The sequence below is a fragment of the Mesoplodon densirostris genome, chromosome 2 (assembly GCF_025265405.1).
Source record: "Mesoplodon densirostris isolate mMesDen1 chromosome 2, mMesDen1 primary haplotype, whole genome shotgun sequence".
Lineage (NCBI taxonomy): Eukaryota > Metazoa > Chordata > Mammalia > Artiodactyla > Ziphiidae > Mesoplodon > Mesoplodon densirostris.
Genome location: NC_082662.1, coordinates 159,328,396 through 159,400,484, shown reverse-complemented (window position 1 = coordinate 159,400,484; position 72,089 = coordinate 159,328,396).

Genomic DNA, 72,089 nt, shown 5'->3' with positions numbered 1-72,089 from the left:
TACGAAGGAGACAAAGTTTGACTCTGGCTTTGCTCCATCATGATTTTCTCTCTGTCTCTCTCCTTCTGGCTCGATTCTCTACCCCTCCTTCTGCTCTTTAACTAGCCAGACCATCCGCCACTCGCATGGGACACCCACCTCAATCCTGCCTTACCTAGCACGGCCCCACGTTCTAAAATTATTTTTCCCTCTTCTCGCACCATTATTTCTTCTCGTCTTCTCTGCATTTTCCTCCTCTAGTGGCCTTTAGACAGAAGATGATCTAATAAAATAATGGGGATTCTAGGGTGGGTAAATGGGTCTCTCTGGGGACGCCTGCCTTTCAGAAGGGACATTTGGGAAAGGCAACGCCTTAATAAGACTATATCTCAAATGGTAGAATTTCGGACACATAGCAGAACTGGGTGTCTTATTTTTTATTTAATTTCCTTAAAGTTTGAGAGAGGGTGAAGGCAGGGTCGGGGAGTAATTTTCAGGGCAAGGAGATTTCACCATGCCAATCAAAATATATTTTGTGGGCAATTCCTGCTCTCTCTATAAAACCCACTTGAAATGTATCCAATAAATTGTACATAATTTACCAAGCTCTCCATTTCTCAGAGGCTACTGGAAGCTTCAGCTAATGAGGCCATCTCATCTGTTGTGAAGTTTCTGTGGGTTCTTTACACCCAATTGTTAGTAATATGTGAATTCAGTTGTCAAGGATCCGTCTGAAGTGTGTGAGGCTTTCAGTGTAAACAACATACCTCTCACGCAAACATGAGGGAAAAGATGCCTCGCTTTGCGATTACAGAGACAACAAAAATTGGCTGGCGCTAGTCCAATTCTAAAGAGACATCTGGGACTACAGAAATATTGTCTGCCTCTAAATTGTTGGTCTTTGGCCAAGACAATCCAAAGGTTGGCACAGGTGTCCAGGGGGATGTGAGGCAGCTGTGATAGCCGCTCTGCCATCACCATCCTCAGAAACTTTTCCTTCTCCTGTTCTCTTTCTTCCTCTTCTCTTAGTCTGACTTTTTTTCCATAGTCCGAGGAGTCACACTCATTTTGCCCTCCTGGCTTTGTACCACCTTTGCTTTTAAGGCTTAGCTCGAATGAGGTCTTCTTTGGCCATCTCCACTTCCCTGAGCCCTGTGGCTCTCACTCTGTCTTGGTTCTTAGCAACTGACACAGCCAATGCCAGGGTGTAGGATTTAGTACCTCATATATTGTTGTGCATTGGTATTTCACTGGTTTTCTGGGTTGAGAATTGTCCTCTTGACTAGATCCTAAGCTCCTTGAGGGTGGGAACCATGATAGGTGCTTTTGTGTGGCCCTTGCACATTTTTTTATACTTGACACACAGAAATTACTCAATAAAGTCTTCCTATCTGGGTCTTGTGCTCCTTTCTCTTATTTTTTCCTTATCTGCCTTGCCTGTCCTTTTAGCCACCGCATTCCATTTTCCCTGTGCTTCCGCACTGCCTAAGTGCCCCAGGCTGGTGGTGCTCTCACCACTGTGGAAGCATGTTGGATGCATCCAGGTTTAGGAGATTTCTTACTCCTAGTTTCCCAGGAGCTAGGGATTGTTTTCAAGAGTGACCACCTGGATACTGTGCTAGATAGGACTAACTCCCGGCCAGTCCGAATCCTTTGGTTTGGCATGACAGGGCAAGAGAGAGGAGCTAACCTCTAGGTTATAAAAAGCTGCCGCAGGGCTTCCCTGGTGGTGCAGTGGTTGAGAGTCCGCCTGCCTATGCAGGGGACATGGGTTCATGCCCCGGTCCGGGAAGATCCCACATACCCTGGAGCGGCTGGGCCCGTGAGCCATGGCCGCTGAGCCTGCGCGTCTGGAGCCTGTGCTCCGCAACGGGAGAGGCCACAGCAGTGAGGCCCGCATACCGCAGGAAAAAAAAAAAAAAAGCCGCCACAATAAAAGCTGTTATGGGGCCGATTGGATCCACACATAAAAAATTCAATTTTTTATGTAAAAAATTTTTTACGTAAGTGCTGGTTAACTTCTTACAAATCTGTTAACAGTACTGTTGATACTTTCATTTGGGGAAAAAGCCAAACCATTTAGATGTGCTTTGATGACATACCAAAGGGTAACTTTACATAAGTGTTTTCACTATAAATATGGGTCCTGCTTAGGATCAATTCTCATCAGTATGTTGGAAAGCAATTTCAGTAAGTACTTAGCTTAATCAATTCGTATCTGCTCATTGACCTTCGGGATTCTGTGCAAGTCCCATCATGCAGTGTGCTCTGTAATTCTCTGTCTCTTCAGACAGCATATTTCTCAATATTTGTACGTGGCTTTCATAGTCAGTCAATGCAATCAACTCTTCCCTCCTTTCAACCACTTCCCTTGCCTGGGGAGGTGAGAGCCAAGCAGCGCCTCTGCCACACGTGTGTGTTAGAGAAGACTTGCTTACTATTTCCCTAAAATCTGGAGAACTAAGAAGATAGCAAGGCATTCTGGGATAATAAAAATAATGGGAACAAAGAAAAAAAATTATCAGCTTGTTTACACAATTATGAAAATGATGAGCACTTATACATGGCTGATTCCTCAATTATTCATGGTTTGAAGCTCTTAAAAATTCAATTAAACTAAATAACCTTTTCTTCAGCACTTATTCTGAGCAAGGTAGTATAATTTGAGGAAGGGGAAACAAATACACAATTTGATAAGGAGAATCAGAGAAATACACAGATGACTATAGGGCACAAGTTGAGTGAGGCCAATAAGAAAAGCACAGTAGACGCCCTGAGGGTTTCAAGCAGGAGCCACATCTGTTTGGGTGAATCCAAACGGGATTAGTAGAGGGTGGAGGACTCTGTGCTAACATCTCCTCTTCTCCAACCCCAGGGCCACTCTTTGAGTTCAGGCCTCTCTCCCTCTTATCTGGATGATGAGAGCAGCTTTATATCTGATATCCCTGCTTTCATTGCTGCTTCCAGTGATCTTTATAAATGGCAATCTGATTACTACGTCACTCCCTGGCTTTGACCCCTGCATTGTCTGCAAGAAAGAGTTAACCTTTCTCAGGATCTCACATTGAAGACTAAATATCTGTCATGCTCTGTAACCTCAACACAGAGCTTGTCTGGCTGTCGTGTACATAGTGCTGTCTACCTGTCGCACTGCCTCAGTGGCTTCAGTGACCTTGCCCACAGTAGTCCTTCTACCGGGACTGTCCCCCACTTCTCTCCCTTTCTCTCCTCCCTTCCTGGGTTCCTCATTTGTCTAGAGAGCTCCTATGACACGTTCTTTACCGCCCCCCACCCCCAAGATAGGGCTGATGATTCCCGTCCTGCCCGACTGCAGTACACGGCACCATCATCCCACTTTCACACGCTTTGTAATTTGGGGAGGGGATAAGCATGCTTGCCTGCCTTATAAGACTGCGCCCTCCTTGTGGTCAGGATCCAGACTGGGCGTGGCACATAGTATGTGCTCCATGCTCGTTTGCTGCATTCAGTTGAATTTGTTGCATGGGTGGGTAGGATGCACCATTTTCCATGGGGTTAAAGAGTGACAATATGGTAAGAAGTGAATGTAGAACATTCTTTCACAGAGTTTGGGATAAAAGAAAGAGATAGGAAGTCAAGGGAAAGCTGTCTCTGTGTGTTGGCTGGTTAGACTGGAGACCAAGTCTTGTTTATAAGCAGAAGGGGAAGAACTCATAGAAAGTTGGAGGAAATAGCGAGAAAAGGGGCAATGGCTAATTGAAGCCTCTGGGGGAGGTAGTGGAGAGGAGACTAAGGGCTCCATGGAAGAGTTAGCCTTGGCAAGGAGCAGGGACCTTTCTGTCCAGAGAGACAGGACAAAGCAAGTCAGGGAGGATGAGGAGGCCCTTTGGGAAGGAGAGGAGCAGAAGTAAGCTATGCTCTTTTATGTGGTCCCGGGCTTAGCAAAGGGAGAGGTGAGCTGGAGGGTAAACTGCTAGTGGACACACCCAATACCAGTACATTTTAACCCTTGTAAACTGCAAGACATTGTGAAAAAACACAAATATTCAAAACACTTTCATGAGCAGTACCCTCTTAGTTACTATGCTCTTTATAAAAGTTTATCACCATTGAATGGGGTGCTTAACGTGCTCTGGGGCAGGGCTGAGCGTGGAGGCTCTGCGGAGACCCCTCTGACACTCCCCTTTCCCCTCCCATTCTGTGCGGAACAAGACAGGTGAACTCTGTCCTGGCCGAGGCTGATCCGAGGTTTGGGAGGGTCACTCACACCCTGCCTGTCTGGAGCCCTACTTTGCTTCTCCTCTTCACCTCTGTTTTTATGAGGCAGCTGGAGCATCCATTCATGTTCAAACTGTAGTTTCTGTTTGAATCCACTCCAACCAGAGTTTAAACGGATTACCCATAGTTTCCTCCTGAAATTCCCTCAAAGGCCCCTGAAGGCTGGGTGAGTTTGGGACTCTTAGGGCCAGAGCAGGAGAAGTGGGTAAACCCACAGCTGTGTCCAGGCTCAGGTTCTCCCGTTCACTCCTAGCTGGCTCTTTGGAATTCTTAGCGTCACTTCCAGAAAACATGGCAGATGGTCTTTCCCCACTGGAATGCAAATGCAAGGTTTAAGCTCAAGGTTTGGCTTCTTCTGAAAGGCTGTAAGAGCAGCTGTGTTTGGTGAACGTTCCAAAAGTAAGCTTACATTCAGGGGCACCCCTGCGATGACCACCTCCATCAAAAGGGCAAGCCATGATTTTAAGAGCCTCCAACTTTGATTCTGAGGACACCCAGTGGTCTGGTTTGGTTGGGGAAAGATGGGCAAGAGAAGACAACTCAATTGTTGTTTATTTGTTTGTAAGAATACATTTATCTCAACACAGAACCATCTGTTCCTGTTCACCTTGGGTTGGTTTCAAACTCCATCCCCTCCCATTCTGTTTTTAACTTTTTCTAAAACTTATGGAAGAGTGTTAAATTGGAAGGTGGTCATATCCTTCCCAGCACTGAACCCACCTATGAGAGGTACAGAGGGAGCTGAACAGATGAACCAAGACGGAACATTCATACTTTTGACCATTTTATATTAGTCTCAGCAAAAATCAGGTATTAAAAACATCAATATTGAATTAAATGGCCAAATAGTAGTTGCTTAATAAAGGTTTGTTGCCTGGAACTGAAAGTTATCCCAGGGTGCAGGAGTACAGAGAGCTTTCCCGTAGATTATCACTCATAGATTATAATTCTGTCCTTATAATTCTGTGCCCTGTTCCTAATTTACCTTTCCTCGAAAATGCATAATCATGGAGACACATCTGCACACAGAATCTCCTAGACCTTTAGAGATGAAAGAGATCTTATAGATGCACAGAATCCTAGTGTCAGGCTGCAGAAAAACATGGGAGAAGGTAGTTCTTCAAAACCTGTCTGCGGCCAGAGCCGTCATGAAGCTGGGAGCTCAGCTCCCCAAATATCACATTTATCTCAATTTGGCAAGAAGCTGAAAGCCTATCCGGGGCCATTTAAATTCTAATGTTATTAAGGGCTCATCTAATCAGCTTTTAAAGTAAGCTGCTTTCAAATGCATGGGGAATGAAGGTAGGGCAGCTGCAGGCTGAGTAAGACCGTTCACACCAGCCTGGTGGAGGCACCTCTGTTCCAGTTGCCAAAGAGCCAGGAGGTGACCTGCTCTCTTTCCTGTTTGGTAACTTCTGCAGTTCCAACACCAAACTGTGCTGGTGAACAGCTCGTTGTAAGAACAGGGGAGGGGGCGAATCTGGACAGGCCATGCTCTCCTGTGAGGTCAATCGTACGCATGTGACAAGGCTTGGCAGAGAAAGACTGGCCTCTGTGCTTTGAGATTTAATCAACAGAGCAGCTGGTGGTCATCTGGATACTGCATCCTATAGATTTCTGAGAAGTCCCACCCTCAGGAGGGCCAGCAGGATCCACCACCCCTGCCTGGACCTACCTGCAGTTTTTAGCTGGCTTCAAGGTAAACCTCTCATATCCAGCTGTGGCTTGACTCTTCCTGGACCCGGGAATTTGGGTCAGACCGACACTGAAATGGAGCTTAACCCTGTGTGTATATGGCTCTAAAGTGGTTTAGGATTACAATCCTAATTCTGACACCAATTCAGACGTGTGGGTTCCCCCCACACACACCAAGCAATTCATTGACACCAGGTGGGTATCCTACCATTCAACTCAGTTCCGACACTATCTACCCAGAGAGCATCAGACCCCACAGTTTGAGGGTGCAGTCCTACAAGACTACCCTCCACCTCAGATGCCAGCCACAGGTCCAGGTTGTCACCTGTGCTTCTGACCTACTGACTACATATTGGAGGTTCCCACAACACCCTCCTCCAGTTCTATTAATTTGCTAGAGTGACTCACAAAACTTCGGAAACCACTCGACTCACAAGATTACTGGTTTATTATGAAGGATATTAAAGGATATGAATCAACAGCCGTATGAAGGGACACACAGGGGAGGTCCCAAACAAGGCTTTTCAAAGGAACCTCTGTCCCTGTGGAGTTTGGGGCCCAGCATGGTAGCACGTGGAAGCATTCTAGTTCACCAACCAGAAGCTCTCAGAACCCCTTTTGGGCTCTTATGGAGGCTTCATGACATAGGCATGATTGATTGAATCATTGGCCATTGGTGATTGAAATCAATCTCCAACTCCTCTCCCCTCCCCAGAGGTCAGGTAGGGGTGGGGCTGAAAGTTCCAACTCTCTAATCCCATGATCAGTTCCCCTGGCAACTAGCCCCCATCCTTAGGAGATTTCCCAAAATCACCTCATCTAACAAACTCAGCTGTGCTGGGAAGGGGTTTGTTTCAACCGCAAAACACCTATTTCACTCTATTGCTTAGGAAATTTCAAGAGTTTTAGGAGCTCTGTGCCAGAAACAGCATGAAGACCAAATATATATTTCTTATTATAAATCACACGATCACAGGGATCATCCCCAGGCCCTGCTTTAAACTTCAATCTCATGCTTGATTTTCCTGAGCATTCTCTGATTCGACCTGCGGATTGATTCTATAGGAGGGACGGGGACAGGGTCCTCATTGCTGCAGTAAGGCTGCCTCCAGATATGATGTGATGTTGGTCTCCATCCCTCTCCCACCGTCCATCTTCTGCACACAGGCTTCTCAGATCCCCCGCGGAGTCTCATTCAGGCTGGTGGGGTCCTGGGTCTTTCATCCTTCTAAACCCTCCATCAGATATCATCATCAGATGTCAGGACTAAATGAAAATATGTGGCTTTCTTGCCAAGCTCATAATTTGTCCCACATTGAAACCAATATTCTTTAAATATTTATTCAGCATCGATCTAGAGGATGATAGCACCCTAGATCCCATTGAAATCACCTTATTCAGAAGTCAGTTCAGATACCAACTATTTTTATTTAAGCAAGTTTCTTTGAGAGGGTGGGAGTTGGGAGAGTTTAACCTTTCATTGCAAATGTTTGTCAAATGTTTTTAGCTATACAAATACTGTTTCTGAGTAGAGAGCTGTTAAGTAAAAATGTCTTCATCTTAATAGCTACCTCTAGTTGCTGTCCAAATCGTCCACCCTATTCCAATTCTGCTTAGTTGCAGAGAACTTGATCTCAACCAGCTATTAGCCTAGGAGCACCAAATTAACAAATTCACTCTTAAGTGTGAATGGCCGGTAGCCAACTTAGTGCAATGAGGTCTCGTGAATTTGTACATACATTCAAAGGTGTTTTCAATGGCCTGGGGTACTTTGTAGTCAAGTGTCCCCAAGTGAGGCAGGATGTTGCTGAGGATATTCTGGGTTAATTCAAATGTGGGGCTTCATAAAAGACTTGTCTTACTGCTGTAGAGTACCATGATAGATAATGAGAGCATGATGAGTCTGAGGAATGAAATGAGTTTTTCCTGAACAAACTTTAGCAATTTTATGAACAAATAGAGAAGGCTGGTGGGTATATTATCATTGTTTTGTACAATAAAAAAAAAGAGCCACAACCTGTTTGAAAAGTTCCCAATTTGGTGTATCAAGTTTGAGTGCCAAGAAAAGTTATTAAAGAAGCACAATATTCATTGTACCTGTCAACTCTGTGACTCCTCAGAGCCTTCTCCCATGGACCATATTTTAGAGGTTATTATTTCAACCTGAAAATTCTTTAGATATATATATATATATATATATGTGGTATGAAAAAGGAATTAGGAAAACTTCTAAATTAAAGGAAATAAAATAACAGCTTTTTCCTCTGGCCATATAAATAGTTATGGATAGAGATAAAGAGGTGGATATTCTTTCATAATACTTTATTAGAGCTTTTGGAACTCAAGAAATTTTAGAGTCAGGCTGGTTAATAGTTTAGCACTGATTCATGCAGGCTCAGAGCAAGCGTGGTCGGGCTAGGTAGCAAGTCTAGCCCCTTGGAGGGGCTGACTGCAGTAACGCACTTTTATGACCAACTACGTTATGAAATGCATTTCCAAAATGTTTTATGAGAGGCCAAAACCTTGATGTCCTGTTTCTCCAGCTTTTTCTGAGACAGCATGAAGCCCAGGGGAGCTAGTGTCCTTGACTACCTGATTGCAGAGAGACTGTCCCCCAGGCTGTTGTTGCAGTGACAAGGAACCTCAAATCCTGGGAATATGCAGTCACAAGTGAAAGCCTCAGAATGACCATTGCAATGATGGATGGTAAAAGGTTCACAGGAAATGGTACCTTTAGTGACGGTGTCTTCGATGTTTTCTCTTTTCCGCACGTTCTTTTATCCTAACACCAAAAGAGAACTGGTCTCTGCAGTCACGATGATATGGCCACCTAAAACAGGAACAAGGGAGGAAAGAAATTATGTTTATGGTTTCAGAATAAGGAACCTTGGTTTCCCTTTCCATCTCAACTGCCACATCTCCATTTTGAGAAACTTGGAGGTAAAATGTGGATTCCTAAAGAAAACTGTTATTTACTGTAGTTTTTTTCCTCTCCAGAGAGTTCTACTTACTTCATTAGTTTTCTTTCATTCATTCTCATAGCTTTGCAATGGAGTGGCAAATATTTAAGCTAAAAATTCTACAGAAGGATTGTAAATCCAGAAATGTGTTTACTTAGCAAATCCCTTCTGAGATCTTTGAAGGTGGCTGTGGTTACGTGCTTAGATGATCCGATTAGGACAAATGCTTGACACTTCCTCTGGGAAGCCTCTCATCCCCCCTAACCCTGAGCCCCTCTCATGTTTTTCATGTCCGTGACACTCAGTGCTTTCCTAGGTCACAGACATTACCACTCATTGCAAGCTTCTTCATTTGTGCTGTTCTCACTCTGGACTGTCAACTCCTCAAGGGCAGATTCTCTGTCCCAAGCGCAATGCCAGCACAGAAAAGTTCAATAAATACTCTTTAAGGAAGTGAGTGCATAGCAGTCATTTTCTCAGGTTCGAACCACCACCTACAGAAGCAGTGACTTCTCTTGCAAGTGGGGCGCTTCTGTGTCAGCAATTTGTCAGTCTCTTTCAACAGGGCAGGGGAATTGCCTGACTGTCCAGTGGTTAAGACTCTGTGCCCTCACTGCTGAGGGCCCAGGTTCAATCCCTGGTCAGGGAACTAAGATCCCACAAGCTGTCGGTGTGGCCAAAAAAAAAATAAAATAAAAATTAAAAAATAAATAAAGAAAATAAAGAGGGCCCCTCTGCAAAATTTGGACAAGCCACTCCCTGCCTCCCTACACAATTCCCACGGATCATCCCACAGTCCATAGCAGGATGATTATGCCTTCAAGGGCTTGCTTCCCACAAACCCTTCTGATCCTTCTCCAAGTGGACCCTGAGCTTCAGGGATCTCATTTATAGGCGCCTAAAGAGGCTACTTGAAAATCAAGCAGCACTGAGGGAGGAAGGTGCAGACTTTTGGCTAAGGCGTAGGCTTGCTCATCTAAGCTGTTCCTGAAGGAATTAACCTTCCCTGGAGGACCCCGTGGAGCCTTAGAATTGGAGGAAGGATCCTTTAGCTCTGGAAGGGCAGATAGGTTTCATCTCTGGGGAAGACTCCAGAATATCAGCAGTGCAGTGGCTGCCTGGAGAGTGGGGCTGGGAAGGATTGTGAGGCTATGTCATTGGGAAGAAGAGTGGTCGTCAGTGCCCAGGGTGGGGAAGTGTTGGAGGTGACATGAATACCAGGTACTTTCCTCCTCTGATTCTAATCTGGCTGCTCACCAAACAGAAGCACTGCAGATCCTTAGGACAGTGTAATTTGGACAGCGGCTGACCCAAATTTGCAGCCTATTTTACTGGCAGATAACTCTGATATTAGAAAATCTCTCTTTCCATGGAATTAAAACTCCCTCTCCTTTTTACTTAGACCCATTGACCCTTTTATTTCTCATCCTATCTGTGAGGTGGTGACCTCATTCTTAGAAAAATCCAATCTCTTTTGAACCAACTAAGTCAAAAGTCATCAAAAGTATTGGCTAAATCCCCTTCAGTTTAGCTCATTCAACACTGATACCTTCAATTCAGCACGCTATTTTATTATTTCTCTGACTAGATACAGGCGCGGCCATTCATTCGTTCAACTCACATATATTTGTTTACTATATTTTAAATACCTTTATTTGATATGCTTGAAATTATGAAAGTGATAACTGCTCATTGTAATAAGTGAATCCATATGAAGATGTATACCGGAAAAGCTAATAATTTACGCCTAGCCTGAGCCCCTTGATGTAACATTTTATTTCATTAAAAAAATTTTTTTATATTGCAATACAGACACAGACATAGAAAACAAAGGTACAGATACCAAGGGGGAAGGGGGGAGTGGGATGAATTGGGAGATGGGGATTGACATATATACACTATTGATACTATGTATAAAATAGATAACTAATGAGAACCTACTGTAGAGCACCGGGAAGTCTACTCAGTGCTCTGTGGTGACCTAAATGGGAGGGAAATCAAAAAAAAAAAAAAAGGGGGGGGGATAAATGTATACATATAGCTGATTTACTTTGCTGTACAGTAGAAACTAACACAACATTGTAAAGCAACTATACCCCAATAAAAATATAAAAAATAAATTAAAACACCTACTTTCAAATCAGAATATATATATATTTCCATAGAGTTGAAAAAAATTTTTTTTCATTGAAGTAGAGTTGATTTACAATGTTTCAGGTATACAGCAAAGTGATTCTTTTATACACACACACACACACACACACATATATATATATGTGTGTGTGTGTGTATATCTTTTCAGATTCTTTTCCATTATAGGTTTTACTTGGTATAGTTCCCTGTGCTATACAGTAGGTCTTTGTTGTTTATCTTTTATATAAGTAGTGTATATCTGTTAATCCCAAATTTCCAATTTATCCCTCCCCTCCCTTTTCCCCTTTGGTAACCATAAGTTCATTTTTTAAGGCTGTGAGTCTGTTTTTGTTTTGTAAATAAGGGCATCTGTATCATTTCTTTTAGATTCCACATATAAGTGATATCATATGATATTTGTCTTTCTCTGTCTGACTGACTTCACTTAGTATGATAATCTTGAGTCCATCCATGTTGCTGCAAATAGCATTATTTCTTGATGTAACATTTTAATAGATTAGCATGTATCTTTCCACACTGTCATCAGTCCAGTTCCCAGGAGACAGACTGAGACAGGATAAGCACTCTGCAGGCTTACTGAGGCAACTCTTATGGGCAGTACCGGAAGCAGAATTGGCTGGAGGGACCTCTGGAGCTGTCCTGCATTGAGAAGGGACAGGCCTTTAGGCCCCACCAGTCTTTGGAGGTGGGCTGCCCCCAGGGAGAGGTCAGGAACAACCTTGGGCAAAGCAGCTCCTTTTGGCTGAGGGTGATGCCTGGAGAGGAAGTCAGCTGTCAGCCATCAGCAGCCAGCAGCTGGGAGGTTGAGTGTCTCAGTTGGGTGATGCCTTGCAGCTCCCACAATATACATCCTCCCCTGTGCTTATTTAAACCCAATAATGCGTATACATACAGACATATGGGATGCTTTTATTTATAGTTTTTAAACTGAAATACTCTGCAACTTGTTTTGACTTAACATAAGAACATCATCATTTTCCCCCTAATTTATTTATGCACACATACATGTCCTTTTTTTTTTTTTTTTTTTTTACAGTATGCAGGCCTCTCACTGTTGTGGCCTCTCCCGTTGCGGAGCACAGGCTCCGGACGCGCAGGCTCAGTGGCCATGGCTCATGGGCCCAGCCGCTCTGTGGCATGTGGGATATTCTCGGACCGGGGCACGAACCCGTGTCCCCTGCATCGGCAGGTGGACTCTCAACCACTATGCCACCAGGGAAACCCACATGTACTTTTACAAGGAGATCATAGTCTACATCTAGGCTTTTTTAGTGAAGTCCCCTTATCTTTGTTCTCAGTTCTTTACCTCTCTCCACCTCCTCTCCTTCCCACACTGTCCATGTTACCATCAACCCCCAGGCTAACAGCATGGAATGTGGACTTTTGTGCTTTCCTTCATGTGCATATAACCACAGGTACACATGTGTGAATAGGGACAGACGTGCTGATTTGGTGTTTTGGTCATTGGCAGCCACTATTTATTAAGAGCCTTCTGAATGCCCAGGCCTGCACTAGGCACTGGAGATACAAGAAGAAGACACAGCTTCTGCCCTCGAGGAGGTCCTGCCCGTGGCAGGGAGAGACCCAGAGCCGGTAGTTGTAACGGGGTTCACTTATGGAGGCATGCACCAAACACATAGAGTTATTTGGAGAATTAGAACTAGAAGTCAGGGCTCCTATGTTCTAGTCCTGTGCTCTTTTCCATTTAACTATAGATTTTTTAAAAAAAAGGTTTCAAACTGTGGGCTGAGCAATGGCCACATTGAATTCAAGCCAGTGTGTGCTGACCTTCCTGAAGCCGTGACCACACTTACTCTGTTAGAGAAGCTCATAGTGAACCTAACGTACTGGCCCCTGTGATAGAATATGCATGCCCTCACTAATAGATCCATTTAATTTGATTGCAAGCTGTATAGGCCTGGAGAGATTGCACAAAGGCCTTATCGTGTAGATTTTCATATAACTGGTGACAAGGCAAAGGATACTTATAATGGAAATAGATGCTGACGTGTCACCACGTGGACCATTATTCCTGTGGTTACAGTTTGCAGAAAGAAAACTGTGAGCAGAGATGAAACATCCAACACAGGGCTCGCGCTCCCAGATCCTTTTAGCCTACACACTTCCAGGAGGGCCCGAGGACAGGAGCAGTGGAACCATAGGAGGTGCACGCAAGACAAAAGAGCGCGGTGCCCTGGCTCCCTGGCCGCTCCAGCAAACTGATGTGTTCTTGCTGCCTGTTCTCTCAACCCATCATTTATCTGCACTTCCCCTCTTAGTGTCCGGCGTTTCTCCCACAGCCATTCTCTGGGGTCAACTTGTAACAGCTCATCTTTGAAAAAAAGCAACCACCAGTTTTCCTACAAAATATGTCCAGAAAATGTGCATTGTATTTTCTTTCCTCATCAAATGCTGACCCCTCTGATACTGGATGTGAGTTCAGGAACCCGAGGGGCTGGACTTCGACTTTGTCTTGTGGGCTCCCGACCCCCAACTGTTCAGTCAGAATCCAAGGGCCAGGCAGTCCAGAGAGTGCAGCTAGGAGACCCCGTTGACCCCAATCACAGATTTTCTCCAAAGCCCCATGCTTTTCCCCCTTTGGCTGAGGTGAATCATGGGCAGAAAAAAGATGCCACCAGGCCAGGTGCGACACAGCATCTAAAACCTGCAGAGGTTTCAGACCTCACAGCAACAGTCCATTTTGATATTCATCATAAACTCCCTTACTTCGATGGTTTTGGTTTGTTTACTGCAAATTGCTGGAGAAGTTTCAGGAACAGCCATGGGATTGCAAGGATTCTGATCAGCTCTAGATAAAACTATCCAATATGCTAAAGCATTGTCAGTTCATATTTTTTCCTAACTCTCGCAGTGGTCAGTTGCTGCAAATGGATCAGATTGTGAATGGCCGACAAATTGTACTTAGTCATTTTAATGAGAAAATGGGAAATTTAGGCAACTATTGGTGATCTGACCTATACTCAGCTCCTAAACTCACAAGGTCTCCTAACAGAAGGGACCTTGAATGACTGTTATCTGGGGCTCCTACACTCAAGCATACAAATTTGAATGTTTCTTAGAAGGAGTTGTCTGACCCATTGTTATTGGCAAGACATTGCAATTCAGTGAGATGTGAAAAGTTCATGAATGCTCCATTTATTATCCATTGTTACACAACATATTACCCCCAAACTCAGTGGCTGAAAACAATAAACATTTATTAACTCTTGGTTTCTGTGGGTCAGGAACTCAGCAGTGATTTATCTGGGTAGTTCTGGCCCAGAGTCTCTCGTGAGGCTTCCTTTAGGATGTCAGCCAGGGCTGTAGTCACCGGAAGACTTGCTAGGGCTGGAGGATTCGATTCTAAGATGGTTCACTTATATGATCTCGTTATTGCAGAATGCCTCCTCACATGGGTCTCTGCCGGGCTGCTTGAGTATCCTCACAACACGGTGGCTGGCTTCCCCTAGAGCGAGTCATCCAAGAGAAACCCAAGTGGAAGGTACAGGGTCTTTGATGAACTGCCTTGTTAGCATTTCTGCAACATCCTATTCATTACACAGATTAGCTCTATTTAATGTAGGAGGAGACAGCACAAGGGTAAGAATGCTAGAAAGCAAGGATTAATTGGGGTCATCTTGAAGGTTAGCTACCACAAATGCCCTTTGCCTTTACCAATAATGGTAAAGACCTGGAAGAAAACATTTGTTTCTTTTATCTCCATGGAACAACAAATGAAAGGGCATGAAATCTGGCTAAAATTCTAGCTCTTACCCGCTACACACTTTTGGAAAAGATAGGTATGTAATCCCTCTAAGCTCCCCTTTTCTAATCTGTAAAATGGGGATAATAATATTCCCTGCTATGAGGATTAACTTAGATAACACATGTAAAGGGCTTAGTTCAGTGTGTGACAAAAGGTAGGAACTCAAAGCTTTTTCGTTCTTCTCACTTTCCCCCTCATCCTCTCCTCCCAGGACTATCGTGTACCACCTGAATGATGTGGATAAATGACCCCAGCTCAGAGTCAGACCTCTCCCCACCTTCCCCCATCTCTGCTGCTGGCTTCCAAACCAAATGAGGGGCTCAGCCTTGGCAGCTGAGGTTTCTTTTTCCCTGAGGAAGATTTGCCAAGGCTTCGTAAAGTCAGGATGTGTGAGAGACATTGCAGTTCTTTCATATCTTAATTAGCAATTAATTAAGTGGGGGTGTGGGTGTCTGGGATATCTGACAGACAGGCTCAGTAATTACCTTTTATCATTATTACTAATGGAAAATATGGTCAGGGTGGTTCAAGTTTTCCCAGAATTTCAGGTTTAATTGAATGACCCAGTGGAGAATCAAAATGAATAAGCTGCCCTTTCCACACAGCTTTATTAAAAACATTTTGAAATTTGGCAGTGCCTTGCACTCAGGAGCTTTGCTGGCCTGTTATCTTGGGCTACGATCTTTAGCTAGGCTTATAGGAAGCAGGGTGGGCCCCCTTGGGGTTGCAGGGTCGCTCCAGGAAAGCACACAATTGTATTTTGAAGACTATGCCGGCAACATTTCATTAAAACCCCTCTCTCCTCTCCAATGGAAGGTCTCTGTTTGGAGGTCAGAAAAGGGCACTGGTGTAAGGTCTGAGCTGGAGGAGAAGAGAGGTGCTTTTCCAATGTTGCTATAGTGATATTGGCCCCAGTGTTCTGGAAGTTCCATCCAGGAGGGGCAGAAAGACCCTATTGGGTGACGCTTTCACAACCCCATGGTCACATATGAGGGCTGGCAAGTCGGGGGTCCAGAAACTGGCCACTGCTTGGAGGGTTCTTGGGGTTGAGTTCTCTGGGTGATCTTAGGGAAAGTAAGCTAGGGCCTGGTCTCCTCTGTGTTCTGAACCCACACGTGGTGGATTCTCCGCAGGCATTGTTTCACAGGGTCTAGACAAGCCATTCCAAGGCTTCAGTCTTCTAGAGTTAACCTGGGACAGCTGGACATATGTCAGGCTACCCTTTCACCCCAGAGAGAGCTGTGCAGTGTTGCCACAGGGGATCATCTGGGGCGACATAAGGATCCTCCTCTGGCCCCACATGTGAGTTTGTATGGATTGTATAATACCTCCTAGATTCAGTGCTGCCTTGTTATCATTATTTCTAAATGGGCTGTTTGAATGAGCCATCACGCTCTGCCTGTGTGCGTCAGGGATCTGATCTAAACATCTGGCATTTTGAGTAGAGTCGGTTGGTATCCCTCATCAAGTGGGTAATTTCCATTACAATTCACGATTCCGACTTAAGATAATTCATCAGGTCTAACAAGAGATTTGAGACCAGTGGGACAGCTCCTATGAGTGGGGCTGGAAGGTTCCGGCACGTCCTCTGGGCTGCTGAGGCACCCAGCTCTGTTTCTTGACACTTCGCTCTGTCTATGGGTGACTGTGTCACAAAGGTCAAGGGCTCCTTTGGCATCACTGGGCTACATGTAGATTCTGGCCTACATCTGTGATGCTTTGAGTTGGTTCTTTACTAACCATTCCCTGTGCCTTGATGTCCTCTAAGTGAAACTGCAATCTAATAACTCTAAGTGGAGCAGATTCAGGGCATGAAAAATGGATTAGCAATGAGCTCCATTGTCTTAAAATTCAAACTACTACACCAAGTGTTAGCAGCAGTACTCTCGGGGTCATATTTTTAAATGTCCTCTGTCTTTTTCCACTGAATCTCTATTTCTTAACTTTTCAATTATGTTTATGTTTTTCTTTAGTAATGAGAAAATAAATGTTATTTTAAAAGTTTAGAAAGTATGGTTATAACTGATTTGATCAAGTGTTATAGCAATGGTTCTTAGCCTGGGGTCCACAGAGAATCCATGCAACTTAGATAGAAAGAAATTACATCTTTATTTTCACCACCCGCTAACAAAACTTCAGCAAGTCCTCTATTCTTGAATGTAGGCAACAAGTCACAGCAGTACTAGCTGTAGCTGTAATTTTGTCATCCACAGAAATCACGGATATTTTTATATCTCATTACGGTTGTTGCAGATATGTTGAAATATTGTTGAAGCTTATTACTACTTCAAAATCACAGTAGTTATTTGACTTGCCACCAGATCTTGTTATTTACTGGGTTAATAAAGAAACATATATTACCATACAGCAAATTTGGTTTTTTAGTATTTTGATAGCTGCATTTCAATAAAAATGCAGTTTCCTCTGTAATCCTATATATTTTATTTTCTACATTTAGAACATTATTCTGAGAAGGAGTTCATATGCATCACCAGGCTGCCAAAGAGGTCTGTGACAAAAAAATAAAAAAGGTTAATTAGTCCAGGCTTAGAAGCAGAGCAAGGGAACTGGCATGCGTTGAGACCACCGTGGTCCAGGCCCTGGGCTTTCTGTGCATTGCCCCGCTCAATCCTCCCTAAAAGCCTATAGGGGAGCTACTGCTACTATCCCCATTTTACAGGAAATTGAGACATGAGAGGTTACGTAACTTGCTCAAGGTCACTCAGCTTCTAAGTGACAGAGCCGATTCTGAACTCAGGCAGGCAGGATGCATCTGACCTCCTTTGTCCTGCCCTAAGCGCCACCAATGGGTCCATATTGAATGTGCTACATCATGTGTTTGTGTGTCCCCGAGCCAGAAGGAAGTTTGTTGCCTGGAAGGTTGATAGGGTGTGTTTGACCTTCCCAAGTAGAGTGCAAATACCTCAAGGGCAGGGGCAGGGTCATTTTTCTTTATTTATCCCTTCAAAGCCCCCAAGGGAGAGGAATTAAAGAATAATATTCCAAGCACTGGGTTGATTAGCAAATATGATAGAACTTTAGCCATTGAAGGCACCCCTGCTCCCCAACTGATGTTTCAGCCTCACTCGGGAGGCATGGCATGTCCTTGGCCAAGCTGGCTGCTCTTGTTCTGAGGTCCTCTCTCCAGCATCCGCTGCGCCTCTCCCCTGCTCCACCTTCCATTCCCACCTCTTGGTCCACAGCCTTTCTGCATCTAAAGGGAGCCAGAATGTTCTGGTGCTCAAAGCCTGACAGAGACAAATGCTTCATTACCCGGAGGCCCTAGGCACACGGTCATTAAGTGATCACCAAACTCAGAACACCACACTGGAAGGGCGCCCCTTGGAGAACACTTAACTGGGACCTAATTGCATTTGCTAGACATCAATCACCAGGGTAATTTCCTGTCTTAAGATGTGTGCTCTCCTCTGCAAAAGAAGCCAAAAATGAGGTCAAAAAAGGAAAGAGAAAGCTCTGGATCTAAGGTGAGCCCTGGCCCTTTCTTCACCTGATATCTAGCCCTGCCTTGCCTGAGTGTGGACAGAGGCAAATATTTCTTCTCTCCTCTAATGGCTCCTGTGGGGCAGGTAATTGGCTAAGCTGGTGCTTGGCTGGCAAAGGCCTGACCCTCGGGGCCAGAGGCTGAGTATGTTTTTTTCTGATGGCAGCTCTCAGGTCCTCCTCAAGGATCGCCAATTTCCTGTCAAAGGACCTGACCCAGAGGGCACATCTTCACAACCGGCCCAGGAATCCATGCCTTCTCTGTACGTGTTCAGTTTTAATTCGGTCGATATCATCATCTCCCTTGGATCTGCCGTTAAGGGGGATCAGTTGCTAGAGTGATAAAAGATCAACTTCCCAGGCCTTTGATGAAGGGCTCTCCTCCGGGTGTGGTTGGGCTGTGAGCCAAACCCCAGCGGCCTCCCCATCAGCCAGCACAAGCACAGAGGCCACAGACTCGGGCTCTGAGCAGAAGATACACATAGCACCCGAGTCCCTCTCGCTGGGCAGAGGCTTGGTTAGGCACCTCTGTGGACAGGGGCCTGCTTCTGCAGCCTGTGGACTGGGCAGGGGAGCAGGTGGGGAATCACCCAGTCAAACAGGAAGTGGATTAAACCAAAGGTCCTGTGTAAATCCGGTGAAGACACCACTGTCATTTTGAGTGGGACAAGTGTTTTGGGAGGGGGTAGTGAGACAGTCCAAGGTCACAACCTAGAGAAGTAGAATATTTAAGAAATCTGTGCCGGGGCAAAATAGGGGAACCAAGCCGGAGGTCAAGAGCTTAGTGCATGTGGGAACAGTCCAGGAAGTTGGGTACAAGGCCAGAACAATACAAATGGGACCCATAAGGCCACACCAGGGTTGGGGTGTGCAAATTGGCTCTGCTCAGATGCAGGCCCTGTGGAAAATGGAAAGGGAGGCACAGGATTGGAGCAGAGACAGTGGCCCTGTGTGTGACTACTAGGCCACTGTCCCTTGTAGCTTGAGTAGAATCTCAGCCTTAGCATGACCTGTGGAGGTGGAGGGGTTTAAGCCAGTGTAGAGGAGTCTTGATGGTGGGTTAACATGAGGTAGGCCCTAGAAAATGAAGGTTTATTTTCTTTCATTGGCATCTGAGTCTTCAAAACTTAAACTTCTATCCAGGTGTAACCGAACGTTGTTGTCTAGTTTTGTGTTGTGTAGAGTGCACTGCTGCCATTTCGGGTGAGTGGATTCTTCTCTGGGCGAGACTGTCCGTGGTATTGCAGGGTGATCATCACCCCCAGCCTCCGTGCGCCCTATGCTGGCATGCCTTCCACCCAGCATTGTGCTCACCAGACACACAGTTCCAAATATTCCTGGGGTAGGAGGGAAGAGGGGAGGCAGGGTCACCTCTGGTTAACCCAGCTTCTCCCGGCCAGCAGGCAGGTTACCGACTTCTCAGATGTTGGGTTTACACTCAAGAACCTGAGGCAGAGTCTTGGGAGGCTCCTCAAACCCTCAGATTTCAACTTAGTCAGAGCTGGCCCATCCCCAGTGGTGGTTTTTCAGGGCAAGGCCATTTGCATGGGCCAAGAGGAAAGCACACTTTTAACATTGTCACCCACTAACACCTATGTTTAAACTGACATTGTGAGAAACTTGAAGGCACACAGAGTGACTTTTTCATCTCGTCTCCCCAGGGAGAGCCTGAGGAATATGAAAATCTAGGTTTGAGAAGGTCAGAGGGATGCTCCCAAGCAGAATCCCACTCAGCTTTCCCCATTGCGCTCATCTGCTTGCACCCCACCCCGGGAAAAGAAAAAAAAAATTACTGATCATTTATTATCTGCCAGAATTCAAAAAATCACTGAATAAGAAATGGCTCCTGCCTTCAAGAAAGAAGCTCACAGTCCATGGGGGAGACACACTCATGCCCATAGAGAGATATTTCCTCATGGCTTCTGTGTCCAGAGTCTAACAGAGGCATGACCAAAGCACCAGGGCACCCCAAGCATGGAGTCAGAGAAGGCTCACAGCCAAGAGAAATCAGTTGAAGATGGGAGTGCCAAGGCTCAGAAATGGGAAAGAGTGTCTCCTTCCGGAAACAGAGAACCAGTTGTGTGGAGACATGGTGGCTCCTGAATCTTTACTTGAGATCCATTTCCTCAGAGTGAGGTTGAAGAGAAACAGATCCTCTCCGATTTCCACCATTGTAGTTCTAAAGAAACCTCACAGTTCTTTCAGAATGTGTCAGAACCAAGAAGGCCCATCCTTAAGCCAGGCAGTTGCTTATTGACTATGATTGGAAAGTCTTCACAAAACCCTCCAAAGTCCCTGTTTCCGAAACTCATATTTCCACCTTAGATTGATACCATTGTGTTACTATTTGCCCTTCCCCAGAGATGTCAGCATTTTAAACGGAAGCATACATCACTCACACTATTGCATGAATTAATCTCATCAGCTGTTGGTCCAGGATACCGAGAGAGAAGAGGGACTTAATGATTTCCATGGAGGACATCAAAAGGATAACAGGATTCTGGTAAGGCCATCAAAAGCAGAGATAAAGAAGACAAATGAAATCTCACACTTTCTGTTCTTTGACAGCAAAGGAGGCACCAGCTGGCCAATGGATCTCTTTTGTGCGCGGGCCTCTCACTGTTGTGGCCTCTGCCGCTGCGGAGCACAGGCTGTGGACGCACAGGCTCAGTGGCCATGGCTCACGGGCCCAGGCGCTCCGCGGCATGTGGGATCCTCCCGGACCGGGGCGCGAACCCATGTCCCCTGCATCGGCAGGTGGACTCTCAACCACCGTGCCACCAGGGAAGCCCTGGACCTCTTATAGAGAGTGGGGAGGGAGCTGGAACTGTGTTTGCCTTTTGTTTTTTGCTTTTGTGGTCAGACCACATGATTGCCATGGCAATTCCCTCATCAGCTAGCCCTTCCTCTCATCACACTGACAAGTGCCATCCTGATAACAGAGGGTCCACATGATTTCCCTGCATTCAGGTGTGGGCCCTTCCACAGACAAACTATGGAAGAAATCTCAGGTGGTCTTCACCTCTCCCTGCAGCTGAGCACAGGGGTTGCCCTCCTGAGGCATCACTGGTCACATCCCTGTGTTGCAGGAAGGGGGACTCCTTCCAGGGCCTGGAGAGTGGACCCTTGTCTCACACTTGAAATGAACTGTCCGAGGAGACACATGTGCAGACAAAGCAAGAGACTTTATTGGGAAGGGGCACCCGGGGGGAGAGCAGCAGGGTGAGGGGACCCAGGAGAGCTGCTCTGCCACGTGGCTCGCCGTCTCAGGTTTTATGGTGACGGGGTTAGTTTCTGGGTTGTCTCTGGCCAATCATTCTGACTCCGGGTCCTTCCTGGTGGTGCGTGCATCTCTCAGCAAAGCTAGATTCCAGCGCGAGGGTTTCTGGGATGTTGGCAGGACATATTGTCTCCTCCCTCCTCCCTTTGGCCCCTCCCGAATTCTTCTGGGTTAGTTGTAGAGATACTATGGGCTGGCATGTCCTCCCGCCTGCCTTTCGGGCCCTCCCAAATTCTCCTGGTTAGTTTTCCGCAGCAGCATCATGTTCTTTATCGGGACCTCCTGCTGTGAGTCAACTCAGGCAAGAGGTTATCATCGTGCCTGGCCAAGGTGGGCAGTTTTGGTCAACAGTTCCCTAACACCTGGACAAAATGCACGGGAAAGGTAACCTTCTAGAATCATTCAGCTCCAGGGGATGACTCAAATCTTTGAATGGTGATGCCAGAAATACCAGAATCTGGGGGTAGCAAGGGGATAGAAAAGATTTTCACTTTCTTTCATTGGTCAGGATCACAGTAAAATTACCCAAAGCAGGCCCTACTGGCCTCAAGAGAGCTGATGACTCAGGAAAGAGCCTAGCCCTTAGCCCTCTCTGCTGGGGCAGCCGCTCCTGCCTGCTCATGGCCCCAGCCTGGAGCCAGAGTGTCTAATCTCTTTGGATGGCAGGCAAGTGCCTCAGCCTAGCCCTGAAAGAGCAAAACTAGAAACTCGTCTTCTGTACCTTTCTTCCTTTACTGCATCTTTGTTCTGGCCCAGCATTCACTTCAAATCCACCACTTCTCCCCATCCCCATAGCTACTCACTTTGCTCAGGGTCCTAGCATCTCTTGCCTATTTTTCTCCCTCCTCCCCTCCCCCTTTCCCTCCTCCTCATCATCATTGGGCTTCCTGCCTCCTCTCTCAGCCCCCTTCCAATCCATTCTCCATTCTGCTCTCAGGATATTTCTAAAGTAAATCTACTCAGGTTATTTCCCTTCTTAAACCTCTCAAGGTTTAGGGTGTGCCCAAGGTATTTCATGATCCGATCCTGTTTACCTCCCTGACCTCCATTCTCACTGCCACCCTCTCCTGCCTGCTGTCTGTCCTCCAACCATGCTCGACTACTTGTGTTTTCCCCAACTTCCAAGCTCTCACTCTCTGGGCCTTTGCATTTGTTGGTCCATCTGCCCAGAAACTTCTGCCTGGTTAATATTTATCCTCCAAGATCACCTCCTCCAGGAAGACCTCCTGACACTCCAGGGATGGTTTAGGTAACATTCACTCTGTCTCCTCTCCCCTACACCATGAGCTCTCATAATAATCTTTACATATAAATTGGTGTGTCCTCAGCACCCGGCTTTGTGCTTGGCCAGCAGAAGAGGGTCAATTAGCATCAAATCATAACATGAAACTTCAGAGGCCCCTGCAGCTCCCTGTTCCTACAGCTTGGAGAACTCAATTGACTAGGTAAAGGGAAAATGCCCACATGGAATACTGCTGTATGCTGCTAGAAACTGTGTGCAGAGGGAAAACAAATAAGTGATTAAGTAATGGCAGGCAAGTATTTCACAGAGTCCTATACAAATAAAATAACAGGAAAAGTGCCTTTCAGTACTGATTAACCGCCGCTGAGAATTAAAGATCATTTGTAACAAATCATTACAGTCAACTGATTAAAAATGAATGAGGGGCTTCCCTGGTGGCGCAGTGGTTGAGAGTCTGCCTGCCGATGCAGGGGACACGGGTTCGTGCCCCGGTCCGGGAGGATCCCACATGCCGTGGAGCGGCTGGGCCCGTGAGCCATGGCTGCTGAGCCTGCGCATCCGGAGCCTGTGCTCCACAATGGTAGAGGCCACAACAGTGAGAGGCCCGCATACCGCAAAAAAAAAAAAAAAAAAAAAGAATGAGTTTGTACAGAGAACCATTACTGAATCTGGAGCTAAAAAAACAAAAAGACAGTTAAAGCACATTAACTTGAGACTTCCAACCTGTATATGTGTCGCTGCATGAGGCTGATTTACCATTTACACCAAAGGGACACCAACCAACCGTGGACAAAGAGCAGGAATCTGAGTATGAGTTCACAAACCCCGTGCCTGGCTCTGTGAGGTCGGTGAAGTTTCTCTAAGCTTCTGTATTGGTTACTGAGAAAATGGAGATGGTAACACCATTATCATGTGGTATTAAGCTGAACCATATGAAATTGCTGACAGTTGACTGTATTTAATCTTCAGAAATGACAATTTCATGTGGTTCAAACTGATATTTTTTTGTGAGGGTCAAAATGAAATAATGTAAATCAGAAGATGCTCTACACATGCAAGGCTTGCTGAAAGTATCTCCCAGCACCACAGCAAGACTGTGACAACTGGCAGCAGTGTGGTGTTCACCTGGAGCAAATCCCAGGACCAGTGAGCCTCCCTCATTTGCATTAATAACATTAGGTTGGAGAAAGAGGAAAGAAGACTAAAAGAGATAAAGGGATTCCTCCAACTGTCAACCCAAGCCCTCCCTTCCTCCCAGGAGGACGCTATGCCACATCCCTTGTGCTATTTTATTTGTAAGTGTAAGCGTTATTTCATTGTAAGTTTACAGTGAGTTCACAGAGGGATGCTATGTAGTATTAGATGCACTGAGCCGTCTCTGGCTCCAGGGTCAGCCCCCAAAGCTGATCCCTGACCACCCTTGTTATGAGGAAACTTCTGAATCTAAGTCATGGACATGAAAAGAGCCCTAATAAATGTTTAGTTGAATAAATGGATGAACAAATGAATGAGTTCTCAAAGCCTGGTAGGCCTATTGCCTGTCCTTCTGTCATCTGGCAGAGGCCTGGTAGATGTGAAATAAAATTCATATTTTATGGCAAAGCAAGAAAAATTTCTCTGCCCTTTGGTCTCCTCTCTCCCCGCACTGTGCGTTGAGTATCTGCATGATACATTGACCAAACCTCCCCCCTCAGCAGGAATACCTGCTCAGCCATAAAGAGCAGCATTCTCCTAGCATTGACCAAACAACTCCTTAAAGATTACATTTCTTCTTGATCTTGTAAGGGGTCACGTGACCTACCACCATGACCCTTAGATCTGGATCATGTAAACCGTCAGTGATACATCATTTGATGTACAATCCTCTGTCTCAAAAAAACTTATATAACTGTGCCTTGGCTTCTAATGGGTAGAACAATTCTCAGAGCTTTCTGAGATGCTCTTCCCGGGTTATAATCCTCAAATTTGGCTCGAATAAAATTTTCCATTTCTTTCTTAGATGGACTGATTAATTTTTTGTCAATGAAGATAAAGGCACTCTGTGCCTATACCCCCAAGCCAAGGAACTAACATCACTCTGAATCTCCTGATGTGATGCAAACAATGGCAAGCAATTTCTTCATAATTACAAAGTGCTTATAATGAGACAGCTTATTCCTTTTTCTTTTTAACATCTTTATTGGAGTATAATTGCTTTACAGTGGTGTTAGTTTCTGCTTTAGAGATAACTTATTCTTACTTTTAAAATAACTTCTACATGGCATTGGTCCAAACCCTTTACTTAACCAAATAACCATACATATTAATCATACACACACGCACACCCACACACAAATGCACGATTTTTAAAACTCCCTTTTCCAACTGCATTAATTAAAGACCTTATTCAGAATTAACTTAACTCACCAGATTCTTTCTAATGATTTTGTCGTCATAGAAGCAAAAATGCACCCTCTCTTCACCTGTACTAACTCATTTTCCTGAAGAATTGATAGATTTCTACCTTGACCCCTGGCATGTGGCTTCTGCTTGGCACTGGGAGGTATTGCTGAAGGCCAGCTTCCTGGGCATGAGAACCGTGTGATCACACAGGGCCCTGTGATCAGAAGGGACCTGTGCTTGACTTACTGCTTCGCTGTTGCCATTGTAAACTTCTTAATAGTGTTTGGACAAGGAACCCCACATTTTCATTCTGCACTGGGTCCTGCAAAGCACTTAGCTAGTCTTGGCAGAGATGGTCAGGAAACAGTGAGAAACACCAAAGGCAGCAAGAGAGATGGTGTAATCCAGGTTCACAGGGCTCCCGGGGAGCCTCAGGAGGGCCTAAACTGGCCGGAGGGGCCATTAGGAAAGCTGCAGAGTGGGGAGTCCAGCTGCAAAGGAGTCTCGTTAGTTGGAGAGACAGGCTCTGGGAAAGGGAGGTTTGCTAAGGAATCCTATGAGGCTAGAATGATCAGATTTATGCTCTCGGGCTGCAGAGCGACCACATATAACACAAAGGCAAGATGTTAGTCCTCCAACAAAGGAAGGAGACAATGTCTCCTAAAGACAGCAAGCAGCCAGAGAGTAAAACCAATAACTGGAAAAATCTGCCCATTGTGTTAATGTGCCACGGACAGGATTATGTCATTCGCTCATTTATTTGTTCCCTCAACAAACATTTATGGAGTATCCAATGGGCACATACTGCGTTTGTTCCTGAGCAATTTTAAAGAGGATTCAGTTCCTGCTCTGGAAACGGCTAATCTATGTAGAAGAGAAAGACATGAATGAGATAATATAATGTGATTAATGTTATTAAAAAAAGAATGCTGTTACCCACTGTGGAGTAGGGGCAAGGGGAATGGGCAAGGTTTTTGAGGAAGGTCTTAAGACTAGGTGTTAAGACTAGATTTTGAAGGGTCAGTAGGAGTTCAGTAAAGGATGATGAGAAGAGCATCTAGACAGAAGGAATAGCGTGAGTAAATACCTGGGAATGAGAAATATCGTGAGGCATTTTGACACTAATAATAAGTCTAATACAGCAAAGAAGAGGATGTAAGATGGTGAGTAACAGGACAGGGTGATGAAAAGAACAGTAGGATCCTGGTTGTGAAGAGCCTTGAATGCCGTTGTATGGAGCCTGAATTTTACTGCAGGTTAATGGGAGAGACTTTGAAGTTTCTTAATCAGAGAAAATCAGAGTGGAGTGGATCCCACTCTGGAGATCAGAGTGGAGAAGATCGGAGTGGAAGGGATACCTTTTTCTGCAATGCAGGGATGGATTTAAGTGAAGAGTGACAGAAGCAGGCAGGTAGTTAAAGAATCACAAATATTTAAGCAAGAAACAGTAAGGGCCCAAACTCAGGTAATAGCAGAGTAAACAGAGAGTGGGGAAGAAATTAGAGATTTATCTTAAAGGTAGAATGGATTGTAGTTGACTCATTGGATGGGATGAAAAGGGGGGAACAATTAAGCCTTCCCAGTTTTCTGATTTAGACCTTTGGATTGACAACATTGTCATTAACCATGATGGAGAATAAACGAATAGGAAGGTAAGAAAATGAGTTGACTTTTGGACAGGTTAAATTCAAGGGACTGCTTCCAGTCTGTGTTAGAAATTTGGAAGCAAGTCGTAAGAATATAGGTGCTTGGGCTTCCCTGGTGGCGCAGTGGTTGAGAGTCCGCCTGCCAATGCAGGGGACACGGGTTCGTGCCCTGGTCTGGGAAGATCCCACATGCCGCGGAGCGGCTGGGCCTGTGAGCCATGGCCGCTGAGCCTGCGTGTCTGGAGCCTGTGCTCCGCAAAAGGAGAGGCGAGAGGCCCGTGTACCGCAAAAAAAAAAAAAAAAAAAAAAAATAGAATATAGGTGCTTACTGGAGTTAAAGGCACGGGTGGAATTACCTATAGAGGATCTGGACGGTTAGAAGCTCTGGAGAGCACCAGTATTTAGGAAGTGGGTGGATTAACATGATCCAGTGAAAGAGGCTGTCAGAGCAAGCTATTGGAAAGGTAGAGGGAGAACCAGTGTGGTAGATTGTATTATTGTTCCCTATAATTGTCTGTCTTTCCTGGAAGATCATTGGCCCTGCTCATTGTGAGTGGGAGGAGTGTATTCTTTGATCTCTTGATGTCAGGCTTGGACCATGTGAGTTGCTTTGGCCAATGGCACGTGAGCAAAGGTGATGTACACAACATCCAAGCAGAAGATTTAGGAATCACTGTGTGGTTCTGCTGTAAGATCCTCTGTTCCTGACACCTGGATCCCCAGATGAAGAATAGACAAGGGCCGAGCTACATCTGAGCCTCAGCTGCTGTGGACTGAGCAGAAAGGAGACCTTTATTAGTGTAAACCACTGAGATTTAAGGATTATTACTTTAGTGTAACATAGCAAAAGCTGACTGTTACAACCAGAAAAGAATAGTGTCTCAAAAAATGAAAGACACACTTCAAGAAAAAGTGAATGGTCAAGAAGGTCAAAAGTGACAGAGAGGTAATTAGAAGTAGCAAGAGGGAGGTTATGGGTGATCTTGGTGAGAACAGTGTTAGCGGTGTGGTAGGAGCTGAAACCAGATGGCTGTGGATTGATTCCTGAATGGGAGGTGAGGAGGTGGAGACTGTAAGTGTAGATTACTCATTTAATGATGTTGACTGAAGAGAGGGAAAGAGAGAGAGAGAGAAACAGTTTAAGGTGGAGACAGAGTGGGAGGAAAGTTTTATTTAGGTTAGAGGAGATTTGAAACTGTTTGCAGCCTGAGGAGGAAGATTTGCTGGAAATGGAGAGATTGAAGATGTAAGTACAGCTGGCCCTCCGTATCCACAGGTTCTGCATCTGTGTATTCAACCAACTGCAGATCAAAATTATTTGGGAAAAAAAAATTCCAGAATGTTCCAAAAGCAAAAATTGAATTTGCTGCTCATCAGCAACTACTTACATAGCACTTACATTGTATTAGATATTATAAGTAATCTAGAGATGAGTTAAAGTACACGGAAGGGTGTGCATAGGTTATATGCAAACAGTATGCCATTTTATATAAGAGACTTGAGATCCTGGAACCAGTCCCCCACGGATACTGACCAACGACTATATTGAGGCTATATGCCTGAAAATATTTGTATCTGTGACTCCCCCATAATATTAAAAATGATAATAACAAAAACATACATGGTGCTCACCAAGTGCCTGGCACAGCTTTGAATGCCTTGCATGTATTAATTTAATCTTCAAGGCAACTCTATGACGGAGGTACTGTTCTTATCATTCCCATTATAGAGATGAGTAAACTGAGGCATCAGGGTTTTGATTAACTCATCCTAGTTAACACAGTTAATATGCAGCAGAGCCAGGATTCAAACTAAGGCCATCCACCTCCAGGGGGGTGGGTCCTTAACCACCATGCCGTATTGTCTCTCACGGAGATGCAGATAGATTTTAAGCTGTAAGCTCTGCCTGGGAAGATGATGTGCCAGAGAGGATCGTATGCATCATGAATGAGGGATGTGGCAGAGAAGTATAAAGGGGGTGCTCGAGAAGGAGAAAGTTCCGGTTTCTTGGAGAGCGGAATTGGAAAGTTATGGGCAACAGCCAATTGGGGTACCAGCCTGTTTTTTTTACAGGCTCTCCTCAGCCTCTGTCAGTCTGACAGGGATTGGGTGGTGAGAAAAGATGAAAAGAGGAGAGGGAAATTCGATAAAAGGAGGGCAGAAGAGTCGAGAGAAGGGGAGGAAGCCAAGCTCACGTTTGTGGTGGACACATTACTCACTGTGTGCCAAGCTTTGTGTTGAGCTGGGGGTTCCAAGAGGTAGACCTAGTCCTTTCTCTGAGGAGCTCCCCAGAATAATGGGAGGGCAGACAGGAGAGGCTTCTCTGACTCTGGGGTGAGTCTCAGTGTGATGTGCGCAAAAGGCTAAAGAAAAGCAGGCCACAGAGGGACCGAATCTCCTGGCACAGATTCCACCGAGAGGGAAGCAGAATTGCCAGCCATCTCTCATCCTCAGGATGCCCCCTCCTTTCACTGGCTCTTTGTGAAGATCAGGGCATGGCTGGCTGATGGAATGTGGAACTCTCCTCCAACCTGGACTAAAGGCAGAAAGGCCATGAGGGCAGAGTTGCTTTCAGAGTTCAAAGTTGGATAAATCTAAAATGGTACCCCACTTCTAAGTACCCCAGCTCAGCATGCCTTTTACGAGGCATTTCAAAGTATGAGTGGCCTTTCATCACTATTGAGTCTGCAGGACGTGTTGCGAGTTGTCAGGTCACCCTGTGTCACCTCAGTGTGTGGCGGTTGCTCTGAACTGGAGAGGATTCCTTTGGACTCTTGGGAAGTCTGGAGACTTCCCTCCATAAGTGTGCACAGAGAAGTGAGTGAATTTCCCAAGATGGCAGTGTGGGCAAATGGGCAGAGGCTCACTTCAAGTCAGCCAGAGTCTATTTTGTTCCCAGATAAGACGTGTTGCTGAGCTGGAGTGAAAGGAGCAATTGACTCTGCTCTGCAGAGTTTGCCCCTCTCTCCCCTTCCTTCCTTTGCACTTTACTTTGTCTTCCTAGCTCATCCGCTGACTCTCTATTTAAGAGCAACTACTGTTCAAACAGACACACCACAAATATTAACTGTCTTATGTGAGCCAGGGGACCTCTGTCTCCCAGGTAAGCCAGGATGCCTCCTACAATTCTGCTTAGCAGAGTCCTGACCCTGGAGCACCAGATACAGTCCATTTGAGCATTTCTGATACCAGCATCTCCTACCCAGGGTCCTCTCGGTCAGGCTGACACTTCCCACTTGGGTCACATTCAAGTCACCTGTTTGTGTGGGACTCCCTCTTTGAGAGAGTCCACAATTCCCAACCCCTTACCTGCAACCTTAAGCCTATATGGTCTTTACTTCTTAATTAATGGCCAGTCCCTTAATCAACTCTGCTGATCCCTGTGTGCCTTGAAGTGGAAAAGGAAAAGTACAAATCAGTGGTAAGGAAAGAACTTCAGAGAAAGTGAAATTGGTGCTGGTACTTGAAGGATGATTAGCATGCTTTTTGGCGTATAGACAAAGAAACAGAGAGTGCTCTAGGTAGAAAGAACAGAGGGTGTACAAAGGCCCCAAAGTGTGACAGGGCAGAGTGAGTTCAGGGAAAGGGGCAGTTCAGTGAGGTTAAAGTGCACACCTACGTACAGAGCATGGCAGCTACAAATGACACTGATGAAGCATGTTGTAAAGAGCATTATTGACTGTCCCACTAGGAAATCTAGCCTTGGGCTTGGCTCTGTAGACAGTTGAGGTCCACCAATGGTTTTTAAGTAGGGAATCTAACATGATTAGATTTGGGTTTTAGAACTCTAAGGGTGGCTGCATGAAAGGTGGGTTCGATGGGCAAAGACTAGAGGCAGAGAGACCGTCCCACTTGAAGCCACTGAAATCCCTCCAGGTGAGACCACAGCCAGGTTCTCAGCACTGATCTCCACAGTGGACCAGGCAGACCATGAAACAGGCACGACCAAGGCAGGCTGTCGCCCAGGGACTCTCAGCCTTTCTGCAGGGAGCCATCTGGTACCCCTCCCTGGGTTATAGTCTCAGAATCCTGTCTCTCCACCCCTCCTTTTCACAGGAAAGTAGATAATGTAGACTTTTTTGAAAAGGAAGCCCAGAGAGCCTTGCTGGGAATGCAGGCTGAATGGGCAGAGAGTAAGGTCTGTTCTGCTGCCAACTGCATTTATTAGCAGCAGGAGAAGTCACCTCTATACGTTTCTTCCAAATATTGCACACATTTTATTGGTTTGCTGATGCCCAGTTGGCTATAATGAGAAATTCCCCTCATCAGGAAGATACTGAAATCAGACTATTTTTCTTCTTGTCAATCTCTCTCCCTATACCTGCCTCCTGCTTTCTCTATTCCCTCCCTTTGGTCTGAGACCAAATTGTGTGTGACCTTTTCCTCCCTGTTTTAGGCCCCTCCTTCCTGGTGGTTACCTGCCAGGGGCTCTCCCACCAGTTTTACTCTAAGCTAAAATTAAAAAAAAAAAAAAAAAGTGAGATGGACAGGGAGTCTCTCCATGAGGGAGTGCCTGACAGTGAAGGTTAGGAGACATCAGCCAGTGAACTACAGAATATTGGTTACTTCTCATTTGATTACACTCAGAAAAGGTAAAACCATCTTTCAGTCACGACTGGTCATTTATCTGCTGAAATGTTCACAGCAACACCCCCACCCACATTTATCTCCCCCTTCAGCTTCTAGTCAAGGTTTCTAGAAATTAGTGATTCATCACTGAATACAACAACTACTGTGGGATCTGCCAAGCCAGGAAAAATCACCTAGTCCCTGTGCCAAGGTGCTATCTCTTGTTGGTAACATCTTCATGCAGCTGGGTACTCCTGAGACACAACATCTGGGGACATGCCAGAACAGCACGCTCACCCGAGTGTGTGTATCAGGACCACTGAGGGTAGATCAGAACCACAGCTCTCCAGACTGGCCTCCAGGGGATCCTAATAAGCTTGTGATTTGGAGGGGAGTGCAGGACTCCACCCAGGGTCGGCTTTGGGTTCCTAGGCACCTAAGGCTCACTCATTTGGATGAAAAGAGAGAGGCTCATTCTTCCTGAGCCATAACTCAAGAGAGCACCACCCACATTTGAAAAGGTAGGGGTCAAGTTTGCTGTTATGTCTAGAGCACAGATATTATCCATTATACAGTAACAATGTGTTAATGAGGACATAAAGGACTTCTAATTAAACATAACTAATTATTTTTGTCCCCTCCTAAAAGTCTCACCATGGTAGGCAGAATTCTAAGATGGCCCCCAAGATTTCCAACCCCCTGGTATGCATGCCCTGCCTGATCTCTGAGACTGTGCATATGAGATTTTACTCCTGTAACTAGGTATGTTATATGGCACAGTTGATTTTAAGATAGGGAAGTTATCTAGGTGAGCCTGTCCTGAGCACATGAGCCCTTTAAAAGCAGAGTTTGCTTTTTTGGGGGGTGGGGCGGTGTGCTGGTTACAGAAAGGGAAGTCAGAGAGATTTGAAACACAAGAGGAACTCAGTGCAAGTGAGATTCCCCATTGCTGATTTGGAAGCGGCCACATGGCAAGGACCTGAGACTGGTCAACAGCCAGCAAGACAGTGGGGACCTCAGACTTGTAATTGCAAAAAGATGAATTCTGCCAACAACCTGAAGCCACTTGGAAGTGGGTCTTTTCCCAGTCAAGCTTCTGGATGACAATGAAGCTGGCCAACATTGCTATTTCAGCATTATGGAATCCTAGACCAAGGACCCAGCCAAAATGTGCTGAATTCCTGATCCACAGAAACTGAGATAATAAATTTGTGTTGTTTTTAGTGGCTACATTTGTGGTAGTTTGTTGTATAGCAATGGAAAACTAATACACTCTCTAAAAGGAATAAAGATTTGAACCCATAAAGGAAGCACTTACAGCAGAGGAGAAGTGGTAAACAAATTTTGAAAGATGGGAAGCAGGTGGACATAGGTCACCACTTTAGAAGAGCGGAGAAAGTACCTGCAGAAGGGGAAGCCAAAAAGTAGTAATCTGATTTGGAACTCAGGAAAGACTCAGGAACTAGGTATACAGTGCCTCTGAAGACTGAAGTACAAGTGGCACAACAAACAGGAAGACTGGGTGAAAGTCCACACAAGGAGCTGATAGACAAACCCCAGATTCTCTCTCCTTCCCCACCCAGTCAGACAACTTTCCTACCTTCAACTCTACAGAAGTCAAGAGGTTTACTTGCTGGAGACACTGAACCAGAGAGGCAGTGGACCTGACACTAGTCACAACTGATAGCCGATGAAAGCAAGGGTATTAAGTGAAAGTCATGTACTGAGCTATAAGACTGTCCCCACCCCCTGTTCTTTCCCCATTTCAGTTAAGCATGTATTACCCTCAACCCCTGAAAAGGAGACTAGAAACATTGTTCCTGGAGGAATGAGATGGCTCTTAATTAAGTGACTCAGACTGCAACTGATTACCCTATAGTCACATAGACACTTCACCTCCCACAGTATATGTGCACATGTGTATGTGTATGCTTACAACTTCTAATTAGCTTTCTAATGGTTAATTTGTATTTCAGATATAAATAGAAAGAAAAGATTTGGCAAACATTTGAGAAAAGACTCTAGTATAGGAGAGACAAAAACAAAGAAGAAATTGAGATTCAGATGGGACAGAAAATGCAAGGAACAAAAAAAAAACTTGAGAAAACTATTTCCTCTGTGAAATAACAGAATAGGATCCTATTTACAAAGACACATTCAGAAAATAAGAAAAACTCTTGTATATTAAAGATTAAGATAGAAAAAAATTTAAAAATCAACACAATGTGTAGAAGACAAAAGTGAGTCAATCTCCCAGAAAATAGTACACAGAAATAGAAAATAAAAGATAAGAAAATTAGGTGATTCATTCCGGGAGGTCCAACTTCTAACTAACAGGAGTCAGATAAAGAGAGAACAAAGAAAATAGAGGAGTGAAAATTATTAAGGAAATATATAAGAAAAAATTCTTCTTTTGAAAGACATGAGTTTCCAGATTGAAAGGGCTTATTGAGTGCATAGCACAACAAATGAAAATAGGAACCACAACAAGGTATGCTGCCATGAAATTTTAGACCGGGGATAAAGAGATCTTAAGATCTCTTTTTTAAATGTCCAGAGAAAAGAGGCAAGTTACATGTAAAATATCAGAAATCAAAATGGTATCAGCTTTCTAAGAGCAAAACTAGATTCTAAAAGACAATAGAGTAGTTCCCTCAAAATTCTGGGTGAAATTAATTCTCAACCTAAAGTTTTGTACCCAAATTACCAATCAAGTGTGAGGGAAGAATAAATGCATTTTCAGATATCTAAGTTCTCAGTCTCAATTTACCTCTGATGCACCATTTCTTTTTTTTTTTTAATAAATTTATTTATTTTATTTATTTATTTTTAGCTGCATTGGGTCTTCATTGCTGTGCGTGGGCTTTCTCTAGTTGTGGCAAGCTGGGGCTACTCTTCGTTGCATTGTGCGGGCTTCTCATTGCAGTGGCTTCTCTTGTTGTGGAGCACGGGCTGTAGGCACACAGGCTTCAGTAGTTGTGGCACACGGGTTTAGTTGCTCCATGGCATGTGGGATCTTCCCAGACCAGGGCTTGAATCCATGTTCCCTGCATTGGCAGGAAGATTCTTAACCACTGCAGGGAAGCCTGATGCACCAGTTCTTAGGAAAGTAGTAAAGGATGTATGCCACAAAACAAAGGAATAAACCAAAAAAGATGAAGACACTGCAATGGGTGCGGGAAACAGAGGATCTTACAGAGGAAGGAAGAAAAGGGAATTCCTAGTATTTAAGCAAAGGAAGGTCCAGGAGGACCAGTCTGTCGGAGACCTGGAGAGCCACCAGTCAAGAAGACAGGAAGACTGAAGCTTCTGGAAAGAGTATCTCCCAGGAAAACACAGAAATGACACTTTGTTTGATGTACCTGGCTGCTTTTATGTCTTATGGATCTGTCAAAGAGTTTGCTAAGAATTGTAGTTAGTCACCAAGATGAAAAGTTGAACTCAAGGGACAACCAAGAGGTATACAAGAGATTAATTGTGATAACTGTACCCTACACAGCTGTATTGTGGATAATATTTACAAAGGCAATATAATGTAAATACTAAATATTGTTTTAACCAACAGTTGTGATAAACTACATTGGAAGGATGGGTTGGGGAAATGTCTGTGTGCATGTGTGGTAGGTGGAATGAGGCCAGGGTTGTACAAGAGTTAAATCCTTAACTTCCACAGGAGTAAATCAGTGTATGATTTCTAAAATTTCAAATAAGAAAGTAAATTGAAGAAATGGTAGTCTAAATGTGATCTAAATTTCTTTAGGTAAATACAAAAATAAATGGCTAAAAGCAGTTCCCTCTGAAGAACAGCCCTCATTGTTGGGAGGAAATAGCCAAGAAATTGCTTTTTTTCATGATGAGTCTTATAGTATTGTTTGAGTTTTTAAACTCTGTGTCAGCAATCAGAAGGCCATAGAAAATCCACTTTAATTTACATAGTACCTTGACAATAAGAATACTCCTTCTTTATCCCGTGGTTGGGGTGAGAGGTGGAAAAGGGATTATTTCTGATAACTTTAACCTGGTTTGAAAGCCAAGTTTTTGTATGTGAGCATATACTCCTGGTTCTCTGTACTAACCTGAGTCTTGGATGGCAAAGCCCATCTGCCTAGTGTTGAGACACAACTATAACCATGCCTATTATGCATACAGTGCTATTGAATCTACAAAGCCGCTGCCTGCTCATTACCTTGTTCGATCCTAAAAGCAATCTTATGAGGTAGTCAGGGCAGAGCGTAGGATACAGAGAGGTTGGGTGACTTATCCATGGTCACACAGCCTAGATTCCAAAGGAACTGTTGCTCTATGGACCTACTGAAGCCATTGATCTAAAACAAGGAGAAATATGGCATAACTTTGGAATAAGTCATTTATCTACCTCTGGTCCATTGTCTGTTTTGGGACTCCTAATTTGGGGACATTGAATCATTCTATTCTTTATTTTCCCTGTCTTTTCACCATACCAGTTCTTACATTTTTCCTTCCCATTCCTGAATTGCTCTTACTCCATTTCTTGGATCTCATTCCTGCCCCTTTCCTTATGCCTCCAAACTTAATTCTTGGCTTCAGGAATTGAAACATTTGAAACACTGAGAGTAATCAGATACATCATGATCATGGTGCTACCTTTATGGTTAAAGGGAACCACCATGGCCTGTCCCAGCCTTGGAATCTGAATTAGACCTGGAGACCACTTGATCAAAACCACAAAGCACCCAGCCCATCACATGTTATCTCCTCCACTCTCAGCTCATCTAGAAGTTCAGTCTTCCACAAACACAGTGGTCTTGTGACATGGAATAGGCCCCCCAAAATGGGCTTCTCACTTTCTTTAGCTCTTTTTATTTATTCCTCAAGCACACACGCAGTTTGAGACTAATGGTGGGAAAAAATGAAATGGGGAAAGTGTCAGGGGTAGAAGAAAGACTACATTCAAAATATTTGCATGTATGTGCCCACCATCAATGTCGGCTGAGGGAGAAGGTGGTTGGAGAGGCGCCCATTTAAGTCACCAATATTTTTCCGCCCTCAGGTTCCTTAGAGATCTCTTGATCCTGTTTTGTGTTTGAGGTAGATAGGATCACAGCATCCAGTGTTATGGCTGCAGGCAAAATTCCAACATCTGAGAATATTTTCCTCCCAGATATTTAATTTCCCCTTCCAGCCGTTTCAACACTGGGGCCCTAAACATACATCACAAATCTATCTACCACATCATCTTAGCCTCTTTTGCAAGTCTTTTAATATCCATAGGAAAATAATGCTGTCTTTGATTCTGAGGCAAATCCCTAGCACTTCTTCCCTCGTTTCTAATTAGCAATATTTCTGTGGTAATTAAGACAAGAGCAGTTCCTCAGTTCTGCAGCATCTTCGATTCAGAGAGAAAGAAAAATACAACAATAACACAAAGTGGGTCTAAGAATGACTCTGTTAGCTGACTTGAATGTATTTTAAACAATTTCAGCACTTTAGTGCATGTGCGCGTGCACACACACACACCTCTATACACACATATACACAAGCTTGCGCACACATACACAGTATATGATATGCACGCATCTACACATACTTACTCACATGCATACACACACTCATGCACAAACAAGAATATTAACCCATTTCAGAAAGAAACAGGATCCAAATGCACTAATGGAAATACTATCATTCTGTGGGTAAAACAAATGCATCATCTTAAACCCTGGGCATCCCATAAAATGAATGATCTCAATGAACTGAGTGCTGATGAAAGATGGTCAAGGAAAGGTGGCTTCCTTCTCTCACTGGATGGCTAGAGATGGGCACGTTTTCTCCCTGGTCAAACACCCAGGGACTTGGTATTTTCAAGACTCTTCAAAGGCCCATTGCATATGTTTGCCCTGCATTAGCTTTTGCTCTTGCTTAGTAGGGAGGGAAGTTGAAACTGCATTGCCAGACAAAATCTAACGTTGTAGGCTGAGCCCAGAGAGTTAACAGTGCTGTAATTTCCATTTTAGAGATGCTATTCTAAAATGTCTCTAAACTCTGGGTGTGTGCATGTGTCCAAAAACACATGCTTCTGTGTATTCCTAAGGGATTAACAAAAAGGTGTTCTACATCTCAAAAAATAAAAAAAAGGTGTCCCCTCTGCATTTATGACTTTTTCAAATCAAGGCATATTTTGAGGCTGGTACTCATCAGCGTTCAGGCAAAGAGCTCTTGTAGTTGTGTGTGTGTGTGTGTGTTTCAAGGCATTGACACATACCACAGGGCTTTATTTGTTTGGAAATTGTAATTATTTCAGGCAATTTCATAATTATTTCTCCTGTAGCTAGTTACTCTGTGCTCCTTCAAGCTGAGTTGTGCTTGCTAAGAGCTGGAGCTGTGCATTGTTTGATGGCTAAGGCTGTGGGCATAGCCCATGGGAACTGCTGGCCCTGCTGAGGACAGGCTCCTGGCTCCATATGTCTCCAGCCCCCACCCTGGGTATGTTCGTATCTGGGGAGGCTGAGCTGATGAGCAGGATGCCTCTCTTTGCACTGGTTATTTTCTTTCATTGTGAAATACAAGATTCTCCCATTCCCATGCCTGTCAAATCATAAAGCCATGGGGAGATAGCACTGGGTGGGCCTCAACGATCACCTTATTGAAACTTCTCATTTTATAAATAAAGAATCTGAGGCTTGGAGTGAAAGGTTATCCCAAGGTCATACAGCAGCTGAGCACAGTCAGGGCTAGAATGCAGGTCTCCTTACTCTGAAGCTAGTGCTCCACCCACCTCCTTATATTGATTTAATTTCTTTATTAAGCAACTATTATTGACTTCCTAGTATGAATTAAGCATCACGCTAGATGCTGCAAGTTCAAAGGAGCCACAAAGTAGAGGGCACAGCAGATGTCAAATGAGACAACATACAGAAGGAAGCTCACACAGTGCCTGGCTCAGAGGAGGTATCCCACGGGTCCCAGCTTCCCTTCCCTTTCCCCTCCTTTCCCTACCAATACACCTGGAAAGAGGAAAAGCTCAGATTTAAATTAGTCAAGTTTTTGCAGGTCCTGGTTGAGGAGCTGATGGGCAACTCCTGTTACTCCTTCAAAAGCACATTTTCTAGTTCTGTGATAAGGCCTCCTAGGCTAGGTCCATGCCTGGAAGAACCTCCTAGGTGTTCTATAAAGGCATCAGTGCCTCCTGCTGCCCCTTTATTCCAGGGTGTTGGGTGATCGCATTGCTCACCCATGCTGGTCTGATTCATAAATACATTAGTGCTGACTCACTGACACCTACAGAGCAGGAAAAGCCATCTCCTTAGGCTTTGGCTGGAGATGGAGACATTCACGAGATGCAGAAGTCAGCTCTACTCAGGGAAAGATCACTGAAACATGTTATGGGATGGTTGTCTGGGGAAAATATTCTCAAGGCTGTTTGGCTTGGAACCCAAGTTACTCTGTACATTTCCTGAACTCATAACAGGACTCTCATATGCCAGAGATTTAAAAGTCTCCTTGCTTTACTCTTATCCAGAAAACCAGAGACATATAGTCATGAAAAACCTGTAGTACCTGAGCCAAGTCATCCCTGATTCCAGCCTCGAATGGGAGGATTCAACTAGAAGGTTCCTTCCAACCCTAAGGTTGTGTGACTCTAAGACTTTCACAGCCACCATGCTGCAGGCTTTACATGCATCTATCATGCATTGATTTAAAACTTCTCTAGACCCTATTTAAAGTAAGAGCTATCGGGCTTCCCTGGTGGCGCAGTGGTTGAGAGTCCGCCTGCCGATGCAGGGGACACGGGTTCGTGCCCCGGTCCGGGAAGATCCCACATGCCGTGGAGCGGCTAGGCCAGGCCCGTGAGCCATGGCCACTGAGCCTGCACGTCCGGAGCCTGTGCTCCGCAATGGGAGAGGCCACAACAGTGAGAAACCCGCGTACCACAAAAAAAATAAAAAATAAAAATAAAATAAAATAAAATAAAATAAAGTAAGAGCTATAGACTCAGACACTCTGCCCCACCTCTGGACACTCACAAGAGAAGAGTGAAGTCAGAAGATGTCAAAATATATGTATCTAATTAGAGGTTAACCAGTACTGTATCTAGAGTTTCTGGGCCCCTTTGCAGATATATGAGATCCAGGGCCATCCTTCAGGTATGCTCTCTGGCCACTGTGGTGACCATGCTGGGGCTTTATCCTCAGCCCTTCTCCCTTTGATTCTTTTCTGCCTACTCTTCAGAGGGCCAATTATCTGTGGCACAAAGCTAAACACACCGAGATCAGTGTCAGGAAGCCTTAGTCACAGATAGCAAAGCACAAAATAACTAATTCCCAAAGAGGATGAAGTGGATGCCAGGGGACAAAGGACTGACATACTGCCTGGTACAGAACCAAGCCGGATCTTAGCACACAGCTTTTCTCTTTTTCTAAATCTACCTTGTACATGAACACAGAAGCTGTCTCTATGCTCTGTGAAAACAGGACCTTTTCTGGCAAGACTTCCAGGCACAACCTGTCCTCATGCCAAGCAGCCTCCCTTAGCCACAACGTCAGCTCCGTCAGCCTGGGGTTCCCCAAACCACTCCCCTTCCCTGAGTTCTGCTTTGCTGGTTATTTAGACCAACAGCTTCCCTAACTCTCCCCTTTTGCTCCTTCTTAATTTCACTCGTCCCCTCCTTGTGTTTACTCGTCGGTGTCTGCCTCCACAGGAAGCACTGGTACTCTTGTTTTCTCACTCATTTCCCGCAGATAGACTCCAAAATGGCCCTCAGTTATCCTTGCCTCACAGAGTCACACCCTTGTGTAATCCCCTCACCTTGAGCATGGGCAGGATCTGCGACTTGCTTCTAACTAACAGATTATGGCAAAAGTGATGGGCTGTCACTTCCATGATGTTACATAAGATTGTAAAATCTTCTTGTTGGCAGACTCCTTCCCTTGCTGGTTTTGTTAGAGCAAGCAGCCGTGTTGGGAAAGCTCATGTGACAAGGAACTGAGGATGGTCCCCCACCAACAATCACCCAGAATTTTCAGCAGGCTGCTATGGAGAAACTGAGGACCCCTGTCCAACAGTCCAGAAGGGGCTGAATGCTGCTAACAAGTATGTGAGACTGGAAGCAGACTGAGCCTTGAGAAGAGACCACAGCCTTGGTCAGCATCTTGATTGCACCTTTCAGATCAGACCCCTAGCAGAGGACCCAGCTAAGCATGATGCACAGAAACTGGGAGATGATAAATCTGTGTTGTTCTAAGCCACTAAGTTTATAGTAATACTGCCCACGGTTTTTTCTTAGAAGCACCCACCAATATGACTCTCCGGTGTTTGAAACAAAGAATTTTTAGATTCAACAATGTGTGAGAGCAGTAGGGAACATTTCCTGTAGCCTCCCTTGGATGCGGAAGTCCCCGCCTCCAGCACCTTGGACAGTTCATCATCCAACCCCCACCCCCACCCCCGCAACCTGAACTCTGATACCACTGCAAAGCTCAGCGTCTTAAAAGATAATCATTCTATCTATGGACAGCTCTTCCTTTATTTTTCATAATTATTTTATATTTATGCAGCACTAATTCTGTGCTTTTTACTATGCTCTCATCTATATACTTCATTTAAATTATTCCTCACAATAATTCTATTGTTGATACTATGATTATCTACTTTATAAATATTAGGAAATAAAAGCTCAGAGAAGTCAAGCAATTTTCCTAGGACTCATAGCATCAGACAGATGTTAACCGAAGTCTGTCTAACTCAAGATCCATATTCTGAGCCACTATGGTGTGTGCTCCAATCTTCTTAGAAATCTCTTACTTATGCTAAACCAAACACTTCCTTCTAATGTATTTTGGATGTTTTAACAATAGAAATGGGATAAAGATGAAAACAACGAAGACCCATGTACCCAACATCCAGTTTAAAAATGAAACATTATGAATGGAAGTAAAGCTCTTGTTTTTCTACTACATACTGCCTTGCCCTCCCTTTCCATTGAGAAGTAAGCACTATTCTGGATTTGGCAGTCCTCACTTCCATGTATTTCTTTATTGTTTGACTTCATATATACGTATCCCTGAACAATAAATAGTATTATTGTGCACAGTTTAAATTGTAAATAAATTGTTCTCATACTAGAGGTATTCTTATTGAACTTCCTTTTCCCATTCTAATTGTTTGTGAGATTTATGAATATACCATATTTTCTTTAGCCATTCTCCTGTTGGTGGACAGTTAGGTTATTTCTGTTCTTAGCCATCACAATCAATTCCGCTAGGAAAGTTCTTATATATGTCTTTTTGTGCATAGGTGCAAGAACTTTTCTAGGTTGTATATCTAGGAATATATTTAGTTCCACCAGCTATCACCAAGTTACTCTCATAATAAGGTTTTGAGATACCTCACCATTGTGTTTGCCCTCCCTGGAGAAGCTCTGGTTAGTTAGGAACACTTCTCCAGGACAATGAGATGCTTGCCTCCTTTATCTTGGACAGAATACTTCTACCAGCGGTCTGACATTGCAGGAGATGTTTCAGAATCTTTATATACTGTAACTTGCTATTGATATTTTAGTTATACAATAATCCCTAAGTATTTTTCCACATGAATTACTCTTAAATCAAGTATCCCCAGTTTGTATCTACACAGCTGATTTTTTTAAGCTTAAGTACAGGATTTTAATTCTATCCCTATTGAATTTCTCTTTGTTAGTTTTAGCCATCCCTAGAGTGTATAGAGATAGTTTGAGTCCTGGTTCTGCTATTCCATCCATAAATTTGATAAGCATGCTTTCTGCATCTTTGTCTAAGTCCTTGATAAAATAGAGATGATAGAGCCAGAGATGAAACCCTTCAACATACTACAAGATGTTTCCACAGTGTTGATGTAATCCAGTACCTGGGCATGGTTGGCCAGCTCACCATGATGCTAGCTAAAAGTATTATGCAGTCCTCAATTTCCTATTCAACCCACAAGAATATCAAGGCAAACTTTGTCCAAGACCTTGCCATATCTACAGTATCAGCTGACTTACATTATCTTACCATCTGGAGATAGGACTCCACTTAATATGCATTGTTCTCAGTGAACCCATGCTAGCTTCTAGTGATTTCTATCTCCCCTCTAAGACCTCATAGACAGTTTGAATAGTAAATAATCTTAGAATTTCTATGGTGATCAGTATCAGATTCACCAGACTGTGCAATCTGGAACCCACTTTCTTCTATGAAAATCCAGATTTTTCTCATCTCTAGTCTTCTGGTTTCTTCCCTCAATCATTTCTAAATTGTGGGTTTTATGAGCATTTATAAAAGTTTCTTCAAAATTCTGACATGAAATATGTCAGGTTTGGAAACTTTTAAAGCCTCCAGGTGACTACTTACTTTTTGTTTGCTTAGTGTGACTTTCAAGATTATTTTAACAACATTGATTCTGTTCTCTTCTGCTGAAAGATCTTGCCTTTTTGGTAAAGAAACAAAATACTTCAGTGGTTCTCCTTTCTCTTCTCACCTTTAATCTTGCACAAAGTTCCTCAAGCAATGTGCCTGTCTTTTTAAATCTGAACATAGCTACAAAAAGCTTTTGTGTTGTCCCTGACATTTTTCTGAAACCTCTGTTCATTCCGAGCTTTAGACTTCCTGGCACTATTCTTACAGGCGTATGAGACTCCTTTGTATTTGTCCTTGGTTCTGTTTTTCTCCTTTCATCTTTTGTATGTGACCTTTTAATATATAAGTTAATCGAAGAGCTTTCTGGGCAGCCTCACTGTTACTTCAGGGTACCACTTCATTTTCCTCTTCTTTCCTCAGAAACAGTGCTATAGCTTGTCCACTTCTAGAGAGGAAGAAGGGTGTCCACAGACAAACAGGAAGCAGCAAAGTCATCACCTAACAAAAATCTCTTTCCATGCCAGCCCTACTTCCTACAGTTGGTTTTTTCTTCTTCTATTCCCTTCACCCTTGTGGAGACAGAAGATGTCAGAGAATCAGAAGGAAACCGTGGACTCACAGATGCAAAGGACTTTCCAGCCTCCTACAGCATTTTGGCCCTATGATTTGTAGAGTTTTATGGGACTAAAGATACTCACTGGATCCCCGAGGGAGAAACCAAAGAAGCTATCAAACTGCTGCATTACAAAATCTGGATTCCAAAACGTGTGTGTGTTGCGGGGTATTGCATCTAGAGAGAAAAACTGGTTGGAACTGTCTGTTTTTCATTTCCTTCCACATTAAAGCTGAGATTTTTCTATGATGGCTTGGTATGTAGAATGGCATGATTTAGAGTCCCTCACTCCGGAGACCCTCATCCTAAGTGTCTGTTTTCTCTGTTTTTCACTGGCTGTGATCCATTGGCAAGAAAATGAGAATAGACCAGCTGAGCTGCAGGCTACTCCCTGCATACTACAAGCATTTCCCCCTTCCGGAACCACTCTTCCAACCCTGAAATATGAGAAAAATCTTACTACTTCCTGCCATCATCAGTGGGAGGGCAACAAGTGAACTAATGACATAATATTTTGTAAATCTCCTGGATAAGGAAAAGGCTACATTATATTTTGTATGTGAATAACAGTGCCCATATCTGGTAGGTGCTTGGAATTTGCTGGCTGTTCTTTTACTACAAGGCTATATTGTTATTTTTGTTTCTCCAAATAATGTCTCTAGTCCATTTTCCCCCAGTACTGAGGAAGCCTGATTGAAATTTTATAATTTCAGTGGCTCCCATGCTCTCACCCAAGTCTGCTGCCTTCACCATCATTAAAAAATGCCCCATTCAGACACATTTATATGCCCAAGCCCCTCATACAGCCAATGATCCCTAAGTGCTAAACAGTTTTGTCCTGGACTTGGAGCCTAAGCCTGTGGAGCGAGGCTCAGATAATTTAAGTGCCTCTTGTAATAGAAGGCAACTGGAATTCAATAGAGATAAATGTAAAATATTGAACTAGGGAGTTGAACCATCAGCAGGGCAGGATTCTAAATGGAAAGGTTATGGCTGAATGACTAAGCAGAGGAGAACACACAATATACCCAAGGATTCTTGCAGAAATACAAGTCCCTGGTGGACCCTGCCAAGAAGAAGAGATAGGATGCTGCAGAACAGTACAGCTAAAGGAGAGTCACTTGGACTCAGTGGAAGCTGCTGCTGGGAAGTATCCCTCCCAGTGTACACTGGCTGACAGGGGACAGAGGAATTTGGCCGGTGACGTGAATCCGCCAGGTTTTAGTTGCTACTGTGAAGAGTCAATATTGCTTTTTTCTCTGCCAGGCCCTAAACACCAGAAGTAAAATGTCTAATGGTAACCTGAGGCGTTGGTTTTGTCTACGAGAAAAAAACAGCCACTCGGGTTGGTTAATTCAATCAAATGTCTGGCCAAGTTCCATGAAGCAATCGATAGAATCAGTTGTTTGACCAAATGGACAAGCCAAATCAAGGAGCACGATCAATCCCATTGCCCCACAGAGCTTCAGCCAAACAAGGCACTGTATTAGAGCAGCAAGGGCTCTCCTGGCTGTCTGTGAAGTTTCCTTGCAAAGAGCCCATGGCATTGGCAATAAGCCTCATAGACATCCAACATGGCTCCCCCTTTCCCTTCCTTTAAAGTATGATTTCATAGAATTCATGAAAGGACAGGGACCTGCTCTTTAGACTGTCCCCACCAGGAAAAGAAAAATGAATGTGGAAAACCAGTTAAAAGGCATGGATGAACATAAGGTTAGATTAACCAAGTTTTCAAGTTGGTCCAAAAATTTCTTGGGACACAAAAATCATTTGCACTGTTTTCTGGCCAGGGTCCACCAACTCTTAACAAACTAGCAGACGCCCCTGTAAGTACTTCAGTCCTTACCTAATGTCTATTTAAGGCTCCTCAGTAGCCCACCAAAGGCTATTAAAGACATATCAGTTATTAACCTCGAAGACAAAAGAGGCTATGTGTCACAATTTCTTCCTTTATTAACCTCCTCCAAGCCCACTTTGAGAGTCCCCAGTCCCCAATGAAGAAAGTATCCATCCATGAAATGAGGGCAGCTTTACAAAGCTCTATATAATGTTGACATATATACTAAGCTCTTTTGGCCCAATTTTCAAATTCATTGCTCAGTTTTGGCAGGAAACAACATGGAGGCTTCTGCTGGGAAGATGCTTTGCTGCCTGAATGCACGAGAAAGAGGATCCACGACGCTGGCATTGTCCACAAGAGCACTCCCCTGCCTACTCACAGGAAGGCTCTCTTATTTTCTAATCAACCAAGAGCAAGGGGTCCCTTTCAGACAGTTTGGCCAGGCCATAGAGTGGTTTCTCTTACATCCATGTGTTTCAGCAAAGGGCTTCCTCTAAGGCTCGTGTCACCCTCATCCAAGGTCCACAAAACCCTCTGGAAGAACTGAGCTCATCTGCTTTCCTCTGTCACTTTAGAGGCTGGTGTGCACGGAATCCTCATTCTTTAGACCAGAGTCACAGTAAGCCTTTCCAACTAAAGAACCAGTTTTTGATTTAGACAAAGATTAGCAAAAGCACAGTTATTGCCACTAAAAGCACCCTGAAAGAGGCCTGTAAATAATAAGCCAAATAGCAGGCATCTGACTCTACTCTCCGAGGCCCTGAGTTCCTCAAGGCCCTTGAAATGTACCTGCGTCTTCCCCATCAGAGGCCCTTTGTTCTCCCTTCTGCCCTGTCTCCTTGTTCATGGCTCACCTTCCCACTACAGGATGGGGTAGGCGGCTGGGAGGTGAATCCCTGGATTCAGACCCGGGAGACCATTAGCATGGTCTCCCATTAGCATTCAGTTGTTATGCTCTCTTGGGCCCTTCTGTGCTTTATAGGACTAAAGAGAAGTGTCATGTCAAGAGCTTTAGAAAATCTCAAAAATCTCGAGAGTAGTGGTTCTTTATTAATTCACTTAATCAGTAAATTACAGAATTAATATATTAAATGGTACCTAGAGGCCCAGAATATTTAAAAGGAATTCTGTATTGGCTGCATATTTCGATGGTGATTCTAGATGCTCCCGGTGACAGCTCCAGAATTTCTGTAGAGGAGGGGCTTAAGGGTGCAGTTTGGCTTGAAGGAGAGGCTTAGGGAACAAAACTGAGATTGAATGTTTATTTGGGGGGGGGGAGGTGGGATGGAGATCGGGGTCACTCCCAAACATTCCTGTGCTCTGAGCCCTCCTACCTTCTTGCTGCTCTGAATCACACCTGCAAAGCGAGATGGCTTTGTGAGAGCGCCCAGCTCTACCCTTCTTTCCCTCTGTCCCCCGCCTGCTCTGCATCCTCTCTTGATTCCTTACGTCGCACTTTGCCCCATTAGCTCTATACCTGCACCTCTGCCCTTCCCCTCATCACTAACTTTGTTTCAAAATCTGTCTTCTCTTTATCTCAATCTAGTAATGTCCAGCCTGGAAGGCAGGGATGCCCAGGGGACTGCCATAAAACCAGAATTATGATGTAAGAGCCAAGGCTAAAAGCTGAGATCACTTTTCTCTTTTGAGAGCCATTGTTTTGGATGGTTCAGCCCATAAAGAATTCTGGATCTTAAAAGAATCACAAAAGTTTTTATTTCTTTTCCTTTTTACAAGCAGGAAGAAACAGGATGATGCTGCAGAACCAGCCATTTTGTTTCCGAGGTCCCTGCCTTTCCAAGAACGAGCCGGGACCTATTGCTTCTTTCTGGAGCTCTTGACTTTTTAGTCTTTCCCTCCCCACTCCTTCACCCTCCACCCCCAGTAGAGGTGGAAATGGTGAGTCTGCAGCCAAGGTCAGACAAACCAGTGGAGGATGAAAACAATAGACTGACCTTTATAAATTCACAGTATTGGATTTGAAAGAGCTTGAACTTGGACACCAGTGGCTGAGGGTAAAGGCGTTGAATGATAATGCTGCCCACTGGGAGCAATTCCATGGGAGGAAATTATTTCTCCCTGACATCTGATGCTGGGAAATTTTCTCCTGGGAACCACTGAGTGAGGGTGTGAGGGAGTAAAAACTCTCACACACTGTTTGCACGTTTCTGGAGTGTAATTGGGCAACGTGTGTCAAAACTCACATCCCCTTTGACCCATCCTTTTCCTCCAGGACTTTATCTTCATAAAGCAATTAAGAAAGTGTGCAAGGTTTATTTATAAAGCATTGGTAGAGATACTGAAAAATAGAAACAACTTAAGTGTCTAGAGTCCGGGTAAATAAATGATGGTGCCTCATACAATGGAATACTATGAAACCATTAAAAGTGAATTGTATTTGTTGACATGAAAAAAATATGCATAAGATATTGTTGAGCGGGGTTGGAGGGACAGGAAGAATATGAATGTAAACTCAACCCTGGCCCTCAAAAAGCATGCATTTTAATAGAGGATTGATGACAAGTAGCATCTTGAATAGGCTTTGAAGATAAAATAAAATTAGAGCATGGTTGGTTGTTTTGTTTTTTTTCTACAAGAATCCTTGTTGTTTTATACAAGTTCCAAATTACTCAGCCTCAAGCAGAGCAGGAAGAAAATAAAGAACACTACATTAGGTTGGGAGCATCTCCCTGAATAATCGAGAGTTCATTATGGACTCTGAGTACATCAAAACCCTATTAATTCATTAGCGCAGCACTTGCATTTTCCTTCTTTCCCCCTCGGCTGCCAGCCTTTTACCCTATGATGTAGTTTATCAGCAGCCCCAACATGGGGGGTAAAGAGGGGAAATAAAAAAGGATAAAAATCCAAATGAATCCATTTTGTTACTTGTTAACAACAATAGACTAGGGTGGGTGGTGAAGGCAGGCGGCACTAACCACACGGTGTCTGGGTGGCTCGGATTAGAGGAACAGCGTCTGGCACACAGTAGGGCCTCATGATGGGCATCACATAGATTCTGAATGAGGGAATCTGCTCTTAGGCCTTGGAGCCAAAGGCCCCCAAACCACAAGCTCCACTCTGCAGATTTCCCAGGATTTCCAATAAGAAAGACAGTTCAGCCAGAAGGGGCTCATCCTCTACTGGCCCCCACTCCCAACTTCTCTGCAGAAATATGACTCCTCCTGTCCCTATGGGGTCTCTGAGTGATATTAAGCTCCACGTAAATGGCCTGATGCAAGGCCAGGCAGCATTTGAATGAAGCATTCTCATGATCCGGTTCCCCAGGTTCACCCAACATTACACCTACTGTCCATGCCATTCCTCTGTAATCTTTTTTCCCACTTGAATATCATAAATCTAAAATTTTTGTCCACAAGGAGAACAACTCCAGCAACTGTGGTCTCTAAAACTTATTTTTCAATGTATTCTTTAGGGAATAAAAATACAAAAGGAGACGTCGTGCATCACGCCGTGAAATCATATTTTCCGCTACTGTCCCTGTTTGAAATGGGGTACGTCTCGTCTGCCATCAGGGCCAATGGTCTTATTTCCTTTCCCACATAACCATTATGTAAGTTTTTATTTTCTATCCTGTTTCTCTTAGCCAAAGCTGCATTGTTTTAAGATCTTTCAAGATCTTTAAGATATCTGCATATATCCTGCTACTCTGCCTGTGCAAGCAATAGCGTGAAAAATTTAAAACCTCAGATCTCCCAGAGATTGTGCGTGTGTGAAATTATGTATAGACCAATATTTAAGTTTAACTTAATTAAGAGGAAAGAAGAGACTGGAATGTGTGTTCTAGAATAGGAAGGTGTCCCAGGGTGAGAGATTTCTACTGGATAATCCACCAAGTGAGTAACTAAGTGATGACTGTATTTCTGGCTGATTTGTTCGTGCGAACACAACCAAGCTCCCTCCATAGATGAGAATATGCCTCTCAGGAGGTCACAGAGGGCTGTACCCCCCACCCAGGAGTTCCCCCTATAGTTTACCTACAGGGGAAGCTGTGCCATCCCCGAAAGCTGTCGGATCCTGTGCTATTGAGAAAGCACCTCAGAGCCACAGCAAGGAGAAACAATGGTCGAGGCATCCATGGGTCTAAAATAGCCATGTGAAAACATCTCTGTGTGATGTTTAAATCATATCAAGAACTCTTCCATCTAAGACATGGAGAAGTGTGGTCTAGTGAAGGAAGTGTGGTTCCTTCACTTCCTTCTAGTGGAAAACAGAGACCTGGGACCTAGACCCCCATATGCTTTGGACAAGCCCCTTAGACTCAGGAACTCATTTGCGCCTGGAACTGGGATAAATAGCGATGGAACTAGGGCCCTTCCCAGCTGATCATTTTAGGGCTCTTTGATACATTCATCTAAATGGAATGGGATGGGTATTCTTGTTGGGTTTCTTTCAGTCCAATAATTCTTATGGTTTAACTAAAAATAATAATAATTTAAATTAAGTTTGGGTATTTTGTCCTTATGCCCCTAAACCAGGGATGATAACGTGTTTGCAGGTATATTTGCAATAGCATAAGCCTGCCCCAAACTTTCAGGTTTCTTTTGTGAACTTGCTGAAGGTGACCTAAGAACCTGCACCTGAACTGTCCTTTCAAGGCCAAGGCCCTATGGCCCCAGAGCAAAGTCCTGCCAAAGTCCAGCTACAGAGAGGTACCTTCTCAAGGACGCTTTACAGGTTCCATTACACATACTGTGGCCCTCAGATAGTAACTATTTATTTAGCCCTCTGAAGTATGATGATGAATCACTGTTGTTTTCTCTTTAAACAAGCAAGCCTGACCTCGGGGTTTTTTTTTCCTTGTTAATAGCTAGCTTCTACCTATTTTGTGTAATTGTTTAAAGAGCTTTGGGTCCAAGGAACAAGCTTGGTGGGCCTTGCTCAGCAATCAAGTCATCCTTTTAATAGCTCCAGCTTCTCCCGTGGAGACAATGCCTTCATATTACAGAAGGTGCTCAGGTTTGAAACGGTCCCTCTCTCTCTCCATCCATCAGCCTTGTTTGTACCCTTTGTCTCTGCCGGCTCATGTACTTAACATGCCTTCTCTTCCCATTGGCCCTTTGGCTTTAATTTTCACCATCTGAGTGTCTGGAGCTGGTTATCTGGTGTATCCAGTCCTCTGCCTCCTGCCTGGTCCTGGATCAATTACAGGAGCCCCCTGTAAGTTACTGCATTTCCCATCAGTTTCCACTGCAAAGCACAATGCAGAGAAGAGCAGTGCTCAGGGGCTGGAGTTCACGGCAAAACTCTTGAAGGAAGCCAGAAAGGCTTCTCTGTAATGCAGTGGAAGAAGGGCAATTCCACTTTCCTCAGGGCTGGCCTCACGGAGAAGAAAGAGCTTGCCTTCATTTTGATGCTAGGACTAACTAAATGTTCCTTTTAAAGGTTCTCTCTCTTGCCCTGGCTGCTCACTTACTTTTTTTTTTTTTTTTTGTAATAAAAGGCTTTTTTTCCCCTCATCGCAGTATATTTCTTCTAATTCCTGGCCAGGGACTGCCAAAGGAAGGGCTCTTAGCTGGCCATGAAGGAGAGAAAGCACAGCACTTAGAAGGGGGAGGAGAGAAGTCAGAGCCAGACACTTAGTTCTCGCAGGAGATGGCAAAACATTACCCAAAAGGCTGGGAAGAAAATTGCAGCTTAATTTGACCTGCGGCAGACATCCCTTTTTTTCCCCCTTCTTATTTAATTCTGTGCAAACTGTATTGATGTGAGAGATGAAGGGGTCTGCAGGCACGTGTACAAGAGTACTCTCCAAATAACCCCGCTTCTCCCAACCCCCGGTCCATCCAGCAGATGGTTGTCCCATGTGTGTGCATGCTCCCAGCATCCCAAATTCTGTCCAAGAAAGATCCAAAATTCAAGCTCCTCAGTACACTCTAGCGTCAACCATCATGCCTTGCTGATGCTGGGCAAAATATGTGTGACTGGATCTCTGCATTCATCTAGCTTACAGTATAATTGCAGGGACAAGACAGAGACAAATGAAACAAAGAAAACCAGTATAAAGCCATATATCAGTCAGTGATGAAATTTGTGGGTTTTGCAGTTCTGTTTTGACCGGTACTCATAGACTTGTCATCAATCGATAAAATACTTGCTAGTGATATCAGTATGTCATCAAAATTAATAGCACACCATGACTGAGCTCCATTTATTTACTCATTCAACAAGTACTTACTAGGTACTTACTCTAAGCATGCTTTGCATTTGTAAAGAACTTTACAGTTTGCAAAACACTTTCACAAATACCTACTCATTTGATTCTAATTCGGCAGGCAGGTTTATAGGAGATGCCCAGTGAGCCTCGGAAAGGGGAAGTGGTTTTCCTAAGGTCACTGGGTTATTAAATCTGGGACCCAAGATTGTAACTTCCTCTACAATCCATGGGCCATCCACCAGCCCACCCTTTATACAGCCACAGACAACGAATGTGAGTGTGAGTCTGCGGGTAGCCAGTGGCAAGAGGGGTAGTTCTGACCTTATGCATCCTCCCCGCCCCTGCCTCCTACTCAGAGACAGATAAAAAGGCTCTTCTGCAAGTACTCAAAATAGGAATCTTAGGAATTCCCTTTCTAAGTTTCACATGGATCTGCACACATACTCTACTGGCCCTTAAACTCAGCTTCTTTCATCTCTCACACTTTTGGGTGGAGAAAACCAAACTGCCGATTTGTGATCTTTGTGAAAGTGTCCAGAAGCCCGGGATGAACTTTCCAAACTCACCTCAATTTCAGACTGAGGGTCACGGTGTTTGTACAACTTTCCTCATCCTCCTCGCCCCTCAAACTCTGATGAAGATGATGACTGAGGGCAGTTGGGATGGGAGGAGAGAGAGGAGGGAGCTGGGCTTTGTACGGGACATTACTGTTGGGGGAGGGTGTGTGTATGTGTAGGCTAGGGTAGACATGCTGACTTTATTCTATGTTGTAGTTGACTGCACTAAAAGGACTGGGCTACAGAGACTCACACTTAAAGAGCCCTCTCCCCACCCCTAAAATCAGGGAGTCAAACGTCAGTATCACTTTAGTTGAATGTCATCAGAGGCCAAGTTGCAGAGAAAGCATCAAGCAGAAGATGGACCATCAAAGACAACCCTGGCACAGCAACCAGAGTCCAAGAGACGGCAGCATGCTGTTCATAATGCCTGCTGGAACATCCATGCCTTCCACTAAAGAATTCCAATTTAAAACAAACAAACCAGCATACAAGCGCCCTCAGGTAAACTGAGAATTGGGTGGGAGACTTTGCTGTGCCTACGGTCCTAATACGGAAAAAGCCCGCACCTTCTGCGGTCTCTGCTGTGTAACACCGTCCCCACCCTGACTGGACAAGGGCACGTCTGTGGCCACTGCTGCCCATGGCACTGATGCTGATGAACTCAAACCAGGACAACAAAATGACCTCAGCCTGAACCTACTGCCTCGGTTGGCTTGTTTGAAATGAGCAGCAGCCACTGTCACTTCATACAGTCAGTCAACAAACACTTCTTGAGCATCCTGAGCTAAACATAAGATACCGTAAAGAATATGACATTTGGATCAGGAAATCATTAAGTTCTTCAGTAATGGAGATTTCCTTCCTATATTTACTGTCAGAAGATAGAATATGAAACCAGAAGAGGTTCGGGTACTTTTGAGAATGGGTCCAAGGAAAAGAAATGGGCAGATAACATATCTCCTGATCTTCTCTTGGCCCTTGGAGTATACAGGAGAGGGATGAACACCTTTGATGTCAGTCACGTCAGTCAATCGGTCAATCAAAATGAGCATTATCATCTGTGGTATTTGTGATATTTGTGTTTATTCCAACTATAGAAACTGCATGCTCATTGTAGGAAATTTAGAAAACATAGAAAAATAATTAGGAGACATATACAATATGTACAAATTATATATAATAAACATAATATATATATATAGAATATGTGTATATGTGTGTGTGTGTATATATATATATTGCCCAACATCTGAATTTCACCTTTTTATCATTTGGTAAATTCTCTTCTAGTATGTTTCACTCCATCTTTCTCCAGAACGTAGCAGTTTTTAAAATTCCTCCATATATAGATGCCATGTGATCACAGCCTAGATCCTTTCACCATACCTATACTTCTTCACCATGATTTAGAATTTCCCGAGCTATTTCCTCTTTTACCCAGGGAGACGTGCCTTAAGAGCAGGAGACTTAACTTTAATGCTGAAGTAGCTTCAGTTAAAAGCATTGGCTGTAAGATACCATGTGGTTCATCCTGCAGCCAAATGCATTTATGTATCATTTTGTTTGTTTGCCTTTGTTGGAAATTTTCAACGGTCCAGACTGATCCTTTGATTAGCATGCCTAAGCCAGAATTGACCACATCAGTATTTCATACACCCTGTACTTGTGTACAAGTGTGTACATTCACCCTCGGGACACGCTCCACGCCTCTCCCTCAGTGACACTGAATGAGGAGGGAGTACGTTTGTGTTGCCTGGGACCCACTCTCTCTTTTGTAGCAGTGAAAGGTTCTGCCCTTGCCAGAACTGTGAGCCCACCCTGCCGTTAGCAACCCCACTGCCTTCCAGAAAGCAAAGAGTTTAGGTACAGAGCTGCCGCTGGAGCAGGGGGCAGCGGGGCGGTTGCCGGGTTATAAAGATCCCTGCTGTTATCTTCTGGAGGGAGAAGGCCCGGCTCCCCTAAGCAAAGTAAGATGGAAAGAAGGGACTGAAAAGTGGCTTGTCACACCCACCCAGCCCGACAGCCTGACAGGTGAGTTAGCACATGCTACGCTGTAAGGAATTGCAAGCGATTTTCTGCAAAGTGGGCAAAGACTCTGGGATGAGCAACTGTACAGTGTGATAGATGTTGCTCAAGAAGGCCATACATTACCAACCATAAACCTGGCAAAGCTTATCCGGTTGTATGATGCAGTCGGGGGCGCTGGCAGATTCGCAGTACAGGCTGGGGGCGGGGGTTGATGCGGGAGCCGGCGATGCATACCACTGGCCGGAGGGTACAGATGGTGAGCTTGGCAGACGACCGGGGCTGGAGGCTTCGGAGGCAGCCCAGCTGCCGGACTGGCTCCGCCTTCTCTGAACCGCAGTCCTTGATCAGAGATGCTGGAAAAGCCCAGATAAGCTTGGATATGATTAGTGGGAGACCTCAGCCTTCTTCCCTTCCCCTGACTGTGGGATAGGTAGTCAAGGGGGCCTTTCCCTGGACATGAGCTGTGGGATCAGATCCCAGCTGTGTTTCATCTCAGCCCTTGAAGACAAAGATGATGGACGGTGGGGAGAGGGGTGAAGAAGACCTCAGATGATTTCTGCTCCCGACTTTCTCTGCCAGGGCTCCCAAACCTAGTCAAGGATATCAAAAACTGTGACCATGACAAGGACATTCAGGCCATGACCTCAGATGCCAGTCACTTTGCAGCCAGACCCCAGTCCTGTTCTCACACTCCTGACTCGAGCCCTATCTTCTCCCCATCCTTTTTTTCTTATCTGCCATTGAGATTTTGGAGAAAGGGTAAGGCAGTCAAAGTAGATGAGAAAACAGAAGAGAGGGGAGGAAAAAGAGGATAAAACAGAAGAGGAGATGGGAGTATGAGCTAACCACAATAGTGAAGCAGACAAAGCTGCCAAAAGAAGGATCACACCCCTCTCTCCAGAGGTCTTCTCCCCCAATCCCCACCTCTGAGTACTGCGTCAAACACAAAGTTGATTAACTACTGGTTGGAGTTATGTAGCAATAAAATATGGAGCCACTACCTACCTTCTTCCTTTCCAGCATCACCTGTTATACACACACGCAGTCCTTTATACACATATTTTTCAAAAAGTGTCTGCTTACCAATTAACAAAGAACAGTCTCAACAGATGATGATACCCCTCTTTTCCTGCCTCTCTCATGCTGCAGGGGGGATTGTCCAAGCAACACTGACCCTCGTCTATAAGGCCTACAAAGCAGTGAAGGCACCGCTGCCCCCTCCCAAGGCCTTGTGGTCTAGAGGCACAGAAAGCAGGTTCAAGGTCAGTAAACACAAAGCTTAGCTCTGGACCAAGATAAAGGGTCAGAGCCAATGCTCTCTATCAACCTAACTATTTGAGTCTCTATTATGTACCAAGCACCATGCCAGCCAGAGATTCAGTGAACAAATCAGACATAGCTCATTCCTCATGGAATTTAGTAACTAAGCACTTTAGAGAAGCTATTGGTGCTATTCACCAAGTATTTCTAGCTCTCTGCCTTCTGGACTGCCCTTTCTGGCCCCTTTATGTTTGATGGGGCTGTGTGAATTGTGAGTGGAGACAACCTGTGTCACCTCCAAATGAGAGCTTTATTTCATTGCCAAGGTAAGATGCTCCTATGCGATGATCAATGTTCAACGTTCAACGGCAGCTGCTGTATCATTCTGGGTCACTGAGTGACTTCAGTGAGCAGAATCTGCTAGCTGACCACAGTGGACATGCAGCATAAACAAGAAATAAACATTTGTTGTTTTGAATCACTGAGATTTGAGGGTCCTTTGTTTCTTTAGCATAACCTAGCCTATCCTGGCTGATACATGCCTCTTAGCAACCAACACATTGATTGAGAATCTACTTGGTGCTTAAAGTGATGGTTGGTTTCTTCATGTGCATAACTTCCCTCCCCAAGCAGATCTGAGCAAGCTGAGGGTAGAGAGTATGACCCCCGAGTGTTTGTGTCCATCCCCAGTACCTGGCACAGGGTCTGGCACACAGGAGATTCCACAGCAGGAGCCAAGCATCACTGTGAACACATGGTGGATTCTCAATCAATGTGTTGGTAGCTGGTGGGAGTGTACAAATCAGGATAGGCTGGGTTTTGGGACAGAGGCTAAGGATGAACAAAACTCAAAGGAGGGAGAGGGAGTGCCACAGGCTGGTTGGCGAGGGAAGACTTCATGGAGGTTTTGTTTTGTTTTAAGTGGACAACCCTACACTGGTTTCCATTTTTATTTTTTCATTTTTATAATTGATTCATTTTTTAATTTATTTTTTCGGCCATGCCATGTGGCATGCAGGATCTTAGTTCTCCCGACCAGGGATGGAACCCACGCCCCCTGCAGTGGGAGCATGGAGTCTTAACCACTGGACCACCAGGGAAGTCCCAAGACTTCAAGGAGGTTTTGGACTTGAGTTGAGCCTTGAAGGATAAATTAAATTCAGTGAGGTGAACAGAAGCACACAGAGGGTTCTGGGTGCAAGAGGGTCCATGCCACAATGCACTGGAAGGCTAAGCCATGCTTGGGGGCAGTTGGTATAGAAGATGCTCCCGTACAGCAGTGAGAAGGCTTAGCGCTGGAGTCAGTGCTGCTAGTTGGGGCCCCCTGGGAGATGGCAGAAGCTGATGGAGAAGCTCATGGAAGCTGTGGAGGTGGAGGAAGGAGTGGAGCCAGGTGGGTGTGAGGTGTGTGTGTGTGTGGGGGGGGGTACCCTGGCCTGCACAGCTGTAGGCTGTTATGGGAAACACCCTCATTTGAGGACCGGTGTCTCCAGGCAGCAGCTGTTTTTTTCCCTTCATTCCCCGCCGAAGGTAATAACCTGTCACCAGAGCAAATAAAGTCTGATTTACATGAAATTTAATGCTAAGCATTTTCCTTTACTCCCCGGCACTGTGGTGGCAGAATGGTAGCACTGGAACGGCACGGCCTGCTGTATGCAGAAGCGGGATTTCACTGGAAAGAAGTTTAAAAAGAAATTACTTTTCTGTGACAGGGTCTATCGCTGTGGGCAGGGGGTCCCCGTCAGCTTGGCAACATCCCACCTGTTTTTCCTGAAAAAGATGCCAAGTCAGATGGAGAGAGCTTGAGGAACAACAGGGGAGGGGAGGAAGTGCAGTGAGAAATGCACTCAGCTTTCCCAGGCTCTGGTTCCTGATCCTCAGCCTCGCAGCGACAGTGGCTGGAGTCCCATAAACAGCATCAGCATCACCGTGACACACACCATCGCCATTGTCATCACACCACCTGTGATTAGAAACACTTCCTGAGCACCAGGCATGACCGTGCCGGACACAGCTACAAAGACAGGGCCACTGCCCCACGGGATTTATAGTCAGTGAAGTCACATCCTTATAGAAAAGCATCATTTTTCTCCACCTCCATCACCACCCCCACCTCATCACCCCACGCTTGTAAATACTCCATGGATGTTTCTGCGCTTCACTAATGATAATCTTTCCACTTAGAATGTCTGCATAAATGCTGTATTTCAAGACTCAGCTGCAATGCCACCTTTTCCGCGAAGCCTTCCTCAACCCTCCATAGCAGGGTGTCTCCCCTTCCTCTGTCCTCCCAATTCACACTAATTACCTTTATTTTAGGGCTCATCACCTCTCTTCTCTGGATACAGTAATCAACAAGCATGTTCTCCACCACTGGCCTCTATAAAATCCTCAAGAGCCAGTTATTCAAAAACTTAGTCATTAGCCAAAGAAACGCCCTCCATCCTTTCTCAAGCATGTCTCCTGGGCGGGGGGTCTCAGTTCATTTCCCCACACCAAATGTGGCAGAATGGGGACTTTGTGTTATTCTAACCTGGCAGGGAGCGGAGTTCATGTAAAGAGGTAGATAATGTACAAGTAAAACAGAGCAGGACCCTATGGGCCTTCCCATCCCCCATCCTCTGCCTGCCTTTCGTCTGTGAAGAAACTTTCACCAAAGAATAAGTTTAATCAGAGAAGTGAGAAAATGCAGTAGCAAAGAAATCAGGCCAACAAGACTAAATAATTGTAGTTTAGTCATTAAGCATAGTCAAGGACCTTTAGTTCCTCTTCATGGGCTGTAGATAATATTCTGAGCCATATCCTGTGAACTGTCTTATAGACACTGAAACCCCCGCCAGATGGACGAAGTTAACTACATGATGACCAGACTGTAGCCATGGCATAAGCTGCCACAATTCTGAGAACTGGCCTCGAGGAAATGGGAACAAACTGATCCTGGAAGTGAAGATTAAAACAGTCAAGATGATGCTGGTCAGACCACCACATGACCAATTTTAAGATGAGTGTCAGAGCTGACCGTGCTGTTTCTGCATGTAGCCCCGTCCCTCCATCTATAAAAGCTCTTGCCCACTGGCTGTCAGTTGGGGGGAGTTGGACTTTGGACCCCAACACCCCACCCTCCGGTTGCCGGCATCCAAAGTAAAGCAAACTTTCCTTTTCACAAATCTTGCCTCTTTAATGGCTTTTGAGCATCTCAGACCTCAGACCCTACTTTCAGTGACACAGAGGTAAGCTAGGGAGTTTGGGTTTGACTCTAGGGGCAAGAGGGACCCAGTAAAGCATTTGAGGCAGCTGCCTTCAAGGGGTTTAATAATGTCCCCTGGAGTTTGCCTGGGGTGGGGATGGGGTGTTTGTGTTCGGTTGTTGCTTTTCTCTGAACTTAAGGCTCCTATTTTAGGACTTCACCAGGCCTGGCAGTGAAGTCATTTCTCTTCTCTTGATCAATGGCTTGAGGATTCACTTGTCTCCATCTTATCCCAAGGTGGCTCTATTTCAGGGACCTTCCCGTTGCCTAGCTCTAGGGGACAATCAGGTCCTCTCTCCTTCGTGTATCCCAGGTCATACTGCAAGCTGGAGTGGCTTTCCTTTGGATTCCATGAGGCATCTGACCCTGCCCCACACAGCCCTCGGTCAGTATGGGTGAGCAGGGAGCAGAAATGGCTTACAGGGCGGGGACGAGGAGTTGGGAGTGAGGGTGTAAGGATGACGCTGGCAGCCGTCTCCTTGGCTTTCTCCATCCCAGGAAACAGTGCTGCCTGTCATCTCTGTGGGGACGCTGGCAGAGCACCGTTGCATATACCGGCCTTTCCTGCGCTGTACTTTGTCTATCAACCACAGCAGAGCAGCACCCGGAGGGAAATCCACCGCCCCGAACACGATACTCCAGAACCGATTAGAAATGAGGTCTACATTTTTCTGCAGGGGGAGATTACCCACGCCATTGCTCATGCAGATAACTAAGAGTGGGTTGTCGATATTTCACATATTCACTGTGTGACCTTGAGAAAGTTGCTTCACCTCCCTGAGCCTCAGCTTCCTCCTCTAATATGAAGGGAAATTGCCTTGAAAAGTTGTAAAAGTAAGCAGGGAATGAAGACCTATCTCAGGGCCGACACGGGCTGGATGCTTGGTAGACGTTAGCTCTGATGGAGAGGACCTCGCGGGTGCATGGTAATGGGTGCCCGGCTGTGCCAGTCTGGACCCGTAGGAGAGTTGAATTGGGCTCATTTGTCAAGTGCAGGAAGCTGGGGTGGGAGTGGAGCAGGCAGGCCTGCTGGGGCACCTGGAGTGGATTCAGGTGAAAGCTGAGACAGAGAGGGAAGGGCCCAGGCCATTTAACTAAATAGATAACTAGATAACAGCAAGATGAAGGGGCAATGGAGAAGGTAAACAAGATTGATAAAAGAGAATCAAAAGGAGGGGAGCCTCAGCACCACCAGGCAATACAAATAGACCGGAATTCCAACAGGATAGATGCTATGGACGGAAAAAGGCCATAAAACAGAAAAGACAGAAAATATAAACAAGGTAGATAGCCCAATGGATAGAATATGAAAATAATATGGGCAAATAGATGGGAAGCATTACTAGACCGACGCCACCAAACAGCAGGAAGAAAAGAGATGAATGCATCGCTGTGGGGCAGCGGATGCATGAAAAGAGGGAGGAGGGCATCCCGGTGGGAGTGAGGAGGGAGACCCTGGCCCCCAGCCCTGCCTTCGTTTGTGGGCTCCGGCGTTGGGATCTGGGCCCTAAGGGTTTCCATGATGTGACTTAATGAGGAGATCCCTGGAGCTAAACTACAATGAAAACAAATGAAAATCCTGTCGGAATTTTGTCACCTTTTTCTGCACTTGCCATTGAGAGGAATTTAAATGAGAGCCAGCCTGGCAGCTAGTGTGTCCTCCTGCAGCTGGCTGTGGGAAGGAAAGGCTTCTGAGGGCTCTGGTATTGAGCCAGGTGGCAGGGCTGTGTCCACTCCCAGGAGAGCTGGCGTCTATCTGGGCAGGATCCCCCCTCCTGTCCTGCAAGGAAGCCTTGCTGTCATCCGAGGCCCTGCCTCAGCTCACCCCAAGGTCAGGCCCTCTTTGCCTTTACCACGGTGGGACCACCAAGTGTAAAGAAGCACCCTCACCCCTACCTCAGAGCTCTATCCACACAGCTCTCTCAACTAAGCAAAAATAACTGACTCAGAATCCTTTAGACTTCCCATCCTAAGTCCTGTTTATTCAAAGTTAAAGGATGAAAGGAGTCTTTCCCCACTCCGTCTCGCTCCATCCCTTCCCCCCTTCCTGCATTTAAGACGTATTAGGCATATAGCCATGATTCTCTAACACAAGGCATCAGATGAGGACCACGGGAGTGCTTTAGGCAGCAGGAATGGTGAGGATTCAAAAACGGGCTGGAAAGCTTATGTGGGCTGATGAGCTCCTAAGGGGGGTTGAAGGATGGGCAGGTTCAAGAGGGCAAGAAGGTGAGAAGGCACCCCAGGCAGAGGGAAAGGCCTGAGCCAGAAAACACGGTGCATTTGGGCGACGGCAAGTGGTCCAAGGTGGCAGAAGCAAAGGATTCCGGGAAAGAGTAGTGGGAGTGTGGTTGGGATTGATGAGCTGCCAGGGTCAGGAATTTGGACTTCATCCGGCATCAGTGATAACCCAGGGAAGGTTTTGAGGGAGTAGAAACAAAGTCAGAGTTTGGAGTGGTGGGACTTCCCTAATGGTCCAATGGTTAGGCTCCATGCTTCCGACACAAGGGGTATGGGTTCCGTCCCTGGTCGGGGAACTAAGATCATGCATGCTGCATGGCCAAAAAAGAAAGAAAGAAAGAAAGAAACAAAACAGAGTTTTGGGGGGTGATGGATAAAATAAATGACAGGGAGGACGTGGGGCAGGGGACAGAGAGGCCACGGCAGGAGTTCACCTCAAACTAGAGAGGCAAAGGTTAGGGGAAACACCACTCAGGCTTCCTTCTTGCCTGCCGCAGTCCCCAGGCCCTCTCCTTTCCAACAGTCCTTTCTCCTTGGGTTGCTCAGCTTGTATCCTTGTCCCCTTCAGGCCCTGCCTTTTAATCTTCCATTCTCTCCCTCCCCTTCCCCCTTCCACGGGGCAGCTTCCTGTTTTAAGAGGATATTTGTCCCCATGGCAACTCAGACACATCAGAGATCCCTTAAAGATACTGACAACTACCTAAGGAAAGGAAATGAAAACTGTTGCAGGAAGGGGGACTCCGTCCAGGGCCCGAGAGTGGGCTCCTGTCTAACATTTGGAAATGAATTGTCCGAGGAGACACATGTACTGACAAAGCAAAAGACTTTATTGGGAAGGGGCGCCCGGGTAGAGAGCAGCAGGGTGAGGGGACCCAGGAGAACTTCTCTGCCATGTGGCTTGCAGTCTCAGGTTTTATGGTGACGGGGTTAGTTTCTGGGTTGTCTCTGGTCAATTATCTTGCGTGTGCCCTAGTCTGAATCAGGGTCCTTCCTGGTGGCATGCACATCTCTCAACCAAGACGGATTCCGTCGTGGAGGATTCTGAGAGGTTGGTCATCTCCTCCCTCTTTTGGCCCCTCCTGAATTCTTCTGGTTCGTTTTCCGTGGCAGCTCCAAGTTCCTCACTGGGACTTCCTATTGTGAGGCAACTCAGGCAAAGGGGTATCATAGTGCCTGGCCAACGTGGGTGGTTTCTGTCGACGGATCCTTAACAAAACTAGAAGCCAAGACCCCATCGAGGTCTTCACCTCAGAGTTGACCTCAAGAACCCCACCCACTGACATCTAGACAAAGATTCAAGGATGCAACTTCTGGGGAGAAAGAGTGGGGGGATGACTCTAGCAGCTGATGCAAGACAGCTTGACTCTCTCGTTGGAGGTGTGACCAATTATTTTGACAATTCTGTCTTGCCATGTCAGTTAAACATTTTGTTCCGCGCAGCCTAACTTCTTCCCATAGAGAGTGGGAGCAGGAGAGCCAGGCCTACCTTTTCTGTTTGCCCCATAGCACCTGGCACAGGGCTGCACACAAGGTAACCCGCTCAGAAAGACACTGAATAAGAGAATGAAGCCCAGCTCGATACCTGGGGGGTATCTATTTGCATATGAAATGTGATTAACTCTTTACAGAGCTCCAAGGGAGGGCTGTCATTCAAAGTAATGCCTTCACTGATTCTCCCACAGCTCAAAATATCCTTTGAACTTCTCTTAGAATTCTCTTTAAGGCTAGCTAATGAGCCACACAAGAATAGCAGTCTTATTACATTATAATCACCCTGTGCGCATGGAACAGATCCTCCCTCCTTCTGTGACTTTCAGCAAAAGAAATCTGTGGTTCTCTTTTTACCCCCTTTCAAAGAAACCCTTTTGTGACTTTTTTTCTTTTTTACCTTCACGATTGTCTAGGAAGTTTATTTTTGCCTGATCTTATTTGCATAAAGGGAGGAGGTGGTGTGTGTGTGTTGTGTTGTGTGGTGTGGTGTGGTGTGTTTGGATGTCAAAACAAGGAGATCTCACACTGTCCTGGCCCCCCATCATTTTATGGCATGTGGATCTCTCTGCCCCAGTTGCTTTCAAATTCTCACTACCGTCTTTCCATGGTGAGGTGGGGAGCTCCTCGTATGTTCTTACAGAAAGAATGGAGTGTTTCAAGTCCTCAGGAGGTCTCTGCTTTGAAAACAAAAACCGAGCAAAAAGATGAACAGCTATGATTGACGGTAAGTCCGTTTTCCTTCCAAGTTTTCAGTCAGAACCCTGCTAGTCTAGCTATCAGGACTGAAAGCTCAGTGGAGCAATCTTGAGCTGACAGCTGCTTTATAAAAATCCATGGAAATGTCTGCATGGTGTTGTGGTCAAGCCAGGCTTTGCAGAGCCTGCCACTACTGCGGTGGTAGCAACTGGAGACTAGAGATGGGGACCCCTCCTCTTCACCATCTGTCTGTGTCTGTCCAGTGCCTGTTCCCCTGGATCAGGAGCTGTGGATGCATCAAGAGCAGCCTCCACTGTAATCTCCATACCCCCAGATGGGGTTCATCTGAGCAGAGAACTGATCCTTCCTTGGCAAGCCAGCTGAAGTCTCTTGGCAAAGAAACCAAGGTTCCAGCTCATCAGAAGTTCTGTCTTCAGTGGCCACCGGCAGATGGATGGGGGCTTCTTGAGGTCAAGCATTTGCACTTGTCCATCTCCACCTCCAAACTGGATATTTACAGTTGAAAGACAGACTGTAAGTTGGGAAGAGTAAGGAAACCTCATGGCAGCATGGGATGGTGAAGAGAAAATGCAGGAGTTCCAATCTCCACGGAGCTCATTTGCACACAGGGCTCCTTGCCTTGGCTTTGCTACAATAAAGCTTTGGAATCTCTGGAGCAATTTTTCTTACCTTTCTAGGGTTCCATTTCTACATTTGTAAAATGACAGAGATTGGACAAGATGATCAGGTTTATAGTGTGGGTGGCAGGCATACAGTGGCATGTCTCAGTGACAACTCAATATATTCCATCAAGTTCTAGCCATGGACCATCTATACCCACATTTTGGGGACTGACAGCCCATGTTTGGGATGTGGGAAGCCAGAATTAGAGGTATTATCTCTGGCCCTGGACTAGAGCAAAATCAATCAACTCCTACAGGCTAGAATCTCAGACTCATTAAATGGATACTTCGGCCAACTAAACTCACAAATTCTGAGTGGTGCCAGGAAAGTATCCTCTTCTTGGCTGCAAAGTCTCAAAGCTAAAACAAAAGTAGGGCAGTATTCTAAAGTGTCACCTCACGGATTTCCCTTTATAAGTAATTCCTTTTTACCTTACAACTCTTTTACCTTTAACACTAGACCATCAGGCTGAAGCTAATTGCCCCAGGTCACCCAAGAACCACCTGAGAACCAAGACTTGGATTGTTGGCCTCACGTTCTTGGAAGCCTAGGCTTGCTATAGTAGGAGTCAGGACCCATTGTGACATTGTTGCATTGTCGTTTTAATATCCAAAACCTATCTTTGACTGTCAAGAGAAAAGAATTTATACCACAGTCCAGAGAAAGAGGGAACACCTAAGGTGGTAAAGGCAGTTTTCCCATCATACAGGGGAAAGATAACTTTTTTCTAGGCTTGGGCCTGGGGCAGGAAGGGTTGGTGCTGAAGAAGAAGGGAAGAGAAGTATAAACAGTTCCAGCGTGAGTGTGGGCTCTGCCCCATGCTTTACCTTGAGGTTGAAACTCTGGGAGACGGGGTGGTGGAGAACCTCACATAACAGGCAGAGGGCCTTTACCATGCTTCCCGCCTGGACCGCTGGACACAGAGGCTCACGCCATCCCGGGGGTGAATTGTGTAGATGGAAGGGATGGCAGGCTAGGTCTGGACAGTGAGAGGTCCTCCCCCTCCCACCACCCGCACTAAGGCTCGGCTGGATCCCAAAGAGCAAGGAGGAGACCCCACACGGCTGAGTGGACCATGGAACGTAGCTACGACTGGGGAGCCAGGAGCTGCCAGAGCAGCCAGGAGCAGGGGCTGAACCGGTAGTAAAAACTGAGAAAGTTCTGTGCCTGAGGAAGCCACAAGTAGGGAACCAGCTGGCTGGGGGAGCCTGCTAAGCGGCCAAGAGCACCGAGCACGCCCCGAGAGGAACGTGATGTCAAGCGGAGAGACCCTGGACCAGAAACACCTCCCCTGATGCCAAGACCATGCAAAACTCCCACCCCTGCCCACACCCAGGAGCCTGGAGCACCCTGAGGAGGGTGAGAAGGTGACTGATAGGGCCTTACTGGTCAGGACACAGGGAGACTGCATGAGCTGGACGGTGACAGCCATGAGGGAGGATGGTCAACTAAGAATGCACAGCAGAGATGGAAACTGATGCTCGGTGATCAGGAGGAACCAGCAAAGCCTGATGGAAACAAGTCCCTCTCCTCACCTACCCCTTCCCGCTCATTCCTGCAGCTCTTCAGGGTGTCCTCTGGCTGTACCTGGGCTGCCACAGTGAGGATCAACTTCAGCTCAGGATCCAAAACCATCTTTGCATGGTTCATGGTTCATGCAAAGATCACAGAGTTGATTAATCGAATTCAGACAAATATATGCTGGAGTGAATTTAGGATCAACCAGCATCATAAGAAATGCCAGCTCAAACTGCAAAACCGTGACACATCTAAAGAACCAGCACGCAGAGACAGAGGAGGATGGGGATTTGTCTGGGGGAAACATGGGGCTTCTCCAAATGCCGGCTATGTGACCTGAACACACTTCTTGTCCCCCTGAGGCTCAAATACCTCATCCGTAAAACACCACTCTGATCTTTTTTTTTTTTTTTTTTTTGCAGTATGCGGGCCTCTCACTGTTGTGGCCTCTCCTCTACCGTTGTGGAGCACAGCCTCCGGACACGCAGTGGCCATGGCTCAGTGGCCATGGCTCACGGGCCCAGCCGCTCCCTGACATGTGGGATCTTCCCAGACCGGGGCACGAACCCGTGTCCCCTGCATTGGCGCGGACTCTCAACCACTGCGCCACCAGGGAAGCCCCACCCTGATCTTTAAAGGGTGGTGTTATGGATTAAATCAAGTCCCCCCAAAAGCTATGTGGAAGTCCTAAGCTCCAGTACCTTAGAATGTGACTTTATTTAGAAATGAGGTCTTTATAGAGGTAATCAAACTAAAATAAGGTCATTTGGGTGGGCCCTAATCCAATATGACGGATGTCCTTATAAAAAGGGGAAATTGGCACATAAAGTCAGACACTCACAGAGCGAAGACGATGTGAAAAGACACGGGGGAAGCGTCCATGTGACTGGAGCGCTGCATCTACAAGCAAAGGGATGCCAGGAATTGCTGACAAATACCAGAGGCTAAAAGAGGCAAGGAAGGATTCTCCCCTAGAGATGTCAGAGAGCGTGTGGGCCAGCTGACATCCTGATTATGAACTTCTGGCTTCCAGCATTGTGAGACAATAAATTCCTGTTGTTGTAAGCCATTCAGTGTTTTGTACTTTGTTACAGCAGCCTTAGGAAATGAATACAGGTGGCTTGCAAAGTTTCAACATATGGTTTATGGAAAGTGTCTGTCACATAGCAGATTCTAAAAAATGAAACACTATAAGAGTAAATACTTGCTATCTTATGCCCAAACCCCATTAATGACTCTGGACACAGAGGCCCAGAATCTTCTGGTTCACAGACAACCCTGGTTTGTATCAACATTTTCACTCTTATAACAGGACAATAATAATAAAAGGAAGTTCTCAGCATTCTTATTAGCCTACAGCCTCATTTTTTTTCTTAAAGACTAGCTAAATTTATTTTAGGCTTTGGGGCTGTGCTGATTAGTACAGTTGAATACATATTAACTGCAAATGAACTTTCCTGCATCTCTCACGCCAGCTGTCAGCACACGGCTCCAGTTGTGGATGATTTGGTATTTTCTCCACAATTGCACAGTCACAGCCTGGACCTGGGCACATCTGCCTGTGTCATCAGTTTCCTGGTTACCTTCAGCTGCCTCCTACTGGGTAATATTGATAAGAACAAACAGAAATATGAGTTTTTATGATGTGCATGCATGTTCGGTGGACTTTTTACTCTATAATCCTCTGAACAAAAAGTGGTGAGGTAGGTGCAGTTATCCACATTTTACAGATAAAAAAAACACAGGTCCAGAAGCTGAGGGAGGGTTAAGTCATTTGCCTGAGGTCATGTAACTACTAAATATAGAACCAGGATTTGAATTCAACGACTCAAACTTAAGCACTAAGCTGTGTGAACTGTCATTTGCCGCAAAAGTGGCTTTTCTTTAAATGTTTCCTAAGATTTAAAAATCTTAGGAAAAATGTTGTGTGTCTACTGAAGGCCAAAAATATTGTAAAAACATTATCTCATTAATTCTCATAATAGCCTAAAACCAAACCTGTTATTATTCCCATTTTATGAATGAGAAAGCTGAGGTGGAGAGAAGTTAAAGAACTTGAGCAAGATCCTATAGATCATGTCCAGAGCTGGGATTCAAATTGACATCTTTCTGGTTCCAAAGCCCATGCCCTTTCCACCAGATCAGTATGGCTCAAAAGACAAGGGAGACCTTAAATGTCCTGTATTATAACCTCCTAGCTATATAGAAACTACTTGCAGAATGACCTGGTAAGTGGTGGTGCTTGAATATCTCATTGCTGAAAACCTATTCTCATCTGGGTTGCCTTTAACCCTTCCCTCCCTCCCTTTCTCCCTTCCTTCCTTCCTTCCTTCCTTCTCACTCCCTCCCTTCCTACCTCCCTTCCTGTGACTAATGAAGCAATCTAGAAGAGTGTTTCCTAACAGTGTCTATATCAAGGCACACAAAGAATAGTTTTGCCACAAATGGCTAAACAGGCTAGGCTGTTCAGGGCTCCAACAGCCGTGATGCTCCAAGTGCTGTGGTATGTAAAAGCTCGGGCACACCTGTAACTGGACTGGGGCACAAAGTTAAGAAGTTATTCTTAACTGAATCTCTTAACATCTTAGATCTGAAAGAGGAAACCACAAAGTAATGAGTCAATGTTAACACAGTATTGTGTGTCCCATGATGAGTAAGGATAGGACTGGGAAGACAAGGGAGGGATAGGGACTAAGTCAGTCTTAGGTGAGCAGGGAATCCTCCAAGCAAGAGGGGATTCCTAGGCTAGCATTTGAAGGACAGGTTGATTTCAGCCTGGCAAAAAGATGGCTACTGGGTAGGAGGGCATTTTTGGCTGGGGGAATCCCAGCTTGAGTTGTTGCAGCTCCATACACACCTTGAATTGTCGTGTTACGTCTCTGTTCTCCATTTCACTTTCATTTCTTCTATCTCCTTCTCTTGTTTGGACCACTTTCCTTATTCTTCCCTTGTTATACCTCTCTGGCTAGTCCTTTCAGCCTATAACCCCACAAATGGCCCTGCATAGTCAGTCTAAAGTGAAAAAAGGGGCCAATGTCTTTATTAGAGTATGTTCCAGAAGCTTTGATGAAAAGAGTCACAGAGCTACTGGCTGCCGATCCTGTCACTCAACTGATTGGGACGGTCTTTGAAGGATGGGGTAAACGTTATGGCTAAAACAGTGTGAAGCTGATCTGTGGTGACTCCTGGCAAAGAGACCATAGCCCTGAGGATCAGTAGCCTCTGGGATACAACAGCTCCTTCCTTGGGTACCAAATTAGCCTTAAATAATGAAACACCAGCAACAGTCCATCAGTATTCCACAGCTCTGTAGGAAGTGATTCCATATACAGCTCTTTATTTTCTCAAACATTTTATTCTGACATTTATTTTACAACCAAATACCAAAGACTTATTTCTCTACAAAGCCTGCATTACATGGACATGATTTTTCCTTCAAGAAAACATACCCATAACAAATCATTGGATAAGAAAAGAAAATGCTCCATGTCTTAGCACAGCTTGGTAGATTACCACAAAAACTCCAGCTCACAACAGCTGCTGGCCTAGAACAGGTCTAGTATATGGTAGGTCCTATTCTTCATAAATAATTGTTAAATTAATTGAATGAAGGAAAGCTCAGTGGCGTGATAAAAGGTGGGCTTTTGGGCTCATACAGATCTGGGTTGGAATCCCAATTTGGCCACTCATCTAGCTGAGTGCTTTTGAGTAAACTGCTAAGTCTCAGTGAGCCTCAGTTTTCTCCTTTGTAAAACTGGGATAAAAACACCTGACTCACAGATGGAGATTAAGGAAAAATATACCTAAGTGTCTAGCTCAGTACTTGTATATGAAAGTTACACAAACTATTTCTCTCCTCCTCTTCCCTCAAATTCACTTCCCAACCATATGTATAATACATTCCAATAGATCATTTACCTACCAATCAGAGCAAGAATCAAGGATGGCTGTACCGAGTGTCAAAAGCAGTGGTTCTGGGCTTCCTTGGTGGCGCAGTGGTTGAGAGTCCGCCTGCCTATGCAGGGGACACAGGCTCGTGCCCCGGTCCGGGAAGATCCCACATGCCGCGGAGCGGCTGGGCCCGTGAGCCATGGCCGCTGAGCCTGCGCGTCCGGAGCCTGTGCTCCGCAACAGGAGAGGCCACAACAGTGAGAGGTCCGCGTACCGCAAAAAAAAAAAAAAAAGCAGTGGTTCTTAACTCTGGACACACAAAAGAATTATGTGGACATTTTTAAAAAAGTCTCAGCCAAGATCACACCCCCAGAGCTTCTGATTTAATTGCGCAGGGATGGAGCCTGGAAAACAATATTTTTTCAAAAGCTCCCCGTGTGATTCTAATGTGCAGGAGGGTTGAAAAACACTGGACTAAAAAAAAGAAAACTTTTAGCTCTCCTTGCTCTGATCACCTGTGCAGGATGTTGCATTCCATCCTGGTGCATTTCCACTAAGAGAGGAAACACAAATGGGAGAACCACTTGCCTGGTGAAAGGAGTTAAACGTACATCATAAAGAAGAGAGCTCAAGGACGGGGTGATTAGCCTGACCAATTAAAGGCAGTGAGGAGACAACGGTCACTCTCTTCAATTATTTGAAGGCTTTTCCTGTGAAGAGGGATTGAGCCTGTCTTCATGGTCCAAAGAGGTCAAGCTCTGTGAATTAGGGGTTCAAGTCAGATAAGACCAAAAGTAGTGAGTTCACAGCCACTGGGGGAATTCAAGAAGACATTGCATGATCACTTGATGGGGATGGAGAGAAGGGAATTTAAATGTTGAATGAACAGTTGGACTGGTTCTTAATGGCCTCTATCAACACTTAGTGACAATAGCAGTATAACTAATTTTCAGTGATTTCGTAGGACAAAGACGTTTGTAAAGTGAAAGGATGAAAATATTCAAGCCCTCATTCTGTGTGTGTCTCTACACCTTGGGCCCTCCTAGCCCATGGGCTTAAGTAAACATAGCCTTCAGACACAGCAGAAACAGATTTGATAATCCTGAAAGCTGCAGGGAAAGAATCACATAGTACAGCTGGTGGAACTATTGAAATTATCTAGACCAGTGCTTTACATCATTTTTTTAAAAGACATTGGGGGACTTCCCCGGCAGTCCAGTGGTTAAGACCTTGCCTTCCATTGCAGAGGGTGCGGGTTCGATCCCTGGTTGCGGAGCTAAGAACCCACGTGCCTCGTGGCCAAAAAACGAAAAAACTTTAAAAAACAGAAGCAACATTGTAACAAATTCAATAAAGACTTTAAAAATGGTCCACATCAAAAAAAGAAATTAAAAAAAAAAGACATTGGAACCCCCCAACTTCCTTTAAAAAAAACTCCACTTGGGAATCTAATACATGATAAAGGTGGGGCTGCTCTGGATGAAGCAGAGTGTCTATCTCATTCTCCCTCCCTATTCCATCAGTGGTCCCTGAGAAACCTGCTCACAGCCCTAGGGTTCCATAGTACAGCATTTGAAAACCATCATTTTGTAGATCAACCCTCTCTTTTTACACATGAATAAACTGAAGCTCAGAATGTCTGTGTAACTTGGTCAGGGTCACACAGCAGCGAGTGAGAGCAGAACTGGGCCCAAACCCAAGCTTTTCATCCCTGGGCCCAGTGCCTGTCCCACTAGCCCACACTAATGCCCTTAACTGGGGACAGGAGTGCCTCCAGACATGACTGTATGGCCAGTTCTTGGCCATACAAGAACTATGACAACCATGATGCATAAAATACACAAGACCTCATTTCAACAAAAAAGTCAACCTTTTCCCTAGGGCTGCCCATTCTGTGTGGCTGGTGGTAGAGATGGATTTACTCTAATAGCTGGCTTCTTACTCAGTATCCCTAGTGACCAAGGCCCTCTGTTTTCACAGTGACCAGCTAGGGTTGGGGAGAGGAAGGATGGCTCTTTATCATTTCATCCAACCAAGCAACTGGCCCCCACAGATGGGATCTCAAGTCTTGGCTCCATCACAAGGTGCTTCAACTAACTGAGCAAAGCATATGTAACTGACTTAAATTTGGATGTTGCATTTCTTTTCTTCCCTTTCTCTAAATTTGGGAAAGGGTTTAGAGAACTTGCACCAAAAGGCAGATCGTAGAATGAAAAGGGACTTGGCAAGGACACATGGATAATTCTAAAAGTAAATACCAAACGTTGGATAGTTGGAGGTTCAATCTGTAAAGTTTTACCAGCCATTCACTCACATACTCAATCACTTACTGACTCACTCACTCAATAGATATTTATAGAGCACTTACCAAGTTCTAGACAATAATTGTAAAAACAGACATGAAGGCAAAATTGATGCAAAAAATTAGGGCTAAAAATCTGAGATGAACGAAATAGCAAAATTTTAAATAAAGACAAAATCAGTATTTCTGACTTTTTTCCTTTTGCCTTAAGCTCCAGTAAACTTGGCATGGCACTGTTATAGATCTCATTTTTATTTAAAATTTTGATCTTTTGCTTATCTTGTATTCTTTTGTATTAATTTTGATTTTTTAAAGCATTGCGTTAAATATTATTTATTTTGATTACTGAGTTTTCTGGTACCCTCTTAAGTTTTGTGCTCCAGGCAATTGCCCCTTGTTATTCCTGCTCCTGTCCAGGCATTTGTAAAAGCAGAAGGATACAAAAAATAATTAAGACCTGTCTCTATTCTCAAGGAGTTCTCAGGCTAGTGGGAAAGACAGACGGGTAAACAAGTAATTGAAATATAATGAATTCTGTAATGGAAATATGTGCAAGGAACAGTATTGGCACAAAGGGGAGAGGAATCCACTTTGTTGAGATGAGCAGTTGGCTTCGGGGAGGCGAAGACCATTCCAGGCTGAAGAAAGCGTGTGCTCAGACAAGGAGGGATGTGAAGGCAAGACGAGCCATTCACTCCAACTGGCAGGAGCGCAAAGCAGAATCATGGGAGGGGATGACAGACGGGGAGCTTGGACGGGT